Here is a 72,089-nt window from a genome sequence, read left to right as displayed (position 1 = left end):
TGGAGAAAGAACTGTCCCTTGAGGTGCCCCTGTGTTACTCACTACCAGTTCAGACACACAGTTCTGAAGTCTCACAGACTGTGGTCTGCCCGTCAGGTAGTCAGTGATCCACGAGGTCATGGAGGCATCGACTTGCATCTCCTCCAGCTTCCTCCTTAGAAGTAAGGGCTGGATGGTATTGAAGGCACTGGAGAAGTCGAAAAACATGATCCTTACAGTGTTGCCAGCCCTGTCCAGGTGTGAGTAGGCCCTTTGCAGCATGTAGATGATCGCATCCTCCACACCAACACTGGGCTGGTAGGCAAACTGTAGGGTGTCCAGTGATGAGCTGGACACCCTACAGTTGTCCAGCTCATCACTGTTAAATAAAGCTCAAGTTAAATGATTTCATAAGTCACCAAAAGGCTTCAGGCAAGCTGTAATTGACTGCTGCATGTATTCTTGGAACTATATCATAGCACATACATTTTATACATCTCACTACAGTACTTAAGTATATTTTATACACATCTCAAAAAAATCTACTTAAGTACTGTAGTGAAGTAGTCCTACTTCATTACTTCACACCCCTGTAAGCTCACATTTAGCGCAGCTCCTTTCCCTCATACAAAATGTCACTCTTTCTGAGTGCTAATTAATAATAATAACTGCTTACACTTATATAGCGCTTTTCTGGACACTCCACTCAAAGTGCTTTGCAGGTAATGGAGACTCCCCTCCACCACCACCAATGTGCAGCATCCGCTCACCACACATCAGTTATCAGTGGGGAGGAGAGCAGAGTAATGAAGCCAATATATAGATGGGGATTATTAGGAGGCCATGATTGGTAAGGGCCAATGGGAAATTTACACCCCTACCCTTGTTGAGAAATGCCCTGGGATTTTTAATGACCACAGAGAGTCAGGACATCGGTTTTATGTCTCGTGCGAAGGACGGCGCCTGTTTACAATATAGTGTCCCCATCACTATACTGGGGCATTAGGATCCACATGGACTACAGGGTGAGTGCCCCCTCCTGGCCCAACTAACACCTCTTCCAGCCGCAACCTTAGTTTTTCCCAGGAGGTCTCCCATCCAGATACTGACCAGGCTCACACCTGGTTAGCTTCAGTGGGCTGGCAGTTGTGAGTTGCAGAGTGATATGGCTGCTGGCCATATCAGCACTGTTTTAATATTATATAATAATATAATTTTATTTTTTAATATAATTATTCAGTAAGAGAAGCTCTATCTAATTCAACCAGCTCTTTCTGTGTGTAGGCAGCCATTATGGCAGAAGTGCTGTCTCAGGGGTTATTTTGGTGGAAATCTTGTTTACACAAGATTCCATAAAGGTATTAAAGTGTTATTACTTCTGCTGTTTGTAGATAATTCATGTATAGTGATAGATGTACTTTCTAAAATAACAGTACATGTACTGAAAGCTACAATATAGCAACAGTAGTAGCTGACACTACACTACAATCCCATATTTGTATTGTAAAACTTTCTATCCTGATGATTTTTGGACAAACTTAGAATAAAGACATGCCAATATGTGGCTATGCTACAGTAAAAAAAATATAAGGTGATTACAAGTGTTTTCCCCTGTCCTGTATCAATCCCCACATGTCTATTTGACATTCATTTACTTGAAAAATGTTTTTTGTGAGTATACTGTGCACTTTTATGTTTTTATGGCAATTGTGCTGGTCCACACCAACCCTCACAGAGATAGGGGTGTTGCTGTGCCACATCCGCTACCACTTCTTCCTGTGCTGGCACTCCCATGAGGGAGACTTCCTGGAGTATGTGGTCTTCATCTAGTCCATGCTCGGCCTCAGCTATTTTGCACAGCAATGAATGAGTTAAGGCCTCACCAAGTAGAGACCATTGAAAAAAACACAGAAAAAATTGCTGATTATTTTGATGAGAAGGTCATCAAAGAAGAAGATTTCAGAAGTAGCTGAAGTCAGAAAGTATAAATATCCAGATTATTTTAATTTAAAAGATATTAAAAGGTGCAGGAAGAAAGAAACAGGTTTATGAGCTGAGAAAGTTCAGAATTCATCCAAGAAATGGATATCCTATGGTGAACATATCTCAACAACCTGGCCAAGCAGACAAAGAGTTAATACGCTATAATTTAGACACAACTTTTTTTTGTAATGTTTGAGATTTATGTTGTTTTCTGAAAAATTCATCAGTTTCTCTCAGCAAGCACTCTGAACAAACCAGGTCCCTGGTGAGGTTATACATTTATCAGCTTCTGTATAAAGTGGAGCAGATGGATTGCAACATCTCACAAATTGAGGTAACGACTGTAAAAAAGTAGTCTGTTAAACAATAGATACTTTCAGTCCAGAAATGTGGAAAAAAATATTAAAAATTAGTTGATAAAGGGCACATTTGCTAATATGTTTAAAAATCTGTATTTGATACATATTTTCAATGTTTTCCTTTATTGAATACATACAATGTTGCGTTGTTTTTTTTGCGTTACTCATTCAGATTGCAGTCAGGACTCCATTGCCTGTCTTTAGTATAAAGAATACAGAAAGACTTTAATGAATCCCTGCACATTTTGACTGAAATCCACACTGTTGCTCAAAATAAACTATATATCTTAAGTAGGCTATGCATTTATATCCCCCTTTTTGTGTACGTAAGGTTTTCATTCTTGCTGTCATCCCCTCAGCCTGTTTAAAAAAACTTTCAAATTATTTTTAATGCAAACAGTAGCTTGTGATGCCCTGATACTTGACAGAAGCCCAATGCATTGTAGGTTTCAAATACTTTGAACAGTTCACCTCCAGTCTTCCTGCTGGGTTTCTCCACATGCTGTACTAGCAACAATTGAAAGTAGAAAATATCTCACTGTCAGTAGATTTACTGCATTTGTTTGACTTACAGTTGTGCAAAGCAATGTATGATATCAGCATTTGAAACATATTCTTGAGCCTTGCTTCAGCTGGAGGGGAAATATTCCAAGGAGTCAAAGACATTTTCTACAACACCTTCAGCTCAACTGTCCATAATTGTGGATTTGTTAATCATCAGAGAGATTATTTTCTGTAACGTTCTATATTATACAGTCCCTTGCACAATTACCCCCCAACCTGCAAATTTTCCATATTTCTTTGCTATCTGAGCTTGTAATTATGTACAATAAACCCCACTTTATGGTGGCAGGCTCCAGAGTCCACAGACATTCTTGGGTGTGTGGCCTTATTATTGGAGGCTCCCCCCTCACTGCCCATACTTTTCTGGTTTTAGGGGTTAATTCTTTACATACCATGCAGGAACTAATAACATCCAGTACCCCAGGGTATGTGCTCTTTACTGACATTTCAAGCACTACTTTGGTCATTGTGGGTGGGGAATAGTGGCTGTATTTCACACACTTATGAAAGTCCGTCTAAGGAACAAGATTTCTGCACACCAGTGTAATCCATCTGGAGAGACCCTGACTTCTGGGATAATTCTGGATTATCATTCTGGATTTTCATCTTTCAAATCTCTTTTTATGGTCATTCATGTTCTGCATATTACTTTTTTTGCCAAGTACTCCAAACTGTTCAGCATGAACAAGCATCAAGCTCTGTCAGTTGGAGAATCCTTGGCTGCTTTACATCAGATTCAATTATATTAACAGATTATTCTGACAGTCCTAAGACCAGACATATAGTTACAAATTACAGAAGGCCATTTGGCCCATCTAGCCTGTTTTGTAGTTAGTATCTAATTGATCTAAAGATTTCATTTTCTTGAAAGAAGCCAGGGTATCTCCTTCAACAACATGGCTTGTTCTATACTCCCATAACTTTTAAAGAAGTGCTTCTTTTTCATAGTTTAAAATGCACCTTCACATATTCTCACTAATTCATGTTTATAATGTGTGATATGAATCTTTTGCTTTATTAATTATGCATTATACATAGTTTAGCTGTCATGCCCCATAACTGACTTTTTATCATTTAATGAGCAGGACCCAAGGCTCCACACTTTCCAAGCACATTATTACACATGTTAGGAGTTATAATATTGTTAAGAGTTTATAAGTGTGTTAAACTTTTCTTAAAACCTTGGAAACCTTGGAAGTAGGAAATCTTCATATCATTGAATTTATGTGCCCTATGAGCACAGGTTATTATTTTTTTACAGTTAATACAGAGTAATAAGAGTTCTTAACATCCCAGTTTGTTCACCATCCACCATTACTTTCTTTTCTTGTCTGAGGATGATAACATTAACTTGTTTATTTTTTTCCTAAGCATTAGTCATACTATTGTCATATTTTTCACTGGGCTACATTTCTCGTAACAAAGATTTTAATATTTAAAAATACAATTAGGTAATTATAATTCCATACACTTATATATCACTTTTCTGGACACTCCGCTCAAAGCACTTTACAGGGAACTCCCCACCACCATTACCAATGTGAAGCACCCACCTGGTTGATTTGTTGGCAGCCATCGTGGACCAGAACGCTCACCATACATCAACTATCACTGGGGAAGAGGAGGAGAACAGAGTGATGAAGCCAGTTCATAGATGGGGATTATCAGGAGGCCATGATTGGTAAAGGCCAATGGGAAATTTGGCCAGGACTCCAGGGTAACACCCCTACTCTTTTCGAGAAATGCCCTGGGATATTTAATGACCACAGAAGGTCAGGCCCTCGATTTCACGGCTCATCCGAAGGAAAGCGCCTTTTTTATAGTATAGTGTCCCTGTCACTATACTTTGTCATTAGGATCCACACAGATTGCAAGGTGAGCACCCCTCACTGGCCCCACTAACACCACTGCCAGCAGAAACCTTTTTTCCCAGGAGGTCTCCCATCCAGGTACTGACCACGCTCATACCTGCTTAGTTTTGGTGGGTCAGTTCTAATTTGCAGGGTGATATGGCTCCTTGTGAGTAAAAAAGAAATTAAACATTTAAATATTTGCATTTTTATGACTGATACATGAGTACTATTACAAATGTTTCTCAACTATCTTTGCCACCTCATTCTATCATGTTTGTATGTTTGTAACAAACCTTTTTTTCTTTTACATTTTTTTGTATAATCGGCATCACATGTTCCATTCTTTTAATCTGAATTTAATAACCTTCAGATTACCTTGTACAGTCATGTTTTGACAGGTTTAATGCATAGCACATACTGTAGAAACAGATATTGGAAAGGGAGAGAAAAGATGTCTTTAAAACTGTACTGGAAAAGAAGTTAAATCCATTAAATTCAATACTTCTTTATGGTTTCATTTCTAAGTTATAAATGAGGAAGAAGACCATTCAAGCCATCTTTGATAGCTACAGTAGTAGCTAATTAATCTAAGGCTCATATAGCAGCTGTTTCTTTAAAGAAGCCAGAGTATCGGTTTTAACAACATGACAGGGTAGCTTGTTCCATACGTCCCCAATTCTATGGGTAAAGATGTTCTTCCTGTTCTTGATTTTAAGACCAAATTATATATTCTGGAAATGCCTTAAGACACTCAGCAACCCTGAAAACATCAGTAAATTGTGGGTTGCACTTTCACCTGTCTGGAGATTGATAGTGAGAATAGTTTTCAGTGCTACTATTGGTTCTTTGAATTTATTTTTACATGCAATGGGGCATCATGTGTCTGTCACCTTTAGTGAATGGGACCATTAGTTTGTACCAATTGTGAAAATGATAAAATGGATTTTATGATAATGATAAAAAAAGATTTTTTTGCAACATAATACTGGAAACGGTCAAGTAGCTAGCTGTGTCAGCATGCGTACACTGCAAAGGAACAAGTTAAAGGTTTATTCCATGCTGAAAAGAGAAGAAAGGAAAAAAAGGTTTCGGCTGTGGAGCCTTCTTTGGGTGTGAATACTTGAAACACACACTGACAAATTTATATTGGTATAAAAATATTTTCTAAAGAATGATTTGTCTTGTTCTACAATTTGCCACTCCACCCTGTGCTCTTCAATCAATAAATCTATCCACCCAGAACCTTTCCCTGGCAAGCAACAGGTGCAAGGCAGGTTACAATGGAATGCCAATCCATCACAGGGATTAATCCATCATTTTATCCATTGTCACTTCTTTGCTGGATGAAGGTCTTCTTAATGATTTGAAGAACAGTTGAGCAATTTTTAGTAATAAGAACAACATCAAGAGCAAAAGACAAGAATATTATATTGTTTATAAAAGTAGGACTCATAACCAAAAAAAATAAATAAACTGAATTGAATAAAAGTGTATGAAGGTTTGAACTGATGAAACAAAAAATAACTAAACAACATATGATTTGAAAATAATATCTCATGGTCTGATGAGCAAGTCTGAATATTAACTAGAGAATGTTTGTCAGAAGAACATGTAGTTCTGGGAATTTAACAGGCAGACAATATAATGGATTGGGGCTTTTTTGCTCTTGGAATTCTCTTCAAAATTGATAGAACAAATGGAGACTACCATGGAATTCTTCAAAACCTGTGCCTGTATCATAACCCCTACTTATTGATGGTGCTTTACAGGAAAATAATAAGATACAAATACTTAAAAATCATAAATACATTACAGAACAGAATATTCTCCAAAACATTTTGTCCATCAGTAATCTGGTCTTTTTCTTATCAAACTGCTGTGGGAGAGATAAAAAAAAAACACCACACAATGCAAGAGAGTTAGGGGAATATCTCAGAATTCATAGAATTCTATAACAGTGGAATATTTGGTTGAGGTACAGTATTTGAAAGAATGTTTAGAATCTGTAACCCTATTGCCAAAGCATAAAGTGGTTATTTTGATCAAACCAATGTTACATAATTTATGTTTTTGTTTTGCAGATTTGTGGTAATTATGTTTATAAAACAACTTCCCACATAAAGATATGAATGAAGATGCCTTTAGTGTGTTGTTTTAATAGATTTTATATTAAAGCCATTACTTCCAAAACCATAACATGTAGTGTATGTGTTGTATTAAAATAATCTAAAGAAAGTGTGCCTAATTGTAAAAATAAACCACATATGATGACCCATACTAATTTCTTTGCATCTACTACCCAGCTTTACTCTTTATGAGATTTTTTTCTCAGATGATCTTGACACTAAGACAGGCTTTAAATTGTAATGCATCCGATTCAAAGATACTGTCATAGAAAAGTTACATGGTTATATTTTTTACTTTTGACTTTATGGTTTAATCAATTAAAACACAAAACAGAGAATAGCTGTATATAAAAACCTTATAATTTGGCCGTAATTATCCATAACGGTAGTTTGAATAAATATTGTTAAAAATAAAACAATACTTGATTACTATTGCCTTTCTTTATGACTGTGGTTTGTCAGCTGATATACTGATACAGTTAGAAGTCTTGTATTCACCTGTTTTTTTTTTCTGGAAATTAAAGCTTCTCGATAATTTAGAAGTGTGGAGAAAACAAAGAAAACTTTTGAAAGTTTTATTTGCTTGCTTTCGGCTAAACGTATGAACACCTCATACTCATAACAGCTGTTTTAAATAGTTTACTGATAATTTTAAAAATAAATCATTTCACATACTCTACTGTAAACATACTCTCCTATACACTGCACTATAGCTGTCAATCACATGTAATGCAGTTGTGTTTGATATGTACTGTATGTGATTTAGTGGTATTTATTTTTTTTGTGCTACAAAGACACAAAATATTGGTCTAAGGCACTGCTACTCTCACGTCTGGAAAACCTCACAGGTAGTTTATTTGAATTAAGGGGCACTGAAAATTCTGAATCAAAACAGCAGCTTTACTAAAGACACATGCCTAACGCCAGATGTGTAGTGGTTGTAATTACCTTTTTGGTGAGGAAGGAAAATGACCATAGAAAGGCATCATGAGTCCATATAATGTATGGTTTGATGCAGAATGCCAGCAGATTTATTAAAAATAACAACAACAGGGATGAATCATTCATTTCACGCTACAAGAGAAGAAAGTTTCAATTTCATTTTTTTTTTATTTACTAAAGAGCAAAGCCATGTAAATTCTGCAGATGTGTTTTTGCATGTGATAATTTACATCTTAGATTGGTTCATCATATGTTCCTTAAAGTAATACCCTTTCTTATTCCTAAACATTAATTATAAATCTATATATGGTCTGCTTATGTTGTTAGTGTAATGTGTATCTGTTGAAAATGACCTCAGATGCTGTATAATTGATGTGTTTTTTAAGGAAATGTTGCTTTACTTATTCTTTGCCATTGACAGAATTTTAAGTTGTTACTAGAAACTTACATATACATTTTTTTAACTTTCATATTAATGGTGTTAAATTACTGTGTTGAACCATTTTATATTTATATAGGTTATTGGTTGTTATCCTCTGTAATTATTATCAAATGGCATTATGCATACTATATATAACACTTAAAAATCAAAATATAAGTTTGAAATGTATTTATATATAATTCTTAGCATTCATTTCTGAAGCATTTTCTCCTAAATAACAGTATGTTTAATGACAACAATGTCATAAAAACAAATAAGAAAAAATGGATAACCACGGTTTAGTTTTTAATTACAGGTTTCACTTTTTTACAGTTACAGGTAAAGAGGAATTAAGCAGCTACTGTACACAACTTTATAAAAGCAAACATCAATTGTTTACAGTAACAGAATAGGCTATAAAACACACTGATAAAGCCACAATCACTATATTTATCAGAATACATTTTCTACATAAATATTACCTGAAGAATGTTTTTTATGGATCCAAACTTCATAATCATGGTGTGGACAGGGGCAGGTGAAACACTTTCATTTCATTTAATTAAATAATTTAATTCTATACACCTTATGAAAGATCTACAAAACCTTCTAATTATATGCTCTGGAAAATCTTTTGATTTAAAATAATACCAATAGAAAGGTGTACATTAACAATTCGCAAATCCCAGAAATAATCTAGCTATCTGACATAACTAGACATACAAAAGCATGTGACTTAAAATGCTACTTGTACTGTTCTGTTACTATTTCTGATGCCTTGCACTAGTAACTTCAAAAGCATTTAAAAACCTGAAAGAGAAAGAAAACTGAATCAAACAATGAAGAATATTATCTAATATTCATTTTTGTTCTGTAGTTTATATTTATTTTCAATAAACATCTACCGCTCACTAGTTACATTCTGTTGGCTAACATTTTTCTGAGCATCATAAATGATTCCACAGATGCATACTTTATGCAATTACATAATTTTACATGTTTTTTCAGTCTAAGTATTCCTCTTGAATTATTGAAAAAGATGTCTGAAGTGAATATTAATTATTTTTTTCCTTTGTGTCAAGTGTCCTCAGATTATTCTGGAATGTATAATGTGAACAAATCACTGGTAGTACTTTAAGACAACTGTCACATTGTTTGAGTGACAAAAATGAAGTATAAGCAATGTTTTAATTAAACTGTGATGTAATATTATATCGTTCTTCAGAACAAAAAAAATGTAAATTGAGGAGATACTGCAACTATGTTTAATGGGAAGGAATGCTTTCCACTAGGACATTAAATGTACACTGTGTAAAGTTCTTGATCTTTAATTACTGAAATAAAACAGACATTTCCTGAATTCCTGAGTTAAACACTTTCTGCTCTGTTGTATCCATACCAAATGGCCTAAATTCCAGGTACAACAGTGAACTCTCAGAAAGTTACTTGAGTGACCTCTTGATGACAATCTAGTAATGTGCCAATACTGCACCCTGCTGGTTAGACCAGTTATGTTTTATACAGAGAGCAAAGATTAGTACAGGTCAGATACAACCATCAATTCATTAAGAACACAATTTAAAAATAAAAAAAAATAATGCGAATGCTTGAATATTGCTGATCAAATGATTTGGAAGAACAGTACAAAATACTACCAGAAAATGAAACAAAAAAATACATTTTTTTTCAGTATTAGTTCATAAATAATTGCTTGTTTCAGTGATATTGATTCATTGTATTCTTGTGCTGCACAATAATGCAACAGAGACCTTAAAGACATAATCCAAATAAGATGGAAGTCATGTTAATTAAAAGAAGGGACAAACCTGTATATAAATGGATATCTGGTTGAATCTCTTTAAAAAAATTATCAAATCACGTTTTTATAGTTATGATTTGTGTGATTTGCATATGAAACCATACAGTAATATGCTGATAATGCTCTAGATTCGGGTACTGCCACCCACTACCACCCCCAATATATATAATAGGGTGTTGATAATTAAATTAAATAAGTTTAAAAGAGTCTATTTATTTTATAAATATGAAATTGATTATTTTTGGCCATACAGTATAACCCCTGACTCTGTAATCATCAATCAGTATACTGGTATAGTAATCCTTTTAACATGCTGCATATTGCACTATCATGGCAGATATCCAACTCAACATTCCAGACTTTGCAGATTCTGTATTGGTCTTATCACTCACTTTAAGGTTCATGGAAAATAATCGTTCTTAACTAGGAGGAATAGTCAATGACCAGCATGAGACAGTTTACTTTCATTCAAAATGTGTAGTAATGGCAATCCACCACTTTTCACATACAAGTTCGATAGTACCAACAGCATTAGCCTTGATTGAATTTGGAAATTCACAGGTACAGTACATGGCAAGTCAAAAAGTTCCCCATTGGAAAGCAAACAAAAGCAACCTTGACTACATTAATTCCATTTAATCCCAGTATACAGTAACTTGGTAAATTATATACACTTGGGGAATCCAAGTCATGAATTGCTGGAAATATGCCACAGACTCCAGCTAGAAATTATCCATAGTATGGACCATTTAAAGATTTTATGAGATACACACATTTCTAGATAAAGTGCTGGATATTTCTTGCTTGTTATACTAATAAATGCTTTATGTTGTGTAGAAGCATATTTTATAGTGTACTGTATATCTATATCCTGCTCTTCAATTTCTAGAAGAAATATGCATTAAGGGTCTGACCAGACATTTGATGCTAACAGGCTTTTCAAATCTACAACACTTGCAGACTACAGACCAATGCCTGTATTAAACTGAACGAGAACATTTTGACACAAGGCTCCAGTTATTCGATTGTTCATGTTTCATGAAAAAGTCCTACAATTTTTGGTATAAAACAACATGGACTACTGAAGAAGATAACAACCTTTCTAATACAATGTACCTCGGAATAGAATATAAAAATACAAATATATAAATGAAATGTATAAAAAGTACAAATGAACAAATGAAAAATTTTAAGTGAAGCAAAAACAATTATGTAGATACAGTACAAAGAACATTTATACTTATGCACACTCCAACATATACAGTATATATATATAAATGCCTTGCATTTATTAGCAATTTGCTTACAACCACTTTACAGTGCATACACTTGGGGTGTTTCTTCAGAAGAAATAAAAATCTAACCTCTATATATTTTTTTATTTTCCTGTTTTTTGGCTGGATTTAACTTTTTCATGGATTTACTATAGTATGTGAGCAGTTTTCCATTGTTCACTCATTTGCAGACTGTATATTCAGAGTTTTACCTGGAGCTCCATCACTTTAATGCTCCTAAAATGTCTTTTGTTGACTGTCCTTCTATATTGTAGGTTATTGTATTTTTGGTTGAATTCATCTTCTACTTTTGAGTTTTACATAATTTAAAACTGAGTTATGGGCTTGATGAAAAGCATATCTTTGTTTTTTTTCTCAACTTTAGTGTTTTGGTATTCAAGGCTTCTCTCCTACTACATGAAACAGTAGCTCTACAACGAAGCTTTGAATATAATATCTGTGTTACTTGAAGTGTGTATGGTTCAACGATTAATTGTATTGTTTCAAGTGATTCTCTACCTTATGCTTGATGGTTATTACCACAGGGAGAATACAGCAATGGAATGCAAAATGAGATAAATGTGACTCCAGGAAAGCTGTAATATATCTCAATTAGGTCTTAGTAGTTATGAAATGAAACGCTTTATCCCACATGGTTGAATGTTGTCTTCAGTCAAAAGGCACCACTTTTCTCTGTGGAAAAAAAAGTCCCAATTTGTTATATGAAAAATGGCAAAGGTCAGTTAGGAAATGTATATTTCTTCTGGTTCACATTATAATAATAATGACTGCACAAACACATCATTAAAGAAAAATATACATTATACTGTTATCTGATATTCAAGACAGAGCACATACTGTTGTGCAACAGGGTGGAAGCTGTAGATGATAATATTTTACTTTACTTATTTTAAATTGTGGTATTGAATGAATGCACTGAATTAAATTGAAACCTAATTAGAACCATAGGTGTGATCAATTGAATAGTTTGAAATCTTGTAAAAGGCTTTCCATATTAAGAGGAAGGTCATAAAAATGAAGCGAAGGTTTTAGTCTGGAGTTTAGTCCTATATAAAAATGATACATGTAAAAGCCTGGCAGTGGAGCAGATTGGAGTGCTATGGAGTGATTATCTGCAGGAACAGGAAATTCAGATGTCACTTTAATACAGCATTCTGTGGTGAAGATGTTCTAAGCATCCTCAGCTTGTGGTTTTATTGTGATTCTTTAAGGTGTTATAGGAAATCTAATTTTGAGAGGATGAATTAGTACTATAACACCTTAAAGAATCACAATAAAACCACAAGCTGAGGATGCTTCTCAGAACATCTTCACCACAGAATGCTGTATTAAAGTGACATCTGAATTTCCTGTTTCTGTAGATAATCACCTCATAGCACTCCAATCTGCTCCACTGCCAGGCTTTTACATGTATCATTTTTACATAGGACTAAACTCCAGACTAAAACCTTTGCTTCGGTACTTGAGACTTACTCAACTGTCTCTTTTCTCATTGTACAGTATGTACCCCTTATAATGGGAGAATTAATCCTACATAAAAGCCAATGTGATATTATTTCTAAAAATGACTTTTTTATTTACTTTAGTGCCCACCCTGTTGTTATTTAAAAAAGGCGTCTCATTTTGATAGATTATTGTTAATCTTATTGATTACATTATAGTATGAAAACATGTTTATTTGTCCACATTTTTCTTATATTCCATTCAGTTTGTTACATCCTGGGAATAAATAGTCTGTTACTGTTTTATTTGGAATTTAACATCTCCAAACTGTTGTAGTTGAAACCAATATAAGTGATAACTAGAGTGAAAGGGGATCGAAATAATTCCTCTTAAACTGTGCTGTTTAATTTCATTTCATCCCCTTTAAAATGTTTATTAGATCCTCTACCTTTATATGCCACATTAGGGGATTATATTTAAAACTCTTGTTACATGTAAAGCATTTTATATAAACTGATAATGTATAGTCTCATATTTACTTTTAGAGCTAGCAATATTTCTTAAGGCTAACACTTAATTCAGTAATTCAGTTAATTCAGGTTAACACTTACTGTATTTCAGTAGTTCTGTTAGAGTCTAACAAATGTGATGAAGATACAAAATTCTTATAGAGTATTTTGTGTGACTCTCATAGTTAGAGCAATGGCAGCATAGCAATGTGGATAGGCTGCCAAACTCTCCAAAAGACATATGCAGAATCTGTAACTACTAAGTTAATTATACACAAGTTTTAGGCTGGGAAAATCTGTTTGGATACGAGTCATTTGCTTTAGCAGACCATCGATCTAGAGTTTTCATGACTGAGATTGGTATTACATTATGAGGAAGTTGTTCTCCAGCTCCTAAAAAGTGACTGGAAAAGTGAACAGAGCTGAAGCCAGTTTAGAATGAATTCAGCACATCGTAAGAAACCATATGAAACCACAAGAACTCACATTAAATTTTCAACAGGCAATCTACAAGAGGGGAATGGGAGCTGTTTTATAGACAGCTAATGTAGCGTACTAAGATTTCAGTGGTAACAGGGAGGCAATCATTTGGAAAGATTATTGCTTTGGAGAACAGCATTCCGAGGAAGTGATTAAAGGGTGCATAGAATGGGAGCATGAATTTCCAAATAGGGGGAATTGATGTAGGTGTTTGTTTTGTGACTGGAGTCAAGTTCCAGGATTTCTGGAAATTAAAGTGAGATCACTGTATATGCTCTGGTTTGAGAACTCTGGGATATGGGCAGCATGGATTGATTACTCTGGAGAGCCATACTGATTTCATAACAGTAGAGATAAAAGCACCCCTAGAAGATTATGCTTGTAACATAATTGAAGTGACTGAAAAGAGTGAAAGCTCACATTTGTAGGAGGGCATATCGGGTTGTAATGCTTTCTGAATGCTTTCTGAACTGGGACGTGTAGATTTGAGTGGCATCTGAGACTGGGTCACGCAATTGAATACTTTTTTTTAATGCCCAAAAAAGATATCAAAATTGGATTAAGGAATAACTTTAAATATAAATAATAAAATAATTATTGGCTTCTGTGAGCTAAGTTGTACAGTGATGCATGCATGAACACTTCTAAGAGCTTCAAATGTAGAGATGCAGCAGGTGCAGCTTCTGTACTCTGTTGGGTTGAAATTACTGACTTGACCTTCTCCTGTGAAGGTGGCAGTGCACCCCATAGCATCTTTGACCTTGATGAAGTGCAAGAAAACAGACTTACTGTGGCAGGAAAGACTGAAAGTAGGGTAGACAGAGATTTAGAGAGTGAGCCCCGTAGTGATGCATGAGAGTAGACATTAAAAGCTGCAGGTGACGAGAGAGAAACTAAAAAGGATCTAAACTAAAAACCTGGGTGTTCAACTTATACACAGCCAAGTGGAATAGTGCGAGATTAGGATCTTACTTTCCTTGAGAACTCCTGTTACAAATTCCATTTAGGTTAGGTAGGTGTAGGCCTTCTATAATATATGGTTACATCAAAGGTCTCTCTTATAATTATATCTACAGATGACTATTTCTAGTTTATTCTGGGTTTTTCATGAAAAAAAAATAGAATTAAGTTTAATGGTCTTTTTTGTATTGTTTTTTATGCTTTATTTTAAGGAGCACCCGGTAACTGTTACCAAAAAAGCATTAAGCATATTAATTAATCTTATTTCATGATTTGTTAACATGAAGTTGTTCATGAGGTGGCATGGTAGCACAGTGGTTGGCATTGTCATCTTGCAGCATTTGGGCACTGGGATCAATTCTGGATCTGGGATGCTGTCTGTGTAGGTTTGTATGTTCTCCTGGGTTGTGCTGTGTTCTCATGGGTTTCTTCTGGGTGCTCTGGTTTCCTCCCACAGTCCTCCCAGTTTGGCTCCTGGGAAAATTGGCCTTGGTGTGAGTACTTTACCAAACATAATAATTAACAGTCTCACACACATATTCTAAATATACAATTTATTGATATAACCAAAATATGCAATACAACCAACCACATAATAGAATATATATATATATATCCGTGAAACAATCTGCTGTGAACACAAATGGCTGATTATTCAGTTCGATCAGAATTAATAACTTCAGAGTGAAAGTATGCATTGACTATAATGTGGTACAGTCTCATTTGTAGGTTTCATCAGTCTCTTATAACTAAATCACATTAATATTCTCAGAGACAAGTAAATATTAAAAATTTAAAACCTCCCAGAAATATAACATTTAATGCATACTAATGCTTACATTTGTACAGTAAATTATCACCCATTAACTCAGAAAGTTCTTATTATTTACTGTCATTCCATTCCTTAACTCTTGAAAAATCTCCCCAATTCACCTGCAAACAAGCTCAACACCTATTCAGGTGCCCGTAATTATTGTCATCAATGATTCATACAGTAAATACTTTCTGATAAAAGTTTTATGCCATCTGTGTCTTCATAAACTTGCCAAGATGCAGTAATACGTATATTTTGTATTTTGTTTTGTATTGAAAAAAGCCTTAGATAAAGAAAAACATACTTTTTTTCATATTTTCAAGATTAAGCATGAGTTAGATCACATTGAAATGAGGTAAAAATATAAATATAAACAACAACAATTCTTAATCATGTAAATGTATCAAATCACATTTACAATTAATTAGCTAGAAATAATTCCACTGATATTTTGTGCTGTCTTATTCTGTATCAAATCAAAACACTGCTATTCCTGTAAGTGTGAAAACATATTGCCCTACGTTTTTTTCCTAAAGTGCAGTAACATAGCTTTCTATTTCTTTTTCTTTTCTTGGAAATATAGGTCTGCTTTCCAGCTAATGTCAGCATTGGCTTCCAGGTTACATGCCACTGCAAGTATTTCTTCTAGCTAATCTGTTGATATGATCTGTAGCACCTGGGCTAATTCAGCAGTCAAGGATGAATTCAATACTTTTTGGAAGGCATTTTGGATTTTGGAAATCCTGTAATGTGTTATGTGCGTTAAGAATTTGTGTGCTAAGAATGGCAACCCTAAACTATGAAGCATGACTCAGAACTGGCAACAGAATGTTTTTCTTACCTTTCTTCTTTCCACTGCAAGGAGGAACATTTAACATAACAGTACAGGAAAATAACACAGCATATATAGTACAAGCAAAGAATACAGCAGCTTTCTACGATCAGAACTTCTCTCCCTACAGTACAGCTAACCAAGATTTCTAATCCATACGTGATATACATTTCTTATATCTTGAGTAAAATGACCTAAAGGTCATGTTTGTGTTTCTTCACTAACCAATAGCTCCATTCAATAACCCTGAGGTGCTCACTGAGTAAATTCTCTGACCTGTTTCATCTCAGCCTCCATATATTGGATTTAAAATGGCTTCATGACCTTTCAATATGTTGCATTTACAGCTGTATCGCAAGCAACAACATTTGTGCTTTGCTTTACAGTGTAAGGTATACGTCTATTTTAAGTGAGCTTGTTAAGATGTGCTCACCACTTATCAATTATTATGACTGACCCGGCCCTGGTATATTAAACTATGAATGGTACTGTATGAATCTTCTAGAATCTGGGAAATTTGTAATCTTTTATTGCAGTAAGATTTTCAATGAGAAATGATTAACTCCAATCATTCCATAACCTTTTACTTTTCAGGTTTTTGTCATTTTTCCTTTAAGGAACTGCTGAGAACAATGGTGTACATATAGCTATTTTTCTTCAGTTCTATACCTACAGTGTGTACCTTCTATACCTCATTCTGTTTTGTAAGCCATATTAGAGTAATCTTTGGAAAAAAAATCAAATGTAAAAAGCTGTTCTGTAAACATGACAATATATGATTTAGTTGAGCTAGGAAATACAGCTTTCAATAACATTTTGTTATTTTTCTTCAGTTTTTTAAACCTTATCCTGTTTTATAAGACATTTTAGATTAATCTTTGGGAAAAAAAAATAAAACATGAAAAGCTGTTTTGTAAACATGACAATATATTTTGTTTAGCGGTGAATTCATTTTATAATGCATTAATACCCAATATCAATTCTAATTATATGCATTATAAAAATAAAAGTAACAATATTTAAAACAAATAAAAAAAATGTATGGGAACATGGAGAAAAAATATCTCTGTATTTTAGTGTGTTGACTTGGAGTAAAAATTGTTCGCAAACAGGTTATACCTAAGAATTTATTTCTACAATAGAGAAAAAAATTGCTCTCATCAATGACCACAAATGTCCCATCCTGCAGAGTTTTCAATATTCCTTCTCTTTGCAGCTAAACAGTCCCGTCGTTATTGCCATTAATGAGCAAATCAATGAAATGACTCATTAAACAACTAGGGAAAGTTATGTTACTTGCCTTTCAGACCTGAAAATGTATTCTAATTCCTAGGAAGGACTATTTGTTTAAGGATTTGTGTAAACCTATTCCAAAAATAAATGCTGGCTTGCAGCACCATATTGCTACAGCAACCAGCTAAATCATCCACTGGAACGGCCTATACCCAATATTATCGAGCCATATTACCTTGGGTTTTCTACTGTCTCAGCTTTGCTTTTTGCTTGCTGTGCTAGTGATCTCTATGTCACTTTGCTTGATTTTTACTATGCTTGCCGTGCACTGACCTACTGCATTTTCCTGAGAGTGATTCCAGATTCCAGATTCCAGAACTAGCTTGTCTCCTCATGTCTCCCTGGCTTTGACACTGCTAGTTTGATCACGATTCTGAATTTTCCATACTTTTCTCTTCCATTACTGCCTGTCTCTTAATCATTGAGCTCAGTGCATGGATTCAGCCTATCTATCAGGGCGCTGCATCCTTCAGTTTGTACCGCATCATTATACTAAAATGTGCATATACTGTATTCAAGGGTAATTCATATTGCTTATGCTTGATATTGTTTACAAATAGATAACATTTTGCTGAGATGTAATTGGTAACTACATTTAACACATCTTAAAATAAGTCTACCTTTTGAACTGTTTCTGATGTTCTTGTCCTAATTTCTACATTTCTACGATTATATTCAAACTGTCAATAACCTAAGTCAGAAAATGAACCATCATTTTGTTTTCAAAACAGACTAATAATGTATTATTGTAATACATAAAAACAAGATTTCAAGGAACCACTTGTACTTTAAATACTAAATATTTTTGACATATCAATGCATTGCAAGCTGACTGCTCTCAGGTCTTCAAAAGGATGAAAAAGTGATTTTGTATTGTCTTTAGAAAAGTCTATTTTCATGAAAATATATGGTATGAGTATAATTAGTTACTTGCATTTTGTTGATAAAAACTATATTAATTAGTTTATTAAGATAGCTGTGGCTTCAGATTTGGGTTTGGCAGATGTACAGATGCAGCCATTCAAAATTAGCGGGATATGATGCGGTACAACGCAGTGGGCGTATCGCAATATACCATATGCAAATTAGATTATGTTAATAGTATCCGGAATCACCTTGTAAAACTGGCAGATGGAGCTAATAAAGCTTAACCTCTCCTGTACAGCATTTGAGCTGTTACCAGAAAATATCCGGTTTCGAATCCCGATAACTGCTGAGGGACACTCTTTATTCAATTAAGAATTTAAGTTGTATACTCTTTAGACTTTTAAATTTAAACTGTGTATTACAGCATGTTAATCATTATACATTAAAAAGTTGGTATATTTTTTGAAAGCAAGATTGCTCAGTTGGACAAAAGTACACAACCTACCACCTTTATCATAAATATTTTAATTATGCAGAAATATTTTATGCATCAAAGTCTTCACCGAAGATATTACTAATAGTATTAATAATGAATGACCTTGGACAAGCTGTAAACTCAAAGTATTACCCTGGTCCACATTCTTTGTAACCGTCTTTGTAAACAAAAATGCTTTATTTTTTCATTGACAAAAAGTAACACCACGGCATTTCATTGATCCGATCACGCATTCGTTTCCAATCATACAAAGTATGCCTTTCACATGCTTAATTTATTAAATAAACGTATATATTTACAGCAATTTAACGTATATATTTAAAGTAATAATTTAACAATATATATAAATGTTTTATGATATGTCTTTGTTGTAAATGTCTGTAATATGTCTGTAGACTGTATCTTATTTTTAGTTTTTGTTTTGTTTCATGTTAATTTTATAAGGGAGAGACCGCCTTACCCCCATCTTAATTAAAATCGCAAACGTGTGTTTCATAAAAAAGGCAAGACAGAATTCACATTCACTGAGCCCAACAGCCTTACAGACCACCAAATCAAGGAAGAAAACAATTATCATGCCCGGATTTTCAATGGAATTGCTTTAACTTGCTAATGCGTTACTGTAACAGTCTGGGTGTGGCGAGTTTTTAATGTCTCCATACTGTTTTTTGCGAAAGGAACCTGTCTTTCATTGGAAAGCGGGGGATGCTGTTCCAGCAGGAGCGTATTGTACTTCCTCTTGGGATCAAACGTGGAAAGATTCGATTGTAATCATTTTTATTTTTTAAATACATTTTAGAAAAGTGTAATCTATACTAAGAAGTCGTATTTATTTAATACCACTTGATAGTTATATTAATAGAGATAAGAATTCAAGTTGATACTGCTAAGACTTTTAATTATTTTAATTGTTACTGTATTATAGCATCATACACATTAAACATGAAAAAGTGGGTATATTTTATAAAAGCAAGATTGCTCAGTTGGACAGTATAAAGCAAGTATGATTTTAATGTTTGTAATCGCTATTCTTGCAAGTACAAAGAACCCTAAACAGACAGTACACACTTTTAGTTTAGCAGGATTTGCGCGATAAGCACATTGTTTAATGGGGATGACATTACCCACGTCTATTATCACTGTACAAGACTACTTCAGCCTGTGTAGTGTGCAAAGGATCAAGTAATAGGTTTATTCCATGCTGAAAAGAGAAAAGAGAAAACACAACGTTTCGGCTGTGAAGCCTTCTTCAGGTGTGAGGGTCTTCAGCTCAAAGTGAAACGCTAAAATGTAATGTAGGCTCTGAACGGGTTAAACTTTGATTTGGGCTTGCTTGACGTCACTGCCTTTCACCTGAAATCCTGCTTGAATCCTGCTAAACTAAAAATTAGACACAAGAAGAGAAGAGGCTCTGGTGAAATTTCTCTGTGAACTGAAGAGTTAAAGTATAAAGTGTCTCCTCCTTTTAAACTTGTTAATGCTACATAGAAGATATTACTGTATAAATGATGTAGCCTTTTCAGCTCACGTGGATTTGCGCCCTATGCCCTGCGGTACCGCTGTGTACATACAGATGCAGCCATTCAAAATGCGCGGGTGATACCGCATTATTTTGCGGTACGCTGTACGCAGTCTACGGCGAGTTTCCGGTAAATACCGCGAGTTACCGTAAATTCTCCTATAATACAGCAAGCAAAATAATAGTATCCAGAATTTCCGCAAGGTGGAGCTAATAAAGCTCAACCTCTCATGTTTTGAGCTGTCGCCATCAAAGTCTTTAACGAAGATATTACTAATAGTATTAATAATGAATGACCTTGGACAAGCTGTAAGTGTAAACTCAAAGTATTGCCCTGGTCAACATTCTTTTTTTCATTGACCGTCTTTGTAAAAGTAACACCACAGCATTTCGCAATCACGCATTTGTTTCCAATCATGCAAAGTACAGTGATTCACCATGCCTTTCACATGCTCATAAAAGAGATTGATTTAGGAACATAAACATATTACCGTATGCAAACTGTACTGTATACAGTATGTATATGTATATTTAATGTCTTAACTGTGCCCGTTTAAGTATTGAATATTCATATCTAATTTTACCACTGAAGGGAAATCTTAGTAGCTGAGCATAAAAAGAATAGGAGCATACTGCAACGCGTGTGAAGGCCATAAACGATATTAATTTTGGAACATAAACATACAGTATATGGCTGGTCTTGGTACTTTAAAGAAAACATACATGAAACATGGTTTCATTATGACCAGAATCGGTCTTGAGATATTTTTAACTTGATTTACAGTATTTGAGAGGTATGTCTTAACACCGATACTACAGTGCTTAAGTACTGCTCACGTATATGTTTCTAGGTTTTATTATGCATTTCATACGGTCAAATTACTTTTGAGCAACTAATAAGAAGCGCGAAACAGTATGCATTTTAGTTTCGTTTTGTGCTGGGACCCGTGGATTGATTAGAGATATCAAGTACATACAAGTCATTTTTTAAATGTTGTAGTTCGTCTTGAAAAAATGTTACGAGTACATCATCTATCAACAATTACACAGGTTCTGTTTCCATATTGCGGATTTTGGTTACGTAATATTATTTTCTAGATTTCACGTTGTGAATATATGATTTGGGCAAACAGAGCCGCAAAGAAGTACATTATAGGTTGTTGTTTTTTTTTTTTGCAGTTTTATCTAGAACAAGCGATGCTTAAACCTTTGTCTGATTCTTGTGAAACTATCCACACGACAGTTACAGTACCTAGGACTTCAGTGATGTCACTGATGGGATGTTTCTAAAAATCCATCCTCTGTAAAACGTCTTCTCTAGTTGTCCTGCATATGTATTCGCTAATGAAGCTGTGTGTTCTGAGCCTGGATCTCTACATTTCTGTATGAACCAGCTTAGAGGGCTAAAGACAGCTTGTGTTTAAATTGAGTGTAAGGCAATTTATGCTTCTAAAGTCATGGTTAGCATTTATTATTGTACTGTGCTGTAAACTTGTTCTGTGCCAAGTCACATTATTTTATAGCGTTTTTATAGCGTTATCGAATCCGGTGGCGCTGTGTGTTAGTTTCCTGACTCCCATGTCACATGGTCTGTGATTGAAACCTGTAAAACCGGTTTAATTCGTCACAGCCAGCACTCCGGTTGTAAAGTAGAAGCAGGCGAGATTTCTAGCAAAAAACACCTCCCCCTTCTTCAGGTGTGAGGGTCTTCTGCTCAGAATGAAACGCTAAAATGTAATGTAGGCTCTGAATGGGTTCAATTATGATTTGGGCTTGATTAAGGTCGCTGCCTTTCATCTAAAACCCTACTTGAATCCTTCTAAACTAAAAATCAGTGTTAGTGAGTTCTAAATAAAGAGGTATCCAGGTAACAGTGAAACGGGTGGACAGTCTGGGGAGATCGCCCGTTTTCCATGTAAATAGTTCCGCACCCCCTGGTGTTTCTCTGCTCTCTCTCGGGTCACCTGATCATTAGCTCGAAAGATTTGAGTGCTTTGTGTATATTCTAATGGTAGTGGGGGCAGGGTGTGTGGGAACAGGTTTGGTTGAAATTGCATTGGAGATCTATGTTCTTCACACCTGAAACATTTTCTCTGAAAGCATTTTCTTCGCAGTTTAACCGATCTTGTTACAGCATGTTACAGTTTACTATTATTAACCATATTAATTTTAAGTGCTTAATGTAAAATCTTGTAAAAATATATTTTCATTGTTCAAATATACATTAAGTCTGACTATCATATAATAAGTTAAATACAAAACTAAAGAAAAAAAAGAAAAAAACTGTTTATGAATAATAAAATGTATTAACTAAGGAGTAGGATGGCACAGTTGTTAGTATGTTTTTTGTTTTGTTTCTTTTTCATAAATACAACAGTAGTACCTGATGTCTCAGTGGCTTTCAAAATTAAATTATGCATGCAAACCTGTGAACTAGAAAGATAACTAAGATATCCATCCATTTATAATGGTGGCAAAGTGGTTAGCATTGCTATCTTGCAGCACTGGGGTCCTAGGTTCAATTCCTGCCATCCTGTGTGTGGGGGGTTTACATGTTCTCTCTGGGTTACATGGTTTTTCTCCATATGTGTGATATGACTCCCTCTCGCACTCCAAAACATACTAGTAAGTTAATTGGTTTATGGGAAAACTGGCCCTGGTAAAGTAAAGGCACTGTGTGGATGGAACCATACACAGTGTTAGAAACCCACTATGAAATGGCAGCATCTCACTGAGAATAAAACATTTTATAGTGCTGGCTTAAGGAAACAGCCTTTCCACCTCTCTTGCACATCAGTATCCATACCTAGTTATTTAAACAAATTGCCTCTAATTATAAACATCTTAATATGCTGGCTCTGTGGATCCGCATCAGCTATGTTTGCCCATTCCTTCAATTCATGTGCATCCAACACACAGTTCAATGCCAGCAACTACACATAATCTAAAATACAATCCTTATTTCAGTATCTATGTAAACATATAGTCTGTTAACTTCATCATCTTCATCAAAAGTATGCCTAACCCCATTAGGAAGTGTTCTTGTTATAAGTGTATTCCTCAGCTTTCCGCAAATTATCTTCTTCTTGCCAACATCTCTAGTCTTTTATCCTGCAATAACTCAGCCAACACTTAAATCTCCAAAAGCTGCTTGTGTTAATTTCTTTAAATCACAAATATCATGTGTAAATACTGGCCATGTAATACTCTGCATTGTGGAATAATAGTTTATTTTAAAGGGAACTAGAGAAACTAAGAACTAGAGAAATCAAGAAAGGCTTTTTTTCTAGAATTAATAAATGCACACCCTGTTCACTGGGGAAATTAAATCCACACTGAGCAATCTTCAATATGTTCAGAATATGACAGCAAGAATCCTATCAGGGATGCATTACACCTGTTTTCAAGTCCTTGCACTGGTTACCTATCAGATTTCGAGTCAACTTCAAAATCCTTATCCTCCTTATATACTGTCCTACAACTGTTATTATTGATCTCCGAATTATTGTACTTGACATGACTTCATTCAGCCTTTCCTGAACGTCTATGACAGGCAGAGAGAGTGCTGTTTCTGGTGCGATCTTTTGCAGCTGACATTTCACTGTTTTAAACGAACAAGAAATTAGATTGCTCATAAATCACTTATTCTATATAAACACAGCGTAATTGCCCTCCGAAAATCCTCTTTTTCTTGTTCGTTTTAGAGACCTTGATCGAAACTGATTTTAGATGTCAGAAAGGATTTATTTTCTCTGTATTTCCTACATTGCTTTGTCGAGATTTTAACTTTATATCTAACTCTATATCTAGGCTCAGATTTCAACTATAAATCGTACAGTAATTAATAGCAGTAAATACTGATGTTTATACATAAAAAAGTCATGCCTTGGAGTATAGACCCCCAAAGGAATGCCATAGACTCAAACTGCAAAATAAACACATACAGAAAGAAAGTATTTGTATTGTAATTGCAAATCCTGGTACTGTATGAGTGATTGGTATGACTTTCCTTTTTACAAATCTCTTATTAGAATTTAAATTTCTCTGTAACTCCAGGTCAGAGCAGAGAAAATGTAACTGCCTTAAGGAGTTTACGATTATGAAAAATAGAAGGATAAGCATGATACGTATGTCTTCTGTCATTTTCTAAGTCATGTTACTGAGCACCAAATCTTATTGAGAATATGAATCCATTTAAGGTTTATACCATTAAAGTAACGGTTTATTCCATGCTGAAAATGTTTGTACCAGACTTTTTTGAGGCCTGTTTAATTGTGTCTGAAGTCTGATGTTGTAAATTTTATTGTTAAAAAGATCCATGAAAATGTCACTACTAAAGTTAGCTGGTACTGTTGGTATTGTAAGTGGCAAGTAGAGCTCATATTTTAGATTTTGTGTAGTTGCTAGTGTTGAACTGTGTGTTGGATGCACATGAATTGAAGGAATGGGCAAACATAGCTGATGCAGATCCACAGAGCCAGCATATTAAGATGTTTATAATTAGAGGCAATTTGTTTAAATAACTAGGTATGGATACTGATGTGCAAGAGAGGTGGAAAGGCTGTTTCCTTAAGCCAGCACTATAAAATGTTATATTCTCAGTGAGATGCTGCCATTTCATAGTGGGTTTCTGGGTTTCTTCAGTGCCTTTACTTCCATCCATTTCTAATCTCTTTATCCAGTACAGAGGATTTGGAGCCTATCCCAGTAAGCAACGGACACAAGGCAGAATACACCCTGGACATAGCGCCAGTCCATCACAGGACAGACAGACACAAACACACACACACCAGGGCCAGTTTAAATCTAACCTGAGAACCTTTCTTTTCAGAAGACTTAGTGTCTGTATCTGCTTCATTTTCTAATTTTGGTAGCACCTCTAACTGCTTGTCTTCCTTATATGCATTTACGTTGTAATCTGTGGTCCTTTTATCTGTTTTTACATCTACTGTATTGCTTTGAGATGCCACCTTTAATGGTGATATATCAAATAAAGTTTTTTATTATTGTTATAGGGAAACATGATCAGATTTTCCCTGGTTCAGAAAAAAAGATCTAAAGTAAACTAGTTTGTCACTCTTCTCATTCCCTTTGCTAAATTACTTTTCATACTAATCTGATCAATCTAACTGCCACTTTTCTGTGCTTTCTCTATCCTGCTAGATTTGCAATTATTCTGAAAATTTTCATCTTGAAATAACTCATTTCTAAATACCTTTTTCACTGTTAACATCTTGCAGCAACTCTGCAACAAAATATACACTCTGACAGTTCATCCTGCTACCAACATTAAATAAGATTTAAATAAGATTTCTATATTTATGTCTTTATTTAGTGGTTTCATTAGTGACAAAGGCTAAACTTTCTTGGAAAAATGTATTTTATGTGTTGCGGAAAAAACTGACTTGCTTTAACAAAATATGTTTACAAATCCTTTCACCTGGCATTTTCGTAGTTAGAAATTATGGAACGCTCTGTTAAAAGCAAGGGAGTTTTTATGTCCGTTGCAGTTCTTTTGCAACATGAATATAATTATATCGTTATTAATTTCTTGAGATACGCGATTCCATATTATATTCCCTTTTAATCAAATTCTAAAAGTATGCTTGTTGACTCCGGTATCGCGTTAGTAAAAGACTTCGATGCTTAAAATGTTTAGGGAGAAATGGAATACTGGTGTGTATGTTTTCTTTAAAGTACCGAGACCAGCCATATACTGTATGTTTAAGTTCCAAAATTAATATCGTTTATGGACTTCACACGCGTTGCAGTATGCTCCTATTCTTTTTATGCTCAGGCACTAAGTAAAAGGAGATGCTTCATATTGCTTGACTAATTTTAAAAACTAAGTTATAAATGCAGACGCTCCCTCGGTGCGCTGCTCTGGTGCGTCGGCTCTCACACAGTGCCTGTCTGCCGTAAGCGTTACAATATACATACCCAACACTGCTTGTACCCATCTGTCATGCAAATAAAACACCTTGAATTGAATTGAATTGAGGGGAGAAGGGGGGAATACTAAAGCCAATACTGGCTCAATGGGCTTTGACGTGCTAATGCGTTGGTTTAACAGTCCGGGTGTGGCAGGCTTCCAATGTCAACTCGACTCGATTGGAAGACAATGAATGTATTTTAGCCCTAAATGAATTAATAGCAAACATGGTTTACATAAAATACATTTTTCCAAGAAAGTTTATAATAATACGATCTATAGTTGAAATCTGAGCCTACTTTAAAAATAAAGGAAAAGCATTTTCAGAGAGCAATCACGCTGTTTATGTAGAAAAAGCGATTAGGTTTATGAGCAATCTAATTACCTATTCGCTTAAAACACTATATAAAATAAAGTTTATTTAGAGATGAATGATCAGTGTCGCAGTTTAAATAATGGGAGTCAGGAAACTAACACACAGCCCTGTCGCAGCACACGGATATAATCATACCGTTATTAAATTCTTGAGATACGCGATTCCATATTATATTCCCTTTTAATCAAATTCTAAAAGTATGCTTGTTGACTCCGGTATTACGTTAGTTAAAGACTTCGAAGCTTACAATGTTTAGGGAGAAATGGAATACTGGTGTGTATTGTTTTCTTTAAAGTACCAAGACCACCTATATACTGTATGTTTATGTTCCAAAATTAATATCGTTTATGGCCTTCACGCGTTACAGTATGCTCCTATTCTTTTTATGCTCAGCTACTAAAATTTCCCTTTAGTGGTAAAATTCCATATAAATATTCAAAACTAAGCGGATTGAAATGTGCACAGTAAAGACATTAAATGATTAAATCTTTTCACTACCAACCAATGCACCACGAGTGCCCCTGTCGGTCATTTTGGCCAGCCAATCACTTGGCCTGCGGTGCCCTATGGTGCCCTGCGGGTTGGTTACTGCACCGCGGGTTTTTACCGCTCATTTTGAATGGCTGCATCTGTACAGTATGAACATGTTGCGATATTTAGAAATATAAAAAATGACAATATACTGTAGTGTCCACAATATTTGCTATTTTAGTTTTTCAAAGAAATGTTTATTTGTTAAAAGAAAACTCATAGTGATTACTGGATTTGAACACCCGACCTCACGCTTATAAGTCAGTCACTTAAGCTATCGCGATACCGATCCAGTCATGTGACATGCACTGAAACAGCAATGCACATATCAATGGAAAGTTTTATACTACTGTTTGTGCTACAGTACCTGAATATAATTATTAATTTCTTTAGATATGCGATTCCATATTATAATCCCTATTAATCATATTCTAAAAGTATACTTTTGTTTACTCCGTTAACGAGCGTATACGATCAATTTTCACAAAGTATATAAACGTACAGTAATATGGTCAGAAGGAGCACGTAAAAACGTTTCCGAAATAACCACATGTAAGACTTTGATGCTTAAAATCTTTAGGGAGAATTGGAATACTGGTGTGTATTTTTTCTTTAAACTACCAATACCAGCAATATACAGTTTACATAATATGTTTATGTTCCTAAGTTAATATCGTTTATGACCTTCAGATGCGTTATGCTCCTCTTCTTTTTATGCTCAGCTACTAAAAATTCCCTTTAGTTGTAAAATTTCATATAAATATTCAATACTAAGTGAATTAAAATGTGCACAGTAAAGAGATTAACTGATTAAATCTTTTCACTACCGACCAATGCACCACGAGTGCCCCTGTCAGTCATTTTGGCCAGCCAATCACATACCGTGGTACACCACGGTGGCTTGTTGGTATTTGCATATGGTACGGGTTTGTACCGCAAAGTTTGAATGACTTCTGTATAACACTTAACACTTTACGGCCTTTTAACTAATTTGAACAGAATGCATAGTAATGTACATTTTTTGTTTTTCATCTACATAATGTTTCTCACGACCCTTCTTCTGTCTGATTCAGAAATAATAATGCCTTTATTTAACAATGATTATACTATAGTAATATCTAACTAACTGATGTATGTACTAAATTATCTATATATCTATATGTCTATATAATTCAGTATGTCTAGAATTCTGTGGCGCATGTGCTCACTAAAAGTGTTCTGCATCAGTATGAGATTTGTGAAATTTAGAATGAGGTTCTCCAGCTCACATATAAAGCACTGAATGGTCTAGCTCTAGATTATTTTAAGGATTTATTGCTTGAGTGTGGCCAGGCACTTAATCTGAGATCTGCTGATTCAGGTCTTCTTATTGTACCGAAGACCAGGCTTCACACAATGAGTAACAGAGCCTTCTCATGTGCAGCTCCACATCATTGGATCCTATTGCCTAAATCCATTAGAGACTCTACGATTGTAGAGTATTATTACTTAATATGTAAAATGGTTATCATTTCATTTTATTTTTGAATGTACATTTTTTCCTCTTAGTTTTATTGGATGAATTTATTGTGCTCCTTTTTCCTATTTTTTTTCTGTTTATTCCTGTAAATGGACACTAGTTACAAAATAACTTATAAAATGTAACATATTGTGTATATTATATAGCTACTGTATATAACAAAGATCACAAAGGACAATATGCTATATGTTAAATAACAAAAATGATCTTAAATGTTTTTACTTATGTATTTCATTAAATGCCTATTAATATGCTTATTAATAGTTGACAAATGTTGGTAGAATAGTACAGTACATTAGTAATTTAGGAAATAATGTTTATCAATATGTTTATTATTTGTTTTAGAAAAGAAAATGTTCCTTGAAATAAAGTTGGACTGAAAAGAGTCACTGAATATTTTGGGATGATAATTTTATATTCCTTTCAGACAGTTCCTGCAATGTTTGTAACATTTTCTTATTTTTTAGACAGTGCAATAGCCTTATCCTGATGTTAAATATTTTATGAATATGGTCCTATATCTTATAAGGTAGTCTTTGGCATCCTAAGAGACCATCAAGTGGGGGAAAGGTACAGTAATAGCACGGTGAATTATCCTGTCATTTGCTAGGAAGGCTTAATGCCCGAGTATGGATGGAATATTAGTTTTAAAGCAAAATGTAAAGTCCTAAACAACATTACATTCAGACACAGAAGGAAAATCCATTTATGCAATATGCTTGTGAGATTTGTAAATGTATATGTCTTTTGAAATAGAAGCTATGCAAAAGCTACTGGATCCTACAGAAAATGACTGTAGGTATGACAAAAAACTGAAGCTTATTAGACATTTGAAATTTGGGGGTTTCAGTCGAACAATTAAACCTGTAATGGTTTTCATTGATTTAACCAGCTAAATAGTACATTTCAAGAAGCAGTATGTAATGTTCTTTTCAATGAGGCAAGTGTTTATAATAACTATTTTAATAAAAATAGCTTGAGGAAAATCCAGTGATGTTTCCTGACAGATAAAACGGGCATTCGACACATAGAAATTACACAGAGCTCCTCTTTAGGCTCTTGCTGAAAACACGATATGACTTGCTCCTTATTTTGGTCTAATATAAGAAACAAATACATAAATTAAAAAGTATGAATTCTACTTAATCAAACATTGCATCAAAGTAGTGTATGATTAATTTGAATAGCATGTCAAAGACTTTCATTCCCAGATCTTTTAGTTTGAGACATCATCTTTGGAATAACCATCATATCTTTTGTTTTTATAAATATTTGTTTTTGAATTTGTAAACATTTAAGTAAACAGCTGCTAAACCCTAGTTCATAAATCTAATAAATACCAAGCATATGATTTTAACAAGTCTTTTTCAAGAAAAATGTGAAGGGAAAAATTATAGATGTGTAATCTTAAAACCTTAGTTCAGATGCTTATAATATCAGAAACGTATTACAGACTAAATCACTATATAGTCTAAATCAGGTTCTTAAGACAGAAAGAAGGGATTATAATAATAATAATAATAATAAACTTTATTTTATATAGCGCCTTTAAAGGTGGCTTCTCAAAGCGCTTTACAGGATGACAATAACAATAAATAAGAAGACTACAACAATAAATAAGAAAATTTCACAAGACAGGACACAATTATAATTACAACAATACAACAATAACAATAGAGGAGACCGTGGAAGATGGTATTAAGAAGAGCAGAGGGGTGAAGAATGGAACCAGTTAAGTAAAGGCTTTTCTGAAAAGGAGGGTTTTGAGTCTGGATTTGAAGGAGTTTAGAGAAGGTGACTCTCTAATATCCTTGGGCAAGGAGTTCCAGAGCTTGGGGGCATAGCAGGAGAAGGCCCTGTAGCAGGAGAAGGATTAGATATAATTATAGCATAACACATGCTTTAGGACCAAAAACAAAAAAAGAAACCATAACATATAGAAGCTATTTAGACAGTTTTCTTCAAGTATCTAAAACTATACAGTAAGTATGACCTTGTAATAGTCAGAACGGTCCCATAATTAACAAATTATCAAATGTGAAATACTCACCTGTAACATCAGGCTAATGAGTGATGTTTAGTAATAATAAAATAAACTGAGATTCTGACAACTATCAGTCTTGCAGATGGGACATGGCTGTAATAAAGTGAAATACCATTGTTATCTAAAATGCATCGTTACTTCTTTTTGAAAGGAAAATAGGAAATCTTGCATTTCTGCTTGAAGCCTTTATGGGAGAAAAAGCTGTATTTGAAAAGCAGCTACAACAACCCCATACAGTACATCATCTTTCACAATACTACTGGGTTCCGTTATATATAACTGAGATAAAATCTTTACGCTTGCTGCCTCCAAATCAATTGTAATATAGACCCCAAATATCTGTATTTAAAATCCTCAGGGGCTATGTTGCAAGCAGAATTTTTCTAGAGAAAAAAAATTCTGCACAATTGGCAGCTTTTTGGCTGAATGCTGTTGCTTCAATTTAGGAGTGGGTTGGTGGCTTCTCTATAGCTCAATCTGTAACATTAAATGTCATTTCATTTTATTTTAATACTATAAAAAATGTATCTACATGTTTATTTATTACATATTCTTATATGACTAAAAACAGCTGTCAATTTTCTTTAAAGTGAACAGAAATTGCAGTCTAGATGTATATGCAACCAATATCAGACAGCTGATTATTTCTGGTAAGATTTGCAGAAACTTGAAGCTTTTCCAAGAAGCATGCGGTGCAAGAGGAGACATCCTGCCTGTCCATCACAAAGTAAGAGCTAAGACACAGAGGGGCAATTTATTAACACTAATCAATGGAGTCAACATATTATTGTAGAAAGCTAAATATATATAATATACTCACAAAATAATACAGTACATATAAAACAAAGTGGACCAATAGTTACCTTGGACTTATAACACAAGATTCCCTGGCTAGTTCTGTGTAATATAGAGATGTACTGTATGAAAATGCAACAAATAAGTATTTGAACCAATAGCATTTGCTATGATTTTGATGTCTCTAAGAATATGTAGATAATATACTGTATATAGAGAATTAATTCCTGATAAAAACCATACCATACGAATGTGGGTTTGGACAGCTTGGTGGTGTAATTTCAGAAACTAAAAAGGCTGAGCTTCATGAGTACTGTGATAGAAGACACTTTGGAAAACCAAAGTGTACTAGTTGTGTTTATGGATCAGTAAGTGGCACTCTTTTGTCTGGAGCAGAATTTCCAACCAATGGCCTAGCACTCATTTATGGTGCTGTAGGAGATAGCATTCTTCAGATGATATGTTAAACTGAGGTCCTGACTACTTAATTGGTACAAATCCCAGGGCCATTTTAGAAAGAGTAGGAGTGTTAACCCCATTGTTTTAGCTAAAGTCCTCTCTAGATTTGTACAGTCTGGTCATGCTAAAGTTTCCCTTTAATTCACTTGGTTGAATCATTTCTTACTTTTCCACCTGATCTGCTGTCAGGCCGCTGACACATGTGATTGTTGTAGTTCAGTGGTGGATGAAGTGGATCCTCCCTTATCTACAGTATATGGAAAGCATTTTAAGACCTTTGGGATAAAAATTGCCATACAAATGCAAAGAATTGCTAATCAATTGTAGTGATTCATAGCCGTTCAGGGACGCCAAATATGTAACGTTGCCATAGCCAAAATGTAATGTAGTGGCTCTCTGAAGGCACCAGTTCTGTAGGGTTTGGGCATTTACTGAGACAATTATTAATTGTAGCAGTAAATCACAAAGTTGATTCTTTTGATGGCTTTAGAGTCCAACCATGCGACATAACTCAAACAACGCACACACACAGGTACTAATACACGAGGATACATTTATTAATACATAGAATATGCCTTAAACTAACAGATCTTATCGAGAGGGTTATCAGAATACAAAAGATATATATTTCTACATTAGATACTCGAAACAAGTACATAACTCATAGGAATTAAATTGATATCAACTGGTTGGGATAACAATTGAATTCTAGAGCTGTAATGCATTGAAGTTGAATACTCATCCAATCTTTGGGGATTCAGATCTCCTGCGGGCACAAAGAAACAGTTGCAGGCTGTTGCTGTCCAATCCGCGCTCTCTGGCTCGGTGCCAGGCTGTGCTGTGCGGCTCGCGACGGTGCGCTGCTGATGCTCACTGACCGGCTAGTTAGTGTTGGCTTTAACTAGCAAAGTTTGTGCACAGGAGAAAAGATGACTGTGGGTCCCAGCAAGTCAGGAAGAGGACCGGTTCGTTCCTAATGAAGAGCTAGTTCTGAATAGTGATTCAGCTGTCCACAGTTCCGACCTGTTCACGAGGCCTGCTGCTGGTTACTCTCTGGCAACCTCCACTCTAGACTCTTAGAACAAAGGAAAGTTCTGGCACTCGGACACACTGGCCGTTCCGTGGTTGTCCGGGCTGAGTCTCAGGATGGTCAGGAGGCGCGCTGCGAGGATGTCCTGCCCTTGGGAGCCTTCTGCTCCTGGGCCGTCCTGCCCTGGAATTCTCCTTTGAATTCCCTTTAGAACAGTCCACAGAATCCTCTCCAGAATCCCTTCTGAATCTTGTTGAATCTCTGTGTTGCCTGTTTTTACCTGGAGGAACTTCAGCTCATTGATTGGCTGAAAGTTCCATGGGCATCAGAGTCCCACGTGGGTTACTCGGCCCTACCAGTCCCTGATTGGTTGATCAAGGTGAGATATGAGTCACTTACTCCTGACACTTAGGAATGCAATCCAGATGTCCAACTCGCACTCCCTAGACAGATAGGCGCCAATGGATGACCATTGATCATGATAGCCAGGCTTAGCTAAGTGCATCCCCCTTTGGGAGCTGGTTTCTTATCACAAGAAAACATCTTAAATCAGCTTGCATGAATTCTTTCTCTGTGGCTGCACCACAGAGATGAACAGAGAAATGAGGCCTAATTTGGGAAAGCTCAGAAACACTTAATTCTGCCTTATTAATAAGCCTCACCGCTACATATCCCCCCTTTTTGAAGGCCACGAGGTCCCGAGGCATTGTTGCCTTCAAAACAAAACAGAGTTAAGTGATGTCCCTTGCCATTAGAACATTAATCTTAAATGTCTACATTACTCCTCGAGAATTCATACCGGAACCAGCATTGGATACAAACAGGATGAATAACATCTGGAGTATGTATAAACACGGTAGGAGACATTATCTAAGTCTAGGAATTACACATCAGGAAGTTCACTGTCAATATCTGATACCTCTGTAGTAGATATTTGGGGAGAAGTCACTTCCTTTCTTTTGACATGCTACCTTTGACTCATTCATGCTACCCAGAGTACATCTTGATGCGAGAGTACAGCATTCAGAGTACACTGTCAGTCATGATCCAACTACCCGGCAGTAGTGTTACAATAACAACGGTTCCTGTTCCCAGCCCTCCGATAAACCACAACACCTGTGTTGGGTATCTGCTAGGGTGGTTTGGAGGTTTGTTCCATTAAAGCAAACTAACTACCTGTACCTCTTCAGGGCTTACTGTTTCTTGGATTTCTATCCAATTCAATAGTGTGGCACCTGAAGGCATCCAAGACCTCAAGTTTGGTCTTATATCGTCTGGTTCCAGACCGTACAGTGTTAAGTTACCATGCTGTACTATGGCCTCCTCGGGAACTTACAGGAAAACTGTTTGATTAGGTAGCTGCATTGCGGTAGCTGTATCATGCCCGTCACAAGTCATAGTGTCAGTTAAATGTGGTGTGCTGACCAGCCATTTACTTCCCACCTGCTCTTCATGGGGTCCATTAACCTCCCTCTGCTCGTTAGTAGCTTTACACCCTTCATTGGTGAATCGTTTAGACACAGCAAATGGATAGCTTTGGTAGCCATACCCATCTCAAGACTTGGAACCGAATTCAATCTTGGATTGCCTTCTGGGTGAGCTATGAGCGATGGGGTTAATGTCACATACTCCTCTACTGAGAAGAGTGGAATCAAGTGGGTTGGGAATTGTGCCATGGCTAGACTGGCCACAGTGGCACTAAACTCCCTTAACAGGTCTTGTGTCAACATTCTGGCCTGTTGCACACAAGCATAAACCCACTGTATAACACCAACAATCATGTCCACTGTTTGGGGAATAAGGTTTAACCCTGTTGCATAGGAAGTTGCCTGTAGGGTTTTCCCTAAGCTTTCCAACTTTTGCTGCTGTCGATACAGTCTGTCACTACCCTCTGGCCTCTCTGACACCTGCATTCTTGGGGCAGTCAGGGTGAGAGTGCCAGTAGCACACAAACCTACCAGAAAAAGCAAACGTGCAACAGTGGCGGCAGCAATCAGTCCTCCCAAAAGTCTTTTCGGGTGGCTGATCCCAGTCATCTCCTTCTGAGTGACTGTTGCCTTTCTAAGCTGGTGCAGCGTGTACATGGTGTCTTTCTCAGTATGCCATGTGGCATCTTGGGCACCAACATCCTGGAAATCTGGGGAGATCTGACGCAGCTGCTGATGCTGCTCCTCCTTTTCCAGGGCATTTGCTTTTTCGATTTGTTCATGCCTGTGCTCTAGGAACCCTGCAGGGGGTGGTGCAGTGGTGGAGCATGCCTGACCCTCGGCTGAGTGGTCATCTGGAGCACCTGAGTGATCTGGGATTGTTATCCTATTCTCACTGTTCAGGTCCACCCTGCACACCTCCTGATTGAGGAATCCCTCTATCGGCATGTTTCCAATCATTTGCTGGGGGTAGGTGTAGGACACCTGCTCGCTCCCCCCTTCCCTCGCTAGGGGTTCAGGGAGCTGCCCCAGCACTGGGATAGCTAGTTCACTGTCTTTGAACTTACTATCACTCACCAGGCCCATGTCAGTGCAGGCGGGGATTCTGACACCTCTCTTTGCGATGTCCTGCACTGGCAGGCGGGTGACTTGACCATCCAGCTCCAGTCTGGCTGAACCACTGTTGGTCAGACTCAGACTGACAGACTGAGCTGGTGGCTGTAAGAAAACCGGCTCGGCTTTCATTCCCTGTCCCTTCTGGGGGACTGGGTGTGTTGGAAACCCTGCCGTTGAGGCAGGAACAATCAGGTCAGTCTCACTCACTACCTGGTAGTCGTGAGAAATAATGTTACCTGACTGCAGGTTCCCTGGGTCAAAGCAGAGGGAATCAGCATCTGGGATCAGGTGTGTCCACAGCGCAGTAGTCTCAGCGTCCAGCTGGACCTCCTGTCTAACCTGTGAATGTTGCACCAGGGGCACCTGGCGGTGGCCCTGTGACAGCTGCTCAAGCAGATCCTCACTAATAGAGGACCTCTCAGGGCTAAGGGTGGGGGCTACATCACCAACCTGCTCTCCTGCCATCTGGATCCTTTCCACCACTGCGGGGTGGTGGTCCTGACCCCTCTTGGGTGCCAGGGTGCACAGGGAAAGCTCCTTTTCATCGCCAGGTGGGGAGATCTGCTCCTCTTTAGGGATGTAAAAGGTGTGTGCTTTACCTGGTGGATCAGGCGGCTGCTTGGAGCACCGCTCCTGTGGCAGGGAGGCTGTTGAGACCTCGGCTGGGACACGACTTCCCTGTATATTCGGGGAACAAGAAAATATTTTTATTTCTTGTCCAGAGGGAACAGAAGGAATCTCCGCATGGGCTTCTGTGTTCGGTGGGCACTGTGTGAGCACAGTCTGCCTCTTGGCCCCCCTTTCCTTCTGTACAGAAGACTTAGGAGCCTTGACCTGTTTCCACACTTTGCCTTTCTGGTGATCCACCAAAGGTTCCTCTCTGAGTCGCATGCCCTTTTCTTTTTCTACCCGTTTGAGCTTGCCGTGTGACATCAAACACCTTTCAACCTCAGTGTCAATCAGTGTCTCACTGGGTAAGACATCTCCCATGGCAGCCTTGAGGTAAAAGCTTCCTGCTTTTCCTCTCTGTTTTACTGCCTGCTCTGTGACTTCAGGGGTGGAGTCAGCACTCACTTGGGAGTGGCTGACCTTATCCAGGCAGGAACTCTTCCGCTCAATCAGATAGACTGAGGGAGCGAGAGGGGGCGGGTCTCCGCCTCCTCCAGTGGAGAGTATCAGCTCATTCACGTTTCCGGCAGCCTTGGGGAGCGGTTGTCCCTGTCTTAATAAAGCTTGTTCAAGCCTGGCCAGGCGGGCGGCTACTGAATCCTTTTGTTCAGCTTTATCTAGCCCTTTCCCTCCCCCGGTGTTCTCATGGCACTTAGGACGCTGGGTGCGGTCCTGTGTGAGTGCTTTGGAACGGGGCTTAGCCAGCTCAGGAACCTGTGCTCCTTCGAGCAGGAGGGAGTTAACCCTGCTGGCTCTGACGGCGAACACAGTCGCTTTAACAGCTTTTTTCTCAGAGCGACTTTGGACATCATACTCCCAGGCTTTCTGCACGAATCTCTTAATATCAGTCATTTTCATGGTGTGTGCATCTGTATGCATTAAGATATTTCTGACTGATGGGTGGAGATTCGCAATGAATAAACCCTTGAAATGTGTGTTCTCTTCGCAACCCTCATCATTTCGCCCTGCAAAATAAGTTCGTCTAAGTCTCTCGTAATATTCGCGAGGGGACTCTGCTCTCTCGTGCTTAATGTTAAGTGCGGCGGCTATCGCGGCAGTCGGGTCAATAAACGCACTGTATTCTTCGATAAGTGCTTGACATAGCTGCTCAAAGTCATTACAGACTTCTTTCATCTGCCTAGCCATCCACTCATGTACAGCTCTGCTGGTAGTTTTCCTGACCAGAAACACTTTCTCCTGTTCTGTGGCGTTTGGCAGGTACTGCAGGGTATACCTGAGGTCTTGAATATAACTCTTGATATTATTCTCTGACACTGCGGGGTCAAATCTCTCTATGTCCTTCGCTAGCTCTCTCAGAGAATGGAGATTTATTCTAGCTTCTCCGCTGACGGAGATATGGAAGAGATCGTGGTCAGACCTGTCGCTGCTAGAGAGAGTGCTTAATAGCGACTCGAATTCAGACCTTTTAGCAACCATCGTTAAACTTAAAGAGTATTACTTTTAAGTACGAAATTACAGTTTTACCACAGAAAACCACAAGATCAAGTATGCAATCAACCCGGTAGATCGCAAAAGATCACAAAACAATCAAGCACTGCTTAAAGAGCAAGGGGAACTTTTTTTCCTTTCGGCTTTCAGCACACTGTATTGTCGTGTATGAAACCCGCGGCGTTTTATATGAATTATTCGCTTGGTTGACTCATTTCAGTCTTGCCACGCCCACCCAGGGACGCCAAATAATGTAGTGATTCATAGCCGTTCAGGGACGCCAAATATGTAACGTTGCCATAGCCAAAATGTAATGTAGTGGCTCTCTGAAGGCACCAGTTCTGTAGGGTTTGGGCATTTACTGAGACAATTATTAATTGTAGCAGTAAATCACAAAGTTGATTCTTTTGATAGCTTTAGAGTCCAACCATGCGACATAACTCAAACAACGCACACACACAGGTACTAATACACGAGGATACATTTATTAATACATAGAATATGCCTTAAACTAACAGATCTTATCGAGAGGGTTATCAGAATACAAAAGATATATATTCAATCAGTTACGAAGTGTTACACATATCAAGAGGACATACGTTCAGTATATCATTCATTAAGACCGTTTCGTAAATGAACTTAGTTATAACTTCTACATTAGATACTCGAAACAAGTACATAACTCTTAGGAATTAAATTGATATCAACTGGTTGGGATAACAATTGAATTCTTGAGCTGTAATGCATTGAAGTTGAATACTCATCCAATCTTTGGGGATTCAGATCTCCTGCGGGCACAAAGAAACAGTTGCAGGCTGTTGCTGTCCAATCTGCGCTCTCTGGCTCGGTGCCAGGCTGTGCTGTGCGGCTCGCGACGGTGCGCTGCTGATGCTCACTGACCGGCTAGTTAGTGTTGGCTTTAACTAGCAAAGTTTGTGCACAGGAGAAAAGATGACTGTGGGTCCCAGCAAGTCAGGAAGAGGACCGGTTCGTTCCTAATGAAGAGCTAGTTCTGAATAGTGATTCAGCTGTCCACAGTTCCGACCTGTTCACGAGGCCTGCTGCTGGTTACTCTCTGGCAACCTCCACTCTAGACTCTTAGAACAAAGGAAAGTTCTGGCACTCGGACACACTGGCCGTTCCGTGGTTGTCCGGGCTGAGTCTCAGGATGGTCAGGAGGCGCGCTGCGAGGATGTCCTGCCCTTGGGAGCCTTCTGCTCCTGGGCCGTCCTGCCCTGGAATTCTCCTTTGAATTCCCTTTAGAATAGTCCACAGAATCCTCTCCAGAATCCCTTCTGAATCTTGTTGAATCTCTGTGTTGCCTGTTTTTACCTGGAGGAACTTCAGCTCATTGATTGGCTGAAAGTTCCATGGGCATCAGAGTCCCACGTGGGTTACTCGGCCCTACCAGTCCCTGATTGGTTGATCAAGGTGAGATATGAGTCACTTACTCCTGACACTTAGGAATGCAATCCAGATGTCCAACTCGCACTCCCTAGACAGATAGGCGCCAATGGATGACCATTGATCATGATAGCCAGGCTTAGCTAAGTGCATCCCCCTTTGGGAGCTGGTTTCTTATCACAAGAAAACATCTTAAATCAGCTTGCATGAATTCTTTCTCTGTGGCTGCACCACAGAGATGAACAGAGAAATGAGGCCTAATTTGGGAAAGCTCAGAAACACTTAATTCTGCCTTATTAATAAGCCTCACCGCTACACAATGCACAACCAGAGGATACAAGTGAAAACTAAGGGAAAGTGTGTTAAGGACTCAAATCACAGGGCACTTATTAAAGAAAAAGGATGTGAGGTCTAGAACAAATGAAACAATCAAATCTTTTCAGGTTTATACCATAACTTCCTTCACAAAAACAATGGTAAAGTTTATTGGATCAATCACATATTAGCGATCAAAAGAGCTAGATACTTATGTTCTAATATCATACTAAACTTGTGCTTCATAAATCAGATTTTGTGATTTCTATTATGGAAAATTTGGTTAAATATAATCCAGTAGTGATATTTTCCTACAAACACAGATCTACATCATACTGTATTACATGTATTAGAAAATGCAAGGATTACAGTACTAGTATATTTTTAATCAGCCCCAATGTTAAGCAACACAATATTATTAACAAACCAATTCTATGTGGATGTATTTATCCAAGAATCCAATTCAAACTAGGAACTGCATATTCTTATGTTTATAAATCAGAAATGTAGGTCAAAATAATATTTTATATTAAAATTAAGCAAAGATGAATTATATAACTCAAAATAAAACAAACGATCAAAAAATATTTAACTAGGCATTTGAAAAAGAAAACTACACCTTTTCTTCAATTTAGAATTTTGAGCTTCATGATTTTCTATATTTGAAAAAGCTATTTACTGAAGCTCTACAAATCTTGGTTTATACAATCCCAAATGGACTTTAAACAACCCTGAGTTTCTAATCTGGTCTACATCTTTATGATTCTAACCTTACTGGATTCTGTCCTGCTGTCATTTAAACCCAAACCAGTATGCTCAGCCATTCCATATAAAGAAGTATGTGACAGCATTCTCAATTGGAAAATAAAAAATAATAAAAAGGTTTCAATAAGGGTATTATTTTTCCTCTTCTCTGCCCTCCAATTGTTATTCCACCCAGTTTACCACAGTGACCCTGCTGTGGCCTGTGAGAGATGAAGGCAAAACACAAGTCCTCTGAAACATGCCTCAGCAAGCATTGTTTCTTTTTTAGAAAACATAATCCAGGAATGCAAAAGGCTGTGTTGAGGCAAAGGGTTTTGATTCAATCAATCTATGAATAAGCAGATATTTAGTGCTGTCAGAGACCAGGTGATGTAATGGTTTTAAAATAAAAGTAAAGATGCACCAGCTAACTCTTAAGAATTTGAGCTAGAATTGAAGTTAGGAACTTTCAGGCTCACTTTTTACAGATGAGACTCTCTTACAATTTTTTACCACCTTGTTTTCAAAAATAAAAAATATTATGTGTTCAATGTACTATAAAGGATTCGGGTTCTTTGGGCTTGTGCCCTCACCGCTCCTGCCACAGTTTGTCCCTCACCGCATGGGCACGAACCCAGGTTTCTGGCATTGCTCAACAGGGGTCTTGCCGGCTGAGCTAAAGAAGATCTTCCTCAGCCGGCACAGCCAAGATCCCTTTTATGCGCAGGGGCGTATTCGTGACAGTACTTTATCTTATTTCACACTACCCTCTATATGTATTGTGTCAAACACACTTTCCTTCAAAAACAGTGTACATTATTAAATTATGTGGTAAACCTATAATAGTAATAAAAAGAGGAAAAGAAAGACTGGTTTTACGTGTGATGTCAGCAGATTCCAATTGATCTTTTAATGGGACATGCAGAGGTAACAAACTGTTGAATTCATGTAGTATTTTAAGATGTACAGTATATTGAACTTGTAACAGGCAAACCAACAAATTAACACCCAGATCATAAAAATGATTTCCCATATGCTATACTTTTTCAAAGATCCGTTTGTAATTATCAGTTGCATATATCAAGTGAAAATAAGCATTTTCTATTGTTAATAATAATAATTGCTTACACTTATATAGCGTTTTACAGGTAATGGGGACTCCCCTCCACCACCACCAATGTGCAGCATCCACCTGGATGATGCGACGGCAGCCATAGTGCGCCAGAACGCTCACCACACATCAGCTATCAGTGGGGAGGAGAGCAGAGTAATGAAGCCAATTCACAGAGGGGGATTGTTAGGAGGCCATGATTGATAAAGGCCAATGGGGAAATTTGGCCAGGATGCCGGGGTTACACCCCTACTCTTTTCGAGAAACACCCTGGGATTTTTAATGACCACAGAGAGTCAGGACCAAGGTTTTAGGTCTCATCCGAAGGACGGCGCCTGTTTACGGTATAGTGTCCCCGTCACTACACTGGGGCATTAGGACCCACATGAGCCACGGGGTAAGCGCCCCCTGCTGGCCCCACTAACACCACTGCCAGCAGAAGCCTTTTTTCCCAGGAGGTCTCCCATCCAGGTACTGACCAGGCTCACACCTGCTTAGTTTCAGTGGGTTGCCAGTTGTGAGTTGCAGGGTGATATGGCTGCTGGCCATATCAGCCTGCTTGTTATACTTATCAAACCTATTAATATGATTTTTACAGATGCACTTATTCAGAATGGGTGAGGAATAATGCACAGCACAGTACAAAGGTCATAGTGCATATTACACTACAAAATAATGGAAAACACCTTTTATTTTTTCAAATAATGTGATGCTACTTTGTAAAACCACAAATTGGAGCAGTGCATACTTAACATTGTGTGTGTAACATAATGTACAGTAAATGCTATTTTAACAATAAAAATTAAAGGTGTATTAAACCATTAGTGCTTTGCTGAGCTAGTTATACAGTACAGTAACATTAACAGAATTTTTCAGTTTGTTCGTTAAGTACAGTTTACAGAATTATTGGTACGTGTGTATAAACAGTAAGTAGAAAACAACATTTTATTTTAGTCTTTGATTGTAAAATATATTATACATAGTGGATTTAAAAACATATTGTATCCAATTTAGTATAATAGTAGAATTTAGTAGTGGGGACTGAATGACTTAGTACTGTATACAGTATACTTGCATTGGAGCTGATACTGTACAACTCTGCACTATATAAATGTTTTTTTCTTTAAGGAAATCACTCTTTCGACACAACACCACCACAATAATTATGATGAAATATTTTTTACTTATAATGGGCTGTTTTTTCATTCAGGGTTTTGTTTATATTGTTTCATTTAAAAATATGTCCCTTTGGTTTAGCTTCCTCTGTAAGCAATTATAACATTGATGATTTTAATTATTGTATATAATAATTAATCATTAATAATAATTAATACTTGAGCATAATATATCTTAATATATATATATATATTTTAATAAATAATGCTTCTTTTTAGTGTAATGGAAAAATAAATGCTTGGAGTTTCTATTTAGTTCAAGCAGAGTGACAGATTTCTGGGTTAGTTGTAGAATTCTCACTCAGCCACACAGATCGCTCAGTTCCAGTTAATGTGCAAGTTCTACTTCTAACAAATACACCACCTTTCTTTCATTTGAAAATGACTAATATGATAAAATGCATGTGGATTACACTATACTAAGTATTTTACATACTGTATTTCATTACACATGATGATATTTCAATTGGTAGGAATAGTAGCGATTGTGTTTATATGCAAAATACATTTGGAAAGTATTTCCAAAAACAATGTGACTTAACCATATTTAAGATAAATTAAACCCTGAACATGAGTATAATTGCCATATTCAGTACCATGATTATCCTATTTATTGTAAAGCCACTACCATCAACAGAGCACATGCATATTTTTTCAATGTGAAATTAATAATATTTAAAGTTCCAACCAGTCCGTTGAGCCACGCATTTAATCATTATTTAATAACGAATCTGTAAATCAACTTTGGAAACACTACCATATCACACATTCAGACTTCAGTAATATTTGAAAATATTTTGATGTGTTAACAAATTTTGAACACAGTATCTTCCATATTGCATCTAAATTGAAACATTTTTACAATTATAAACCCACAAATTCATTCATTTTCCAACCACTTAAAATTTTAAAAGGATACACAGTTGCTTTAAAATATGCATATGCATTGCAATTGTGTTGCTTCTAAAGTCTATATCTTTTAGTTCAGCAAATTTGTCAGTTTTGTAGTATGTGGCATATATTCATTGGAATCTGCGAAAGAATGACAAAAGTTACCATTCAGGACTGAGAAGATCTATGTGCATGTGCATGAGTGTGATGTGCATGTGTGTGTGTAGAGCCAAGGGAAGACCATCATAGAAGGAAGAAGACTGTGAAGATCTTCCCCTAGAGGGACCAAAAAGTAAGAGCTAGGATCCATGAGTGGGATCCAAAATAACAGGACAGGACACATTAAATACATAAAACCAAAATGGCATGCTGGCAGTGCTGGCAAGAGTGCGGTGTGGTGTGTGCCAGCATTTGTTAGATATTTATTTTATCATTTTGATAAATTATATGATACATTTAATTCTCCTGAGCCATTTTGCATCCTAGTACAAAATGGTTGTCTTGCATTCATATCATCATCATATGTTCACATAAAATATATTTCACAGATATAACTGTTTAACTGAAACCTGTGTTAGGCTATGAAATGGACACAACAAAAATCTGTCATTAATCAATTGATTAGTGAGTTTGTATTTAAAATAAAAATAAAGTATTTGACAGGGGCAAATAATGTAAGTAACCCTTATCAATGGATGTGAATTTCTTTATACTGTAAATTGCTATCAATGTGAATTAGTTATAATTTGTTTCTCTGGCAAGTAGAAATGCTTTCCAAATGTATACTATTCTTTTGAAACTGCAGAAACATACTGTATACTGTACATGGGTTTTTGCTGACTCTTTAAACACTGAATTGAATATATTTACGATGACATAATACATACTGTTGGTTTACTGTTACTGTTATTGTTGGTCAATTGTTAAATCCTCAAAAGCTTTTAGCCTACCTTATGCTGACATCAAATGCATTTGAATTTGGAATTACACAGCAAAATGCAGGAAACATGTATTTTAAAGGGAGAAGAAACAGTATTTGTGTATCCAGTAGCATAAACATGAATGTAAAAAGATAGGGTAATGCCAAACAAAAAGAATAAGAATTTCAGGATGGCACACAACAGTATGTACGTTGTTAGTTTGCTGTTTACTGTTACCAGCAATAAGGAACAAGTAATAGGTTTATTCCATGCTGAAAAGGGAAGAAAGAAAACGCAACGTTTCGGCTGTGGAGCCTTCTTCGGGTGTAAGAAAGATAGGGCAGTCAGCAAAGATAATATAGCATGGGAAAACAAAAGCCAGCAGAGAGGAGGAGGCAGGAGTAGGGGAGAGGCAGAGTGGCCAATCAAGTGGTGCGAGGTCGAGAGAGGTGAGGAGAGGTGTGAAACGAAACTTAACAAATTAATAGAGAGAATTAGAAGAAAACAAGTCTGTCGTTGAGTGAAGGAGGGAGATGTGAACCAAGTTTCAGGATAATTTAGTTTCTGATGTCTTTCTGCTATAGGAGTTAAGAAACCCTACTTTGAAAACGCAGACAGAGAGATCAGTGATCAGTGTGATCATAGCCATTAGCGGTGAAATGAGCAACTATGGGCTTTGAGAAATCTTTAATCTTCACAACCCTAACATATTCTCTGAAGTGGTCTCCGAGTCTCCTTCCTATTGCCCCAATGTACTGTAGATGGCTGGGCATTTACTGTAAGAGATACAGTAAATAAAGTTGCTGGAGGTATAAGATGTCATCTGAGTGATCCGGAATTGTCCTGTGGGGCCTTGAATGAGTGTGGTGTTAGATACAGTATGTACTTGCAGGTGATATAGCGAGCTCTGTTGCAGGAAAGTAACAGGTGTGGATGATTGCTGAGTGCAGTCAAGGAAGCTGTGAACAAAAAGGTTACGCAGATTAGGTGGTCGGCGATATGAGATGATAAGGCGGTCAGGAAAGAGGTCCCCAATGGAAGGATCATCCTGTAGGATGGGAAAGTTGTTGTTAACGGTCCTGGGGATAGATAGTGTGTTGGGATGGTAGGGAATGCGGTTGTTAGACCAGGAGTTCCTGATCGAGTTGATAGTCTGAGGGCTGTTTTAGGCTCGGGTGAGGGCCCTGTCAATAACACGGGTGGGGTATCATCTGTTGATGAAAAAAGAATGCATTTTGAGTGCTTTGTTCTGGAAATCAATGTCATCACTGTAGAGTCATTGTCGCCAAAGAAACTGTGAAAAGGGGAGAGCATTTTTAGTGTGTTTAAATGAGTTGTACGGAACATAGCTGTGTGAATCTGTGGGATAGTAATAGACCGAAGTAGAGAGTTGGGGATGGTTAATGGATAGGTTTATGTCTAGAAACGGAAGAGTAGCAGAGGATATGTTAACTGTATATCTGAGAAATGGGTGGAAGTTGATGAAGTGATGCAGACATTTCTGTAGCTGGTCATTAGAGCATGTTGAGGCACCAACACAGTCATCAATGTATCGCTTGTAGAGGTCCGGGACAAAGCCAGTGTAGGAAACGAAAAAGCGTTCTTCTAACCAGTCGACAAAAATATTGGCATAGTTGGGTCCCATTCATCAAGTCATCAAGTCCCATGAATCTTTGCTGACTGCCCTATCTTTCTTACGCCCGAAAAAGGCTCCACAGCCGAAATGTTGTTTTCTTTCTTCTCTTTTCAGCATGGAATACACCTATTACAGCCTACACATGTTGATGCAGCTAGCAACCTGAACTACAGTTGGTATAAGTCTTACTATCAAGTCAGTAGGCAAAAATCTATGTACAGAACATGTTTCTGCAGCTTCACATCAAGAAGATTTGTTTGGAAAGCCGTGTCATTTCTACTTGTTAGAGAAACGGCAAAAACAAAATGTGTTTAACCTGGGAATGCTTAATGACAAGGTGCTGTACTTCATGTATACAAAAGATAGAACATGTGCTGCTTTAGATTATTTTTTTTCCAAAAAAGAAGAGTGTGACCATATTCTGTTGTTGTTAATGTCAATGCAACATTGCATGGGACAATATTATTGCATATACAGTAAAATGCGATATACAGTATTAATATAGTAGGCAACATTGTTCACAAATTAACTATTGTGTTTAAACACAATAATTTTCTCATGTCAATTTTTTTTCTCTGTGGTGCTAATAAGCTTCTGTACATTTGATTACTAAGCAGATACTTGTTTAACAGTAGCAAAATATGTATGAAATTTGTACTTATAAAGTATGGGGGAGGCAACACTTCTTTAATTAACACATATACATAATAATAAACTTTATTTATTATAAGATATTTAAAGGTGTCTTCTGAAAGTGTTTTATAGATATAGATATAAATAATAAGCATCATTATGTGAATATCTGGCATCTCAATATTTTCTCTGGTACACATGTTGTATTGGTGAGATAGTGGGAAAATTGCTTGAGTATACACAATAATTGGGACAGGAGTCAATTTCAGCAAAGCCCAGGCAATACCTTTCTGAGAGCAAGAGAGGGTTTTCAATGTAATTACCACCAGTCTTGTAATTTAGGCCTTATATGAACCCTTGTTAGGTGGTTGACATATACAGTAACATAGTGGATCAACATGGTATTCTCTATGGCTTCTCACTGTTTCAAGCTGTCACTTAATAGCAATTCCCCCCTCAGATCGAGAATTTCACAAATTCATATTTTCTCAGTAAGTGCACTCCATTCCACCTTTACTCGTAAGAAGAGCCCTTGGTGGTAAATTGTTTACGTGGAAACGTATGTCAGGACAGTGAAACACAATTGTTTCAGTATTAAACTGATACCGTAAAAAAACACTTTTGTTAAAATGGGTGTCAAAACCCTTGAAGAAATCCAACACAATTCAATTTAGTGTTCTTAAAGTGAGCAACACTAGAAATATAGGAAGAGCTCAACTGAACCTCTATTTCCTCCATCCAATTGTAGTGCCTTTCCAATTGTTCCGTCTGTCAGAAGTTAATGGAATGGCATTTTCAATTGCTTTTGCTACTCGTATGTATCACTCTTATATGTCACAGGACAATGCTGACATTCAACCATTGCGATTTCCTCTTATCAGTGATAGATTTGACCTATTTTAACTTTCTAGATTACAATTGTATCATAAAAATATAAAATATACTCTGGAAGTGCTTTATTTGTAATATGAATGGCAATACAGCAATATTTAATGAGAAAATGAATATTTTAATATGAATGGTTTTAACTCTTGAATTGGAAAGAGTTTGTCAGCCTATGAAATATATGTCACGAAATGCATTAAACCTTTATAAAATATTTATAAGCAGCACCTTAAGATGTTAGCTATTACTCCTTTTATTACCAATGTACAGAAACATTTCACATATTGCTTGGTATAATCACCTTTTCAATTTAATTACCATTCTTCAACCCTTGTTCCCTAAGCAAATCAAAGTGTTACAGTCTTGAATAGTTTGGAAGCACAGATGTAGCGGAGCAATAATGATGACATAACCACAGTTGAATAGAAATGGAAAAAAAAATTGTGAGGAGCTGTGTTCCCAACATCCACAAAAAAAACTATGTGAAAAATACCAATCAACCAAAGAAAAAAAAATACAAATCTATATTTACAAAAATATGTATATTGATTATTTTGAAAAAGTAACTGGCTGTACACAACTCCAAATCAGAACCATTACAGAAGCTTCCTCCTTATTTCTCCTCCCTTTTCAGAGGAACCCCTTTTCTAGCTAAACCTCCTCCTTTTAGAAGATTCCATTGTAAAGCAAAATAAAGAACTATACAAAATAATGATCAGAGCTCTGATGCTTTTCCCAATAAATATACAAATAACAATTCACATGTTATTTGCAGAAAAGTAAATACCATTAACTTTTATGTACATAATTTGTAATCAAAATACTACCTCCACAAAGTGGTATCTTCTCACGTAGCAAACCTGCATGTGCAGCCCTAGGGCAGGCACCACTAAGGCCGTGTCCCAATATGCACACTTGCGGTCTTTCGCCCTTCATATACACGTTTTCACTTAAGTCTGCAGTGACTGAGGGAGTCCAATTTCTAAATCACAAGTGCCCCCAATGTGCCTTTAATGCGCCGTTTTCTGAAGTCTGCATTATTGCGGACCCTGCTGAAGGGAATTGCCCTCAATTGGTGACATTTCATGTTCTAGCCAATCAACGCAGACAGAAGTTGTCATGGAGAATAAAATATTCATGTATTACTCAAATTTTAAAACAATCTTTTTGTTAAAAGAAATCATTAGAGTTCTTTAGATTCAAACTTTTTTGTATTCTATGTACGAAGTTTTGACATAAAACTTTTGACACCCTATTTCGAATGATGAATGACGAATTTTTGTTTACCTTTCGTCTACCTATTCGTTTTGTACACAGAATATTTAATAGTACACACACTTAATAGTTCAAAGCTTTGAGATATTGCCAAGTTTACCTTAAGTGGTTTACTTTGAATGAATGTGAATGAAAGCTTTATGATCATGGGATAGACTGGATAAAATGTACTTAGTAGTACAAAGCTTTGACGAAACTTTTTTGAAGAAACAGAGAGTGGTATTTCCAAGATTTCCATAAGTTTACTTTGCCCATTTTGAGTCGACCCTGCCCAACATGAATGAACATGACATGTCACTACTTTTGTGCAGGGATAGATAAGATGACATTCAATTTCCTCAAACTGCAAGCAGAGAATGACATTTTTTTTTTAATCTCATCCAACATGCACTTAATACCTGTAAAAGAAGCGTCAATAACAGGAAGTATTTTGACCTTGAGCCATACAACCAGCAGGTGCTATCCAGCGAGGCTGTCCCATTACCCTTGTTATAACGATGCATCCTCAAATCCTTGCACACTTTAAGTCCACACTTGTGCTACGTCACAGAAGTGCAGACTTGGAGAAAGGGTTTAGGACACAGTGAGAGAATTGGGAAGTGGCCTAAGACATCCCCTGTTGCCATATAATTGTTTGGGTCCTACAGGCGAAAGTGGTGTTTCATGTGCACACACATAGTAAACAACGCTATCCCCGGGATTCCAGATTGTCATGTTTCTTCAGACAGTCAATTGTTTGTATGGATGTCTGTGTACTTACTGTACATGTGGATACCCCACAATTTCCAGGTGATCAGATAATGGAGTCCCTAGTCACACAAAACAGTTTGAAGTGGTGGATCCTGTGTTCCTAAAACACAATTTACAGTATGTGAAATAGACCACAGTGTACTTCTCACAGATATCTTAACCCCAAAACACTGACCAGAGACTTTTTAGGTTTACTCTGTTAATAGGTTTAGTCTATTGAAATATCTGTAAAGCTGATATTGAGCCAGCTGTAAATTGGACTGTAAACACTTCACTGCTTTTAATAATGCGCTTTGGGTGACTTGAGAAGTGACTCTTAGATTTTAGATAAAGATTGTAACACTGGGAAGAGTCAACACTTCTAGCTTCAAAGTAGAGAGGATGTTTGCTGGGGCCTGGGGGGGGGGTCCAGTGAGCAGAAACAATAGTAAAGTTTATCTTAGTATGCCTAGGCAAGTTGTGGATTAATGATTGCAAAGGAACAGGGCAGAAAGACAAAGTATAAGTTCACCTTAAGAGCACAGGGGAGAGAAGAGAAGCAGGACGAAGAAACAAGAATAAGTTGGGGGTTATAAACTTATGCAAACTTTGAAATGTTAATGTGGAACATTTAGAAAATATTTCAGTTAAGAACTCTATTTTAGTTCTGTATCTTTCTTGCTGACATGGCACTATGAAAGGGTTGTTTTTAACTAGAAATTCAATGAGAAATATGAGCTTGCTTCAATAAACAGAATTATTTTATATGTGGTTTAATGTGGAGCTACACAAAGAACCTGAACCACACTATTTTAAATGTTATCTTCTGATTTTATGGCACACCAGTGTGTCACTATGTAGTTTGGGGAAAAAGACATTATGGCAAACATTAATAAATTGAATTAATAATTGAACCAATTCTCTAATGGTGAATATTTTCAAAGATTTTATTTGTCAATGCGGTCCTGCTTTGGTGTGGTCACTCGAAGGTGACCGGATCTTGGATGGTCATCTGTCCTGCCAGTCTGCTGTTGGGACACAGCGGAGCAGCTTACTCAATTAGTGTCTGGCAACATTGGGACATGACATGCCTGGCTAACTAAGTGTGGCCTTTTTCTTGCAGTGACCTAAGCTTTGAATTAAAGCCTTTTTAACGGTGACCTGATCAGGCATTGTTCCACCTGGACCTTGTTGGGTAAAAGTGCACCAAACAAGCTTTCGTTTGATTGGCAAGTTGCAATGGTTGCAATGCCTCACTGCACAAGCTGTATTGCTGGTCAATGGGCTTAAAACAAATTGACAACTTTTTTGTGAACGTACATAAGTCATAACTGTAGTGTTGTCATTCCAAAAATGTTGTGTTTCTTTTTTCCAAGAGTATATACAGTATATATATATTATATGAGAATAATTTGACTATTGTGTTAATAACATTGTAAATAATAATAGAATAGAAGTCGTTATTACCTTTATGTAGTTTAATGATGTATTATTACAAATTTTAGACTTTTTTGAAAACCTTTTGAAGTGATTTTTAATAAATATACTTTTTTGTCTTAATTCCAAAGAACACTGTTTTATTCTTTTTTCAATTTTGTTTTATTTATTGAAATTAATTTTCTCTATTAGTTATGAATTTGCCCATTAGATTAATTTAATCTCTTAGTATAAGACTTTTTTTCTAATGGTCCTCAAAAAACTCAAAACTCTTTCAACATATTTGTAATACTTCTCATTGCATATTGTTGTGAAGTGATTTACAAAGATTTACAGCACATAACTTAAATAACACAGATGCACTGCTGTCCTTTCCAAACTTTTTTACTCAGGATTTTATCAGTTCTATTCATCATTATAAACAGACACTTGGATAAAAAAACTAAAATGTTTGCATTTGACAAAGTTAAGAAGTGTTCGTTGCAAGAAAGTTTGAAGTTCGCATTTAATTCCTCTTATCAGACGAATTTGGTTGGGATCTGTCAAAACAATTTGAGATTTGTGGTGAGTTTGAGTCTTTGTTTCACAGTTGTATTTATGAGAGTGTGTGTTAGAAAATTTCTGAAACATGTTTAAATGCATCCAATCTGAATTGTTGTGGCATTCACTCTAGTGGCTAATAGTGTGTTGGAAAGGAGCAGAATTGGCAGTGAACACTGGAGAGAAAGACAGAGTCAAAGAATGAACAAGAACGTCTATTGGGCTTTGATTTTCTGTTACTTCAATGAAATCTGTGCACTAAAATGGTGTGAAACATTAAATTTAGCAAGATTCAGTCCAATTAAGCATTTCAAAGAAATACAATAATCAGTAAATCTGCACGTTAAATAAATGAATTATTATGAATATAAATGTAGAAACATCATAGTCAAATTCAAAATGTAAAGTCTCCAGTTACTCTTCATTTAGATGAATGCAGAAAACTATTAATTTCGTTATAGTCACTGCTAAAAATCAGTGGAAATTGTTAATGTAGCACTGTGCTGACTTCAAAATGCAAGCAAAAGTGCAAAGGAAAAATGGCATCCTAAAAGATATGATAATAAGATATTATCAAGACATTCAATACAACATGCTCATTAAAATATATGCTAGAAATTGAATCCCTTTTTTGCTCCAATGGGGAAAGAAGAAAGTAGAATTGCCTGAAATTTATTTAGAATTATCGATGATAGAATGGGTATTCCATGTCTTCTTTGATTTTGTAAGTCTTCCTACTGAGCATCAAAGTTTAATTATACAGCTATCGGGCCAAAACATAACATAAAATGTCAAGGTTCTTCAACATCCGTCTGACCATCCTTCTAAATAACTGACTGTCGGTTGATCTGTATTCATATAAGCTATTTCCTGAAAATAGACTTGTTTGTGTACCACCAGGCCTCAGTTCATTGAGGAAAAGTGTTCTTAAGGAAACATGGTCGCCAAATAGCTGCAGGAATCAATTCTGAATAAGAAGGAGAGGACTCCCACAGTGAAAAGAAGTCTTTTGTAATCAACAAATGCACTAACTGATTATCTTCCCTCTTTTATTAAAGAAGTGACAGCACATCCTGCAAATGTATAATCGTTTCAGTCCTGATGTTAAAAATATGTAATGCTTTGAACTATGGATTCATGCTGTGAATCTGTTTAAAGAGCCTTAAGCTCTCTTTTTTTCCCAGAAGCTTATTGTCCAAGAGGCGACTCAAGTGGTACATGCTTAGGAATACCTTTGTTGAGTATGTTTTCTCCTAACTGACAATGCCACATAAATAAAACTACAACAAGCAGCACAGCAGGTTGTCCTGAAGTGAAGAGGCCTTACAGACAAGAGAAAGGCTGAGGCATCTTGTTTCTCGCTGTGTTACACATGGCTGGAAATCCATCTGTCTTTGTGGCCTTAACAGAGTAATGTAAATATAAACCATTGCTTTAAAAGTGTTTCATTTCTGTCTGCATGCAAGTGGGTGAGACAGTGAAAATCAAGACAAATTTCACATAGTAGGGATGGATAGCTTAAAACAACCACCTTGACTTTTGTCTCATAAATCAGTAACCTTTGTTTTTTTAAACTTTGATTTCAATGTCATTTTTGTCATACAAGAAGTGTTGCCTTTTAATAAATGAAAAAATAGCTCCTGGAAAGTGAAGTAGTTATTTTGGAGATTCAATAAAATAGGTTTAATAATGTGGAGCCATTGAAAAGTTTAATGTATGTGATTATTATGGCTCTAACAATTCCATTTAAAAATTCAAAAAAATATCTACAGTATAACTGTTATGGAGCAGTTATGATCTTTAGGGTCTATTGAATTTTACTACTGTTTTACTTTTCTAAAAGGTTTTCTGCTTGCTCAACATCCCAAAAATTTTGGCTCATGTCTTGAGTCTACAGTACTATAGTTACTTTTTGTGACAGAATATGTTGTTTAGAACATTTCTGTGCCTAAAGGACTTCATTAACTGAACAAACATAAAATATGTTAAAACATACATTCCATCAAATGACTGTTTTAAATACTTACACTGTTAATAGCCCTGTTTCTGAATACTGAGTACAGATGCAGCCATTCAAAATGCGCAAGCGATATCGCATTATTTTGTGCTACGCTTTACGCAGTCTACCGCGAGTTACCGTAAATTCTCCTATAATACCGCCAGCAAAATAATAGTATCTGGAATTTCCGCAAGGTGGAGGTAATAAAGCTCCACCTCCCATGTTTGAGCTGTCACCATCAAAGTCTTTAACGAAGATATTACTAATAGTATTAATAATGAATGACCTTGGACAAGCTGTAAACTCAAAGTATTGCCCTGGTCCACATTCTTTTTTTAATTGACCGTCTTTGTAAAAGTAACACCACAGCATTTCGCAATCACGCATTTGTTTCCAATCATGCAAAGTACAGTAATATTTTGAGAATCGATTCACCATGCCTTTAACATGCTCATAAAAGAGATTGATTTAGGAACATAAACATATTACCATATGCAAACTGTACTGTATACAGTATGTATATGTATATTTATAACTGTGCCCGTTTAAGTATTGAATATTTATATGGAATTTTACCACTGAAAGGAAATCTTAGTACCTGAACATAAAAAGAATAGGACCATACTGTAACGCGTGTGAAGGCCATAAACGATATTAATTTTGGAACTTAAACATACAGTATATGGCTGGTCTCGGTACTTTAAAGAAAACATACACACCAGTATTCCATTTCTCCCTAAACATTTTAAGCATCGAAGTCTTTAACCAACGTGATACCGGAGTCAACAAGCATACTTTTAGAATTTGATTAAAAGGGAATATAATATGGAATCGCGTATCTAAAGAAATTAATAACGATATAATTATATTCATGTACCGCAACACAAGAATAGTACACGCTGTACATTGTCTGTTGATAATGTTTCTGTAGTACTTTTTCAGCATTCTGCATGCGACCTTGCCGGTGGCGCAGTGGGTTAGGTTCCTGACTCCCACGTCACACGGTCTGTGATCAAATCCCGCTGGAGCCATGAATTTCCTTTAACAAACATTTCTTTGAAAAAATGAAACGTTTCCCTGAGTCAGAGATTAAATAAAACCTCACTCGCACCAAACAAATTTATATTTCTAAATATCACAACATTATCGAATTTAAGTCATTTTCATAACAATGCATAGTCACCTAGGCGTTACAATATAAACATTTACAGATGCAGCCATTCAAAATGCGCGGGCGATACCGCATTATTTTCCGGTACGCTGTGCGCAGTCTACCGCGAGTTACCGGTAAATACCGCAAGTTACCGGTAAATACTGCTAGCAAAATAATAGTATCCGGAATTTCCACAAGGTGGAGCTAATAAAGCTCAACCTCTCATGTTTGAGCTGTCGCCATCAAAGTCTTTAACGAAGATATTATTAATAGTATTAATAATGAATGACCTTGGACAAGCTGTAAGTGTAAACTCAAAGTATTGCCCTGGTCCACATTCCTTTTTTCATTGACCGTCTTTGTAAAAGCAACACCACAGCATTTCGCAATCACGCATTTTTTTCCAAGCATGCAAAGTACAGTAATTTTTGAGAATCGATTCACCATGCCTTTCACATGCTCATAAAAGAGATTGATTTAGGAACATAAACATATTACCGTATGCAAACTGTACTGTATACAGTATGTATATGTATATTTAATGTCTTAACTGTGCCCGTTTAAGTATTGAATATTTATATGGAATTTTACCACTGAAGGGAAATCTTAGTAGCTGAGCATAAAAAGAATAGGAGCATACTGCAACGCGTGTGAAGGCCATAAACGATATTAATTTTGGAACATAAACATACAGTATATGGCTGGTCTCGGTACTTTAAAGAAAACATACACGAAACATGGTTTCATTATGACCAGAATCGGTCTTGAGATATTTTTAACTTGATTTACAGTATTTGAGAGGTATGTCTTGACACCGATACTACGTAAATACTGCTCACGTATATAGATCTAGGTTTATATTATGCATTTCATATGGTCAAATTACTTTTGAGCAACTGATAAGAAGCGCGAAACGGTATGCCCAGGACGTTCTAGTTTTCGTTTTGTTTTAATGCAGTGCAGTGGATTGATTAGAGATATCAAGTACATACAAGTCATTTTTTAAATGTTGTAGTTCGTCTTGTAAAATTGTTACGAGTACATCATCTGTCAACAATTACACAGGTTCTGTTTCCATATTGCGGATTTTGGTTACGTAATATTATTTTCTAATTTCACGTTGTGAATATATGATTTGGGCAAACAGAACCGCAAAGAAGTACATTATGGGTTGTTGTTTTTTTTTGCAGTTTTATCTAGAACAAGCGATGCTTAAACCTTTGTCTGATTCTTGTGAAACTATCCACACGACAGTTACAGTACCTAGGAGTTGACTTCAGTGATGTCACTGATGGGATGTTTCTAAACATCCATCCTCTGTAAAACGTCTTCTCTAGTTGTCCTGCATATGTATTCGCTAATGAAGCTGTGTGTTCTGAGCCTGGTTCTCTACATTTCTGTATGAACCAGCTTAGAGGGCTAAAGACAGCTTGTGTTTAGATTGAGTGTAAGGTAATTTATGCTTCTAAAGTCATGGTCAGCATTTATTATTGTACTGTGCTGTAAACTTGTTCTGTGCCTAGTTACATTATTTTATAGCTTTATCAAATCTGTACATTGTCTGTCGATAATGTTTCTGTAGTGCTTTTTCAGCCCTCAGCATGTGACCGCGCTGGTGGCGCTGTGTGTTAGTTTCCTGACTCCCATGTCACACGGTCTGTGATTGAATCCCATGGAACTATGACTTTATTTTTTAACAAACATTTCTTTGAAAAAATGAAACGTTTCCCTTGGTCAGAGATTAAATAAAACCTCACTCGCACCAAACAAATTTATATTTCTAAATATCACAACATGACCAAATTTAAGTCTTTTTAATAACAATGAATAGTCACCTATGCATTACAAAATAAACATTTATATTGATTTGAATCGCGTTTTGATTTAAATAGTAAACGCGTGTTTAAATATATGTGTTTAAAAGCGATAACCTGTATAAAAGCGCTGATTCTTATGGAATGTGTTCCGCCGGGGATTCAAAAATTTTATTTTTTTTAATCGCGTATCTAAGGAAAATTGAAGTATAACTTTGTTCATGCACAAACAGTGGCATTTTACATTATAATTTGGGTGTCTCCTCTTGCCAGGAAGCTCTAAATTGCATTTTGAGTGCGGTTTTTGACTTTTTCTAAATTGCAACCCATAAATAAAGCTGATACAGTTTAGACTTACTGTATTCTAAACTGTATTACAACAGCACATTGGACAATGCAATGTAAATTGCAAAAATGCACTTGGAATCTGTCCCAGCCCTACTACGAAAATTATTTAAACTGCGACACTTATCATTCATCTTTAAATAAACTTTATTTTATATAGCGTTTTAAGCGAATAGGTAATTAGATTCCTCATAAACCTAATCGCTTTTTCTACATAAACACAGCGTGATTGCTCTCTGAAAATGCTTTTCCTTTATATTTAGGCTCAGATTCCAACTATAGATCGTATTATTATAAACTTTATTGGAAAAATGTATTTTATGTAAACCATGTTTGCTATTAATTCATTTAGGGCTAAAATACGTTCATTGTCTTCCAATCGAGTCGAGTTGACATTGGAAGCTTGCCACTCCCGGACTGTTACACCAACGCATTAGCATGTTAAAGCGATTTCATTGAGGAGTCTAGCTACTAGTTAACACTGTACTTCCTACTTTGAAAATACCTGTGAAACCGGTTTAATTCGTCACAGCCAGCACTCCGGCAGAGAGGGGGTTGTACTCGTTAATGTCCAATGACATACAAGTGGAAAGATTACAGATTTTAATCGTCTTTTTTCTGAACCAGGGAAAATCTGATCATGTTTCTCTATAACAATAATAAAAAACTTTATTTTACATTATTTTACATATCCCGCTAACACATCGCACGACTTTAATAAATCTATTCTTTATTAATACTAAATAAATAATACTAAAGATACTACAGCAAAGAGGTCACTTGATTTTTGGAATAATTCCAAATAGCACAATGATCCACTGGCATCCCTGAAGTCTGTTTAGTCCATAATCTTCCAAATACAATCACTAAGCAATTATGAGAATTACACCATCCTATTTCTTTGTGATGTCCTGTAAAAACTAAACCTATTTATATAAGGCTTTTACTCAAATGATTTCCAAACACACAAAGCATTTGTGAAGTACTATAGTATTTCTAAAGGTTACTGGTACAACATCAATCATTAAAGCTTAACAATAAAGTTTAGATTGCTGACTATGGACTAACTACATTATCTAACTGCAATGCAACAGTAGACATTATACAAGTAAGAATATCTGGTTGAATTATTGCATTTGTAGCCAATTTAATGAGAGAGATTTTAAGTTTTAACAGAAGAAAACTACGAATATGAACACAGCCATAGCAACAAAAAATACTGTGCAAATATCAAAAGGCTACTTCAGTAATGAAATAATGATCACAGTAGAAACCAGACACTGTTTACACCATATTGTTAAGAAAGACTCAAGACAGAAATGTTCATGTACAGCTGGAAAAAACAACTTCTAAAACAACAGTGAAGGCTGCAACATTACGCCCATGCTTTTCCACACTTGTAAGGATAACCTTAAAACTTAGGCTGTTGAGTCCAATCAATTAAAGCTGGAGTTCTGCAGGTTGTACAGGCTTAAAAGGTAGATCGGTAGTTTATCTGGACTATATTGCACAGTAAAGACATTAAATGATTAAATCTTTTCACTACCAACCAATGCACCACGAGTGCCCCTGTCGGTCATTTTGGCCAGCCAATCACTTACTGCAGTGCCCTATGGTGCCCCGCGGTGGCTTGTGGGTAGATTACCGTACCGCGGGTTTGTACCGCGCATTTTGAATGGCTGCATCTGTATAAAAGAAATTTGATCTATAGGGTTTAATTACATATATTAAACATTCATATTAAAACAACAACATTATAGACCATGTAAAGATAAATAAAGATCCAGATACAGGTAAGGATGTATAATATGATTTCAGTATAATTATGTAACTAAGATGTGATGTGACCTCCTTGAGCTTTTAAACATCGACATATAGACACAGACATAAACATGCACACCTGGTTAATTTCTGGACAGAGAACTATGGGATGCTCCACCACTTTTCCCATGTAGTTGCAACCAGCTGGATTTTGGTTGCTGTTGATAGTATTGTTGAACAGGTCATAAATGTTATACAGTATGTATAGTAAATGTTCTGTTATTACCAGATTAGGAGAACAAGATGCCATAGCAAGATGGCTTTTGGAAGTGGAAAAACTTCTTTAATGAACTTAATTGATGTAGCTCTGAGTACTTGCCCATAATCTGCATCAAAGACGTTGCTGGAGATTCTTAACATAATCACAGTTCAATACCCTGCTAGTTAGCTTAAACAAGTAATAGTCAGCATAATGATCACCACAATGTCTCCACACACTGTCTTCCAAAAGGTATGCCAAGGGAAAACGTTAAATAAAACACTTCACAGTTCTCTTTTTTGTCACCTCAAATGTTCTCTGGCCTACAGAGCATGGCAGTTTTTGCCTTGCAGATGCCATTATGTTACCCTTGAATGACTTCCAAACATGCAAATCATTTTCATACAGATGGTGAACTAGAGTCATTTTGCTGATGTGTACGCTTCCTGGAATTTCTCATACTGTAACCACTGACATCTGAAGATGATTATGCAGTTGAATCAGACACAAATGATATCCCTCGATTGGTATGGTGAACCTCTGCCTTTTAGATTTTGGCCTGTCCCTCACACAATAAATAAATTTGCAACAATGTTTTCCTGGATTTTCTGAATGACTCTACCAATTATAAAAGCTGAACATCACAGTCAATGTGCAACTTCTATCAAACAGGCCACTATCTATCGTGCAGATACAGAAACTTTTTTTAAGATGGCAATGTAATATCAAAAGGAGCATTGTAAATCAAGGTAGAATATACTGGGGTTGGCTATTCTATAGCAAATGTAAAAAAAAATATGAAGTAGCACCATAATGGTAAAGAGTGTCGGTGTAGAAGATAAGCAACTTCAAAGCTATACAGTGGTAATGCTATGTTAGTAGTAGTAATCAAGTCTATTTCTGCATATCTCTGCAAGTTTTCTGGTGAAATCTGAGGCTTAAAAAACAAACTGCAGCATCTGTGAAATGACTGGCAGTTTCCTCTGTGGTCATGTACAGTATTATTGAAAATTGTCATTGCCTCCATAATTTTCCCAAACCGGAGGTCGCATAAATAATGTATGAGTATAGCTCTATATCATACTTTGCTATCATACATTTCAAGTCAATACATTAAGTGTATGTCAGAATTCCTATTTCTTTATTTCCAGAATGAATAATATTAAGTATTACCCCATTGAAAAATGGAATTTTGATATAGACTAAGAACCCAACTTCTGAGTTAAAGTGTCTAAAAATATGTTTTTTGTAAAATATGAAATTCTCAGCAGAAGCTGCACAAGAGCACCTCCAATTCCAAATTCAGTAACTGTTCTAGGGTTGTGAGGAGGGGGGTGCACCTCCTGAGGTCATTGTTCATTAAAGAACACATGTATTCCATTCCATTCACACTGGGGGATTGAAATCAGATGAAAAATGTATTTCTTTTCCACTCTTTGGAAATTGTAATGTAGCACAATGCTGTGAGAAAGCCTCGCTTCTAATGTCAGTTTATTTATTAAATGTCCATGAAGATATCACCTATATATTGAGAACATGTACATGGACTTTCTTAGTTTTGAATAATGTTTGGTCATTGTGTTGACTAACACCTTAAGAGAAAAGTAATACTCAAAGAAAGTTAGAAATTGTCTAAGTAATGAATATATCATTTAGAACAGGCAAAGGTAGCAAAAATATTATTTATTTAAATGTAAAGCAATATATATATTTTTTATTATTATCATCATTTAATATTAATTTTTCTATGGCCTGTGTTAATATGCCTTATCTGAGCTTTGCTCCAGTAAGCGGTGGAGTATACCAATGTTTGCTATAATGGATACTTAACAATACTTAACAATAAAATTGTTCTAGTTTAATCTTGTTTCAGGATGTTAGAATACAGCAAAATAATGTTAAAACCACAGAAATCTTCAGGAATAGTAAGGTAAATGGTAAAATGTACCGTACAGTATGTGGGGTACTGTCATAAGGAAAGTACTGGCCACATTCTTGGTCCTTTCTTTTTTCATGCTCCAATTTTGTTTGCGAACAAAACTGTCTACTGTATGGCAAACTTCAACGATTCACTAAAAAACAAACCTGCTGCTACCATTTTGGAGATTTTGGGGCAGAAACCTTTAGTCACTAAAAATATGCAGGCCAGTTTGCTAGCCTACATACTGTATGCTTACCACTCGCATTTGAGACCCCTGTTTATAGTGAAGTTTTTTTTTTCATGCAGTATCCTAAACTGCATTCTCCACATCTTTGTCTTAATCACACTCTGTCATATTAAAACTTTGTTGTGTAGTTTGTGGCTAGATTAATACTTTATCTTCAGCAGTTTTGAAATTAGGATTCATTGATTCACATATGGAAAAAGCTTTCTTTCAGTGCTGTTTATTATTTCCAGAACATCAATGCAGAAGATTCTGCAAAGCCACATTCAATATTTCATTCAACATAAACAATCTGTACCTGGAACTCATTGTTTTTACCAAAATCTAAAAAAGAAATTATCTCCCTTCTTTCCCAGCTTGATAAATGAACATTGTCATTAGTTTCAGGAAATGTTTGAAACTGAAAGTTTGGCTATTATTTTTATTATATTATTATATTTTCTATTTTGCTATTTGTTATTCAATGCAAAATGGACTGGATCCATTTTATTTAATGCAGAATCCAAGTTAATATATAGTTCTGTACTGAAGACCTTTTATCCTCCCCTGGAATTTATTTTAGTAAACAACCAACTAGCCCTAAAATTACAGTGCATGTAACAAAAAAGGTAACAAAAATCAAAACTGTGTGACTGACTTCTCCCAGATTTCCTGCTACGACTTCCCTTTTCATGCTTTTCTCGGACAGCAGCTTGGCCACATCATGAAAACGGAAATGTTCTAATTTTCATTGCAGATATAATTGTAAAGATTGTTGATACCTGGTACTTTACTTAGGCAGAGCAGTAAATGTATATAGAACTAAGCCATTAACGTAACAATAATCAAGTTACACTGTGATTACTGGAATACGATTTTTTCAATTCTAAAATTACTGTTATGCTTGAATTATGGTATTTCCTAATTCTTTTCTGAGCCTGAAAAAACACTTGCTTACTTAAAGTTTCCTTTTAAATATAGGCATTTCTAAATTTTATTTAGCATGTATATTAATGCAATGTACTGTACATGCAATAAATACTGTACATAAACCAATTCACTACACTTACAAGGGAATAAACCAAAAATTGCTTATTAAATACATGTATACAAGAAAACGGATCCTGTTTTATAAAAGTAATCCTCAGAGGGGGCAGCCTACTTACTAGAAAGATGTAGGTTCCTTTTTTACATAAGGCTTACAACCTTCCACCCTAAGGCAACCTAATTATACTGATTGTTCAGATGCAAACATATATGCTGTCCCTGGCCTCTGAAAAATCAAATTTGTACTCATCGGGAACTATAAATATGATTATTCCCGTAGCAAAACTTAAGAACCTGTTTGTTTGGCCATTTTAAAGAATTCCAGTTGCTGTACTCATTGAGTCCTCACTGGTGAATTGTATGCCAAGATAAAGATAAATGTGCACTCAAATAAATAGACTATGTTAGCATTTTTGTCCAAGATACATAAATAATAATATCGCTTTTTTATTAAACGACCATCTTAAAGAACTTTCTGGAGATATTTGTTTCATAAATAATAATCTGTGCTGTTCATTTCAGTTTGACTTTTTTAATGAATTGTTAATACACAGCTACAAATATTGCATTTCTGCTGTATTTTAATGTTTCCCCTATACTCTATCACTTTTCTAATTCTGTAAACTGTGTTATGTAATATGGTGTGGTATCAAAGATGTCAGAAAAAATAAATGTAGTGCACTTAAGATTTGGCTGTAGGGGTGTATTTGGCAGAAATAACAGATTTTTACACAAAGACAGAAATTTGTCACTTTTTACATGCAATTTCATGCTATTCATTCAGATTGTTTTGAAATTCACAGATTTTCTTCGTCATTCTTTATTGTCCTTAAGGTTTTATCCTAGAAATTCTATGGTATATTCTGATGGATTTCAATTGCTAACTACAGATTTTGAACATTATTTTACACAAAATACTGCCTTGCTGACACAAGAGTATGGAAATACAGTTATCATTCTGGTAAAAGCAAGGTCCTTCACCATAGCATTCAATGAAATCAGACAGCACATCACTGTCAAAAATGTCACAGTATGTGCCAGTACTGCACATAAGCTGAGAGCTTTATATTCCCTCTGTTGCTTTATGTATTGGAGCAGAGAGGAAATATGCTTTCCTATCACTGTTAATAGAGTACACAGAGGTGTCTGAAATCTATTATGCTTGCATGGAAATACAGTATATAGTATGAATAGTACAGAACCAAACAGAAATTAATTACAGGGAATGCTGACAGAAATTGTGTTACTGCATTCTAGATTAAAAAAAACATTAGTCATTTTAAAAATATTTTAAAACCTATATTAATAATCATAATTCCTTACACTCATATAGTACTTTTCTGGACACTCCACTTTAAGTGCTTTACAGGTAATGGGGACTCCCCTCCACCACCAATGTGCAGCATCAACCTGGATGATGCGACGGCAGCCATAGTGCGCCAGCACATCAGCTATCAGTGAGGAGGAGAACAGAGTGATGAAGTCAGCTCATAAATGGGGATTATTAGGAGGCCATGATTGGGTTAGGGTTAGGGTTAGGGTTAGGGTAAAGGCCAATGGTAAATTTGTCCAGGATTCCAACATTGTACAAGAAACACCCTGGGATTTTATTGACCACAGAGAGTCAGGAACTCAGTTTTACATCTCAACCGGAGGACGGCGCCTTCCCAGTCACTGTACTGGGGTATTAGGACCCACACAGACCGCAGGGTGAGCACCCCCTGCTGGCCCCACTAACACGTCTTCCAGTATCTTAGGTTTACCAGGAGGTCTCACCTTAACTTAGCTTCAGTGATGCCAGTTGTGAGTTGTGGGGTGATGTGGCTGCTGGCCATAATATACTATTATGGTTACATATAGATCTGATATATGGTTACATATATATAGACATATATACCATACAGTATACTGACATATTCTAGATCAGTGGTTCTCAAACTGTTTGGACCAAGTACCACCCCTGATCAAACCAAAGCATCCAAGTACCACCTACAAGTCATCTTCTCGTAGGAACCACAGAAAATCTCAATGACCAACATGAGCACGTGCGCACACACATATAATACATATAAAAATAATCCTTATTTTATATAGCGCCTTTAAAGGTGGCTTCCCAAATCATTTTACAGAATGACAACAGGAACAACAACAATTAAAAAAAACAATAAAAAAGCATTTACCATTTCAGTGAGAGGGGTGAGCCTGTTTAGTTGAGCAAAGCAAATGTGAATTCATTGGTTTAGCCTTGATACAATTCACAACAGAGTCTAACAGATTTTAAATCCTCAGGCATTTCCTTGACTGCCAAGGCCTCGCGGTGGATGCTGCAGTGCGTCCACTTCATATCTGGAGCAAACTCTAATTTGTGTGATGAAACCGCTGTGTCCGCTGTCATCGCTTTAGCACTGTCTGTACAAACTCTGACAAATTTTATCCAATTGATGCCATTGTCTTCAATAAATTCATTCAGAAGCTGAAATATGCGCTCTTCTGTAGTTCTTGTTGGTAGTGGCTTAAAGAATAGTAAGTCCTCATGGGACATGCCCTCAAACTTGTACAGATGCAGCCATTCAAAATGCGCGGTACAAACCTGTGGTACGGTAATCTACCCACAAGCCACCGCGGGGCACCGTAGGGCACCGCGGTAAGTGATTGGCTGGCCAAAATGACCGACAGGGGCACTCATGGTGCATTGGTTGGTGCATTGGTTGGTAGTGAAAAGATTTAATCATTTAATGTCTTTACTGTGCACATTTTAATCCACTTAGTTTTGAATATTTATATGGAATTTTACCACTAAAGGGAAATTTTAGTAGCTGAGCATAAAAAGAAGAGGAGCATAACGCATCTGAAGGTCATAAACGATATTAATTTAGGAACATAAACATTACTGTATGTACGTAAACTGTACTGTGTATGGCTGGTCTTGGTAGTTTAAAGAAAAAATACACACCAGTCTTCCATTTCTCCCTAAACATTTTAAGCATGAAAGTTTTATGAAACGGTACCCAAATATGCGATTGCTGTATAGAATGAATTTTAATTTAAAAAAATGATTTAACACGAAAATTAATCTGTTTACATCTTCCGCCTGAGAACAGTCACCCGTTGCTACCCAACACAGCCACTAACTAGCAAAGAGAGGACATTAGCTAGCCACTATGATAAAGAAATAAATGATTATTTTGTTTATTTCTTTTGCACATTTATTTGAACATTTCCATCGATTGTACAAGCACTTGGAAACTGTCCAATCCCTAGTTCATCAGGCATTTTCTTTTACGCTGCGGGCATTCTCCTGGTCTGGCGCCGGTCTGTGTCTTCTAGGATATAATGCCAGCGAACTCTTGTTTTTATGTCCACTATAACAGACAATCTCCTTTGCTTTTAACCGAGCATCTAACCCCTCTGATTGGAGAAAAAAGACGTGCTGGTTTGCTATACATACTGTACCAGGAAGATGATTTCTTTCTATTCGAAACGTGTATTTTAAAAGTTTAAGAAGTAAAAACCTTACAGCGTACACAGATTTCTAAACTGATCAGGATCGTTATCTTTGTCTTATCCATAATAATGTTCACCGCTCTGTCAAGCAAATTAATAATAAACTTTATTTTATATAGTGTTTTAAACGAATAAGTAATTAGATTGCTCATAAACCTAATCACTTTTTCTACATAAACACAGCGTAATTGCTCTCTGAAAATGCTTTTTCTATTTATTTAGGCTCAGACTTCAACTATAGATCGTATTATTATAAACTTTCTTGGAAAAATGTCTTTTATGTAAACCATGTTTGCTATTAATTCATTTAGGTCTAGAATATGTTCACAGCCAGCACTCCCGCAGAGAGGGGGGTTGTACTCGTTAATGTCTTAGCCGGAACACATCATTATATGGCTAATACTAAAGCCAATACTTTAATATTCTTTTCTGTATGTTTCACAATAGTGGGTACTGGCCTAATTCGGCCCTGCTCCTATTGCTAGGTGTTAATGTGTTGTTGTTAAGTGTGAATTTGTACCTGTTTCCCTGCGGTCTGGCTTTTTTTCTGGAAAACCATAATTCTGGTCTTGTCCAGATTGACTGTCATCGCCCAGATCTGACAGTGCTGCTCCAGCAGTGCCAGGTTCTGCCGCAGCCCCTGTTCTGTGGGTGACAGCAGGACCAGGTCATCTGCAAAGAGCAGGAACTCGATTTCTGTAATTAATGCAGATCAGTAAATCAAGGGACAAAACAATTATTGCGCCCGGCTCCTCAATGGGCTTTGACGTGCTAATGCGTTGGTTTAACAGTTCGGGTGTGGCAATGTTTTTTGTTATTGTTATAGAGAAACATGATCAGATTTTCCCCGGTTCAGAAAAAAAGATCTAAAGTATACTAGTTTGTCACTCTTCTCATCCCCTCTTTGCTAAATGGCTTTTGAATAGAGCCACATGAAGAGAGAGGTGAAACAGCCCTACATAGCCCTGTTGCAGTACAAGAATATAATTATATCTTATTAATTTCTTAAGATACGCGATTCTTTTAATACAGTCTTTGCTGTGCTCTTGGGGATCCTTGTGATATTTCGAGCTCTGGTTGAATGATAAGTTTAAATCATTTTCGTAGTTAGAAATTAAGGAATGCTCTGTTAAAAGCAAGGGAGTTTTTATGTCCGTTGCAGTAAAAGAAAATGCCTGACAAAGTAGACTGATTTTTTGAATCCCCGGCGGAACACATTCCATAAGAATCAGCGCTTTTATATATCGCCTTTAAAGGTGGCTTCTCAAAACGCCTTACAGGATAAAAACAGCAATAACAGCAACAACAATAATATTGTATTTCATTGCACTTTGAAAACCAAGTAATAACTTAACTATATGTGCGAACGTTTTATGATATGTCACAGTTGTGAATGTCTGTGGAGTGTATCTTATTTGCCTGTCTGTCCTGTCTCTCTCGCTCGCCCTCCCCCTCTCTCCCACTATTCAATTCAATTCAAGGTGCTTTATTAGCATGACAGATGGGTACAATCAGTGTTGGGTATTTACTTTGCTTTGAGATGCCACTTTTAAAGGTGATATATAAAAGCAAGGCTTTAACTTTAACTTTAACTCCGCAAGTCTGAGTTCTCGTGTCTGTCCTATCCGAACTCAAAAGTATTACAATGTGTATCTTTATAGCTTTCCACATTTGATCCCAAGATCCCAAGAAAAATACATCTAAACGGGGAGAAAGCTATGCTGAAAGTTTATTAAGATACTTAGAAGACAAAGATACAGTATCAATTTATGTTGCATTTGTCTGATTGTGAATCAAAAAACACATATATTTAAACCCGCGTTTGCGATTTAAATCAAAACGCGATTTAAATCAATATAAATGTTTATATTGTAACACCTAGGTGACTATTCATTGTTATTAAAATGACTTAAATTCGGTCATGTTGTGATATTTAGAAATATAAATTTGTTTGGTGCGAGTGAGGTTTTATTTAATCTCTGGAAATTCATGGCTGTAGCGGGATTTGATCACAGACCATGTGACGTGGGAGTCAGGAACCTAACCCACTGCGCCACCGGCAAGGTCACATGCAGAGTGCTGAAAAAGTACTACAGAAACATTATCAACAGACAATGTACAGCGTGTACTATTCTTGTGTTGCGGTACATGAATATAATTATATCGTTATTAATTTCTTTAGATACGCGATTCCATATTATATTCCCTTTTAATCAAATTCTAAAAGTATGCTTGTTGACTCCGGTATCACGTTAGTTAAAGACTTCAATACTTAAAATGTTTAGGGAGAAATGGAATACTGGTGTGTATGTTTTCTTTAAAGTACCGAGACCAGCCATATACTGTATGTTTAAGTTCCAAAATTAATATCGTTTATGGCCTTCACACGCGTTACAGTATGGTCCTATTCTTTTTATGTTCAGGTACTAAGATTTCCTTTCAGTGGTTCCATATAAATATTCAATACTTAAACGGGCACAGTTATAAATATACATATACATACTGTATACAGTACAGTTTGCATACAGTAATATGTTTATGTTCCTAAATCAATCTCTTTTATGAGTATGTGAAAGGCATGGTGAATCGATTCTCAAAATATTACTGTACTTTGCATGATTGGAAACAAATGCATGATTGCGAAATGCTGTGGTGTTACTTTAACAAAGACGGTCAATTAAAAAAAGAATGTGGACCAGGGCAATACTTTGAGTTTACAGCTTGTCCAAGGTCATTCATTATTAATACTATTAGTAATATCTTCGTTAAAGACTTTGATGGCGACAGCTCAAACATGAGAGGTTGAGCTTTATTAGCTCCACCTTGCGGAAATTCCAGATACTATTATTTTGCTTGCGGTATTATAGGAGAATTTACGGTAACTCGCGGTAGACTGCGTAAAGCGTAGCACAAAATAATGCGGTATCGCCCGCGCATTTTGAATGGCTGCATCTGTATCTAATGTAAACATGCGAAATTGCCAAACAAGACACATACAGACATATCTAATTTCAATGAAAAGCATCTGCTCATCTTAACATGTTCAGTGTACTTTTGACATAATCTGCCATATCAATAATTCTATGAGTGACTGTGTCTTTCGAAGGGGGCAACAAGTTGAGCTGTTTTTCTCCACACATAATACGTGTCAGCTCTTTCGCCAATGGTAAACAAAGTTCTACAGAAATAGTGTGGGGCGTTCCTGCTTTAGCAATCCTCAAGCTTGCATTTTTCCCCGTTTCTGTTTCAGGAGTCCATCTCAGAAGCTAAAATAAGTTTTTATTTCATGTGCATGGGAGCGAAACACAGAGATGATTGGTGTATTTTCCTCAAATGAACCTAGAACAGTCCTTACATAATTTACATAATGCATTCCTGTGCTTAGAAGATTGGCATTGTTCCAAAATCACACTCATTCTCCTTCCTCCCTATTTGCTGGAGATAACTTTTTTAAATACAAGTGGTCACTTACGTTCATAGCACACATTCCTATACAATGGTATAGAATTACATTGTAGCTTTTCTGTCCACTCAAGTATTAGGGTGTGTTGTATAGTAGTACGTAGGCTCCATATTTGACACATAAACTAATTTTATTAAAATAGAAAATATGAAAACCCATCCAGATTTTTCAGTGCACACAACAAATTTCCAGGGTCATCTGGCGTACCACCTGGGGTACCATAGTTTGAGAACCACGGTTCTAGATCATCACATGTACAAATAGCTATAAATAGTGGATTCCAAAAACAAAAACCCTGCAGGGGTTTTGACATCTGATTAAAATCTGTTTTATTCACTCTCTTCATTAGATTAATGATGGCTTTTCAAATCTTAAATGTACAGAATATACAAGAAAAAGTGTAAGAAAGATAAGGAAATGTTTACAATTCGTTATGAAAAAATATATAAAAATGGGAAATCAAAAGGAAAAATAAATGTAGCAGTTCTAGACTGTTTTAATATTTTTTATGAATACGAGTTCGATTTTTAGAATTGCTTTCATTAATAGGTCACATCTACGTTTGTATGTCTATTTGGTTAGGTACAATGATACTGTATGTTGTCCCGTGTTTAGGACAAGTGGATAATGATAAGTTAAAATTATTTATTAGATTTAAATATTCCGAATTAAACCGAAGACACTGTAAGGAAAATGTTCCATATAATTAAGTTTGGCATTCCAGTGCAATGTTGATCCTTGACCATACAGTATGTGCACATTTTATGTTTGTATTGTATTTGGTTTTGTTATATAACTTTATAAAATTTTAGCAACATTGGACTTTGTAAAGTTTTCAGTTTTTTTTTTTTCATTTTAAAGTATACTGTAACTAATCCTGCTAAAAGTGAATGGAATTGACATTTTACTTAGGCTTTTGAGTCTCTAAGGAATCTTTGCACACAACCGCCAGCAGCCATATCACCCTGCAACTCACAACTGGCAACCCGCTGAAGCTAAGCAGGTGTGAGCCTGGTCAGTACCTGGATGGGAGACCTCCTGGGAAAAACTAAGGTTGCTGCTGGAAGAGGTGTTAGTGGGGCCAGCAGGGGGCGCTCACCCTGTGGTCCATGTGGGTCCTAATGCCCCAGTATAGTGATGGGGACACTATACTGTAAACGGGCGCCATCCTTTGGATGAGACGTAAAACCGAGGTCCTGACTCTCTGTGGTCATTAAAAATCCCAGGGCGCTTCTTGAAAAGAGTAGGGGTGTAACCCCGGTGTCCTGGCCAAATTTCCAATTGGCCCTTACCAATCATGGCCTCCTATATGAATTGGCTACATTACTCTGCTCTCCTCCCCACTGATAGCTGATGCGTGGTAAGCGTTCTGGCACACTATGGCTGCCGTCGCATCACATTGGTGGTGGAGGGGAGTCCCCATTACCTGTAAAGCGCTTTGAGTGGAGTGTCCAGAAAAAGTGCTAATAAGTGTAAGCAATTATTATTATTACATCCTTGTATTCTCATCTGAACAATGCCTCTGTGATCAGCACGCAATCTATATTGTTGAAGTGATCTGTAATGGGGAACATATACTGCTTAACCATTTGTTTGAGTAAAATTCCCTCAGTTGAGTACTGATTTGGTTTGAACAGCATTAGACATATTCAGTTTGCATTTTGTTTTTGACCTATAAAGCAGCATGGGGTATTAAAATGTAACAACTTGATTTTACACTCTGTTATGTTGATAAAAAGCAGGCTACAACTGTTGTTATATTAGTATATGCGTGAGCTAGAAAAAAAAAGCGCTCGACTGTCCTAAAACTAAGAAATCAACCTTTTTTTCCCCGTTAAGCTGAAATTCACTGTTTTACTATTAGAGCATGTGTGTATGTGCAAGGTTAGAAATTCAGCTACATTAAATGTAATACTCTCTCTCTTGCAGTTTGAGTCACTTTGAAATGCTTTGTGGGGGTTGTGTGGACACAACCAAAAGTTCATTCACAGTGCTTATGATTTTAGAACCACAAATAAAGTTCTATTATTGTGTTGGAGGACAATAAAAGGAGAGATGCCAATTAGTTCCAGGAAACATATTAGAGGAAAAAAATCTATCATATTCCTTACTGTTTGAAAACAAAGACTGATGAGTCAGATGCAGATCCAAAAACAACAAAAACAGAAAGATTTGAACTGATGTCTAAAAGAATTGTACTTGTAATTGGACTTAAGAGTTGATGAAAGGTTGAGGTCCTATTTAAAGTTTTTGTTTTGTTTCATGCACAAGGAATTTGAAAATAATTCATCATTGAACCTCAAACTCTGACTGACGTGAACAGCTATTAGTTGTGCTGGAAAAAAAAACATATAAGTTTGCTATACTTCTTTCAGTAAGGCAACAAATATCCTGATGCACTCAGAATACACAAATACAAACAAATTTGATAAATGAACTGTCTTCATTTTTGTGACACTTACAAGTACCAAGAGAAATAAAGAGAAAAGTATAAACGAACATCAAAATAAGTTGGAATAAAAATGATGGATGTTCTTTTTACTCAGTACCAGATTATATGTCTTGAACACACTAATGTGTTTTTATTTCCATAAAAAAACTAGCTAATAATGAGATGTAAAAGAATATGCATGGTACAGCACAAAAATATGTCCTTATGTATAGTACATTATTGTCATGGTCATCATCCCTCCTCTAGAGGGTGCTCCTACCCTTTTGTATTATGTTTAGTTTAAGTACCTTCACTTGCGTCTCGTCCCCCTTTTTGTTATTTAAACCCAGCGTCTCTGCAGCTCCAGGCTCAGCTTTGGAAGACGGACATCTGAAGATCCGCCTTTCCACCAGGCTCAGTAGCAGCCCGAGTGCAAGGCCTCATCCCTAGACGTCCTGACCTCTGAGTCCGGGGCTAAGAGCTCCCAGTGCCATTATGTTTTTATCTTCTGTGTTCCTGATCCCAGTTCCCCGTTCCGGTTTTTAACTGTCTTTTTCTCGGCTGGACCTCCTG

This window comes from Lepisosteus platostomus, chromosome 11, assembly GCF_059453375.1.
Source record: "Lepisosteus platostomus isolate fLepPlt1 chromosome 11, fLepPlt1.hap1, whole genome shotgun sequence".
NCBI lineage: Eukaryota > Metazoa > Chordata > Actinopteri > Semionotiformes > Lepisosteidae > Lepisosteus > Lepisosteus platostomus.
The sequence above is the reverse complement of the archived record's forward strand: the minus strand, read 5'-3'. Positions refer to the sequence as shown.